The sequence below is a fragment of the Atractosteus spatula genome, chromosome 10 (assembly GCF_055471065.1).
Source record: "Atractosteus spatula isolate fAtrSpa1 chromosome 10, fAtrSpa1.hap1, whole genome shotgun sequence".
Classification (NCBI taxonomy): domain Eukaryota; kingdom Metazoa; phylum Chordata; class Actinopteri; order Semionotiformes; family Lepisosteidae; genus Atractosteus; species Atractosteus spatula.
Window position 1 is genome coordinate 13185078 of NC_142715.1, and position 72089 is coordinate 13257166.

Sequence of the window (72089 nt, forward strand, 5' to 3'; positions counted from 1 at the left end):
AAAGACTAGTCAGTATGCGGAAGTAGCTGGGGTGCTGATCACCCTCCAGCAGGCCCTGACAAATGGCCTTAAACAATTTGTCATCTGTAGTGACTCAAACTACGCCCGACATAGCTTCGTGTCCCATCTTCCGTATTGGAAGGGTAAAGGCATGAAAAATGCCCGGGGAAAGGAAGTAAAGAACAAAGAGTTGTTCCTGGCCAGTGACAAGCTCACGACCGAGGCTGGAATGATGGTTTACTGGAGGAAGGTGAAGGGACACTCCCAGGTGAAGGGACCCGACAAAGACGGGAATGATGAGGCCGACCGGCTGGCCAAATCTGGCGCCTTAGAGGGTGAACCCTGGCAGTTCCAGCAGGAATGGCTACCCCCAGAAACCGTGGCTGAGGTCAAGGCGGTCACCCGAAGCAGGGCTAGACAGGATGTCGGAGCTGACCCTCAATCTGTAGTGCTTGGGTCACAGGGTTTTAACACCGATCTTGCGGAAATGCAGAAACAGGACCCAGCAATTGGGCAAATGTATCAGCATATCGCTGACCCAGTGCGTCAACCTCTTTCGGAGCAGGTGCTGAGCCAGTCTCCGGAGCTGAAGGAGCTGGCAGAGGTGAAAGACAACCTAAAAATTATAAAGGGGTTGTTGGTTTGTGTACCAGTTGCACAAGGTGTCCCAAAGTGGGTAGTTCCCCGCTGCCATCGGGGGGTCATGATCCAACACGCTCATGACGAGCCCTGTGGGGGCCACCGGGGAATCAAGGCCACGTACGACACTATCCAGCAGGTGGCATTCTGGCCTCACATGGGCCAAGACATCGCCGCGTATGTAAAGGGGTGTCTGACGTGTAGCCAGTTCCAACCATCACGGCCCTTGCACCGTGCACCACTCCAGAAAAAGGGCATGACATTCCCCTGGTCCAATCTACAAATGGATTGGGTGGGGCCGCTGGTGAGGTCATCCAGAGGGAACAAATATTTCCTCACTGTTACGTGTGCATTCACAAAATGGATTGAGTGCCTCCCAGCACCCAACGACACGGCAGAGACAACTGCAGTGCTGTTGGTGAAACATGTGTTCAGTCGATGGGGACTCCCCCTGACCGTGGACTCGGATCGGGGAACCCATTTCACAGCTACAGTAATGGCAACCCTGTGGAATATGCTTGGGGTCAAGGCCCAGTTGCATATCTCCTACCACCCTCAATCCTCGGGCCAGGCAGAAAGGGCAAACCGAACGGTGGTTAGTATGCTCAAAAGGTTTGTCTCCACCAGCAGTAGGGACTGGGACATTAAGCTGCCCCTGGTTCTGATGGCCATCCTAGCCACGCCCCATTGCTCTACGGGGGTCCCACCTTTTGAGATGATGACAGGTCGGAAGATGACTCTTCCCCTACACTGTCTTTATGGGGTGGAGGACCTGAGAACGACGGGGGCTGCTACGGCCCATCAGTATGTGTCAGGCCTGCGAGCACATCTGCAGGCAACCTTTGCTTTTGCCCAGAACAAGCTGGGAAGGAGTGCAGAGGGTAGGAAAGCATACTATGACCGAAAGGCAGTTAACCAGGAACTCCAAGTAGGAGACAAGGTCCTGTACTTCCAATTTGCCAAACCCACAGGGGTGGCCCGGAAGCTCTTACCCAGTTGGACAGGACCCCACGAGAATGTCGATAAGGTATCACCGGTAGCTTATCGAATTCGGATTGAAAAAGGAAGGCAATCTCTGGTCTACAAGTGGGTGCATCGCAACCACCTCCGGTTGTATCGCCCACCTCAAATGGTGCCGGAGGACACAGAATAGGGTTAAAAGTCTAAACCCGATCAAGAAGGGGGTGCCCTTTTGTAGCTGCAGGTAGTTAGGTACTGTAGTGTAGGTCCTCCTAGGAAAATATATTCAAAATTATAGTGGAACTGTACCATGTGCCTCATCTGTGTTCCAGAATGGGAATCCTAAAACTGCCACGGCTGGTCCTGACAGTGCTGTGGATCGCCTCGACACAGCCCCTTGAAGTTGTGGAACCCGGTCCTCCTACCGGCATAGTCCTGCAGGATGCTCCCGGATTGTTGTTAACAAATTGCAGAACACATACTCAGCGAGTGTATGTGCGGCTGGACCCAAGTGATGTGTTTCGGAAGCACATCAACATGAACAGTAGGGTGTCCTATCATGGCAGGCAGTGGGCTAAGGATGCTGTATGGCATGCCCAGCTAGACACTATACACATGCTCCGCCAGCTGAGGAAGGCAACAGTCAGCCAGGAGGAGATGACAGGCCTCAGCCGCCCCAAAAGGTTCTTGGGGGGTCTGATTGCTGCGGCCTCCGCCGTGGGTTCGCTATTTTCAGCTGGTCTGTTTGCTGCTAACACTGTCACCCTGACCACCCTGAGAAGGCAGGTGTCTGGGTTACGTAAGGAAATGCCAGAAATTCAGGACAGGCTGTATCAACAGCAGCAGCGGCTGGAAAGCCTAGGGAAAACCTTCCAGGGCACAATATTAGCAGTAAACCTTCATGCAGCAGTGTTAAATAACACCCTCCACACCGTGGGCAGGATTGTCGACGTGTTACAGTGGGATTATGCTTACGTGCAACAGGTCAAGATGCTGATGCAGGATTTGCTTAGGGAGCTTAGTGCCACGGTAACTAGCCTAGCCATGGGACAGATTCCAACCTACTTGGTTCCACTGTCCTTAGTAGAAGAAGTACTGAAGACAACCACTTCCGAGATGGTGCAGCCATTGCAGGTACATCTTGCATACAGTCTAGGCAGTGCCATTCCTATACATGTCAACCCCGAAGCCAAGGAAATAGGTTTCCTGTTGAACTTTCCCATCGTGAGTAGCAAGAATATCTATAGACTCAAGTCTATATCGAACGTTGGCTTCTAGAGGGGGGACATGCATGTGAAGTTGACCACCCCACCGCTCGTAGCTTACCAGGAGGATGATCCAAATTTGTATCTTGTTCCAAACCTGGAACTGTGTATATCAACCAAGGATATCCACTGGGTATGCCCGAGTAAGCCATTCCTTAGGGACACAACTCAGAGGTTGTGTGGTATCAGAAAGGGGGCTGCCACTAAAAAAAGTGTAAAGCCACAATGACGAGCAAAAGTGAGGTTAATGAACCCCAGGTTGAGCAGGTGGGAAAGAAATGGCTGGTCAGCACACCACAGTTAACGGTTACAATAACATATGACAGGCATGATACAGCTACCGAAGTGCAGCTACCCAACCAAACAGTTTTTCTACAAGTTCCTGAAGGAGCTATAGTGCATCTCAACGATTTAGCACTGTATCACCTGGAGTCAGAACTGCATGAAACGGAACTCGAGATTGTGGACGCTTTCAGAGGACACAGCGTTGACTTGGATGAGAGAATCCAAGAGACAGTAAGTCTTGAGGGTGTACAGGTAGTCGAATTTGTTCTTAATGACACAAACTTAAAAACTACACTGGTAGGTCCCAAGCACAGTCGTTGTGGATCCTCTGGGGCACTAGGAACAATAAACGTGGTCATCTTGACACTGCTGCTGGGTAGCTGGATCATGGCTGGGGTAATGTGTTGGATGCTGTTCTCTCGTATCAAAGCCTTGCGGGGTAGTTTGAATGAGACAAAGGGAGCAATGGTTTATCACCGAAATCAGGTAACCACTCCCAAACGTCTGCCTGCTGCAGAGCTATCCGATACTGATAGTGAACTGCCAGAAGTTTAAGGTCTAGGGCTAATGATGATGCCCAATGCCTCATTCCTAGGTACCTTATAACTGAGAGCAGGTATACGCAATGTTCTTTCCAACACTATTTCCTGTACAAATTCTCGAGAGGTAATGTGAATATTGGGTGGTAGAATCCACCGTGGTACAACAAACATCACTTAACTCTGTTTTTGTTTTGAAGGCAACAACGCCTCAGGACCTCGTGACCTTCAAAAAGGGGGGATATGCAGCGGCAATGCTTGTTAATAAGACAGAATTAAGCGTTGGTATGCTCCTAAAGGAGGCCCCATCTCACCCTACATCTCTGTGGTGCAACCACAGAGAAAGAATTCATGCAGGCTGATTTAAGATGTTTTCTTTTGATAAAGAACAAGCTCCCAGACGGTGATGCAATTAGCTAAGCCTGGCTATCATGATCAATGATCATCCATTGGCGCCTATCAGTCTAGGGAGTGCCGAATGGACATCTGGACTGCATTCCTAAGTGTCAAGAGTAAGTGACTTATATCTCACCTTGACCAACCAATCAGGGACTGGCAGGGCGTGGTAATACCACGTTGGTCTCCAATGCCCGCCAAACTCTCAACCAATCAGCACACATCTGGGTCTTGATCAAAAAGGGAGCGCAAGCTCAGTTCTGAGCTCTCCTTGGCCATTTTCGCTCATCCTCAGAGACAATCACGTGACAACTGCTGTTGTCTGCAAAAGGACTTGGACTTTGTTCTAAGCGCGAGGCCGAGGATCCCGTACGTACTCAGAATTCTACCAACGTGAATGCTCCCCTTGATCAACGGCAGCCTACAGTTGGACCCTCGTCGACAACCTGAATAGCTTATTCAGAAGCAGCGCTGGACCGGGAACGAACCAGTTTCTTCCCAGGCAAAAGAGTGACTTGTGAGGACTCGCGGTCACACTCTGTGCATAGAGACTTTCTACTAGCCAGCTGGTAGATCCCCTCGGAGCAACGACTGCCCTGTGCGCCACAGTCAGATTCCTCCGCCCGTCCTACTCCGAGCTGCACCTCGACTGGTTGGCCGGTAGCCAGAGGACGCCGACACAACGCCCATTGGACAACCGCTGGAACAGAGGCTGCAACAGAGCCTGTCAGCTGGCTTGGTGTTCGTGCCGGGAAATTCCAAATCCAAACACAGTGGATAAGTAAACCCCATGTTCTACATTGCATCTCGAGAATTCAATTGTACCTCAACACAAGTTGTTATCAATTTAATTCATGAGTAATGTATTTACTTCCGAGTTTAGAGTAACAGTGGGTAATAACACTGATTAGCGATTTGGTAACCGAACGATATATATTGACATATATTCTCTGTTGTGTATCTCTTTGTGTTTGCATCTCTTTGAGATTATATACCTTGTATATTGATAACCCTCACAGTAAGGTCTGCCGCTTGTATCCAGGCAGACTAGTATATGTTTGGTGCACAGTTTATATTAATAAATGTATCTCGTGTATTGAACCCGTGTGTGTGCGTTGTTAGTTGTTCTGACGATTGATTTTCTAAAAGCCCCAACGAACAACCTCGTGATTACTGCTACAATTGATAATTGTCTCAGTAAACCCATCAAACCACTACAGGCTCCTTATCCAGGAGGCAGGCTCAGTGTTTTTCACGAGCATCAATGCACAGTTTTTGTGCAGGTTCATCTGAAAAGAAAAGACATCTCATGTCTCCCTCTGTCATCTGTGAGCTTCAGCAGTTGTCTTTGTGATGACCTTGCCGTTGTAATCACACACCACCTCTCCCTTCTGGAAACACCTGGAAGTCACAAACTTCTTCCCCTTCACAGGATCGTCAGTGATGCTCAGGCCTTCCCAGATTTGATACTTTATCAACTTTTTAATTTGCATGTCATTTGGCGGCAGTCCTGTGTTGGGCTTCCACTTCTCAAGCACTTCAGACACTGTTGATACATTGGCTGACCAGTCCATCTTCTCCATCTCCTTTCACAGCTGCTGACCTGGGCATTACAGCGCAGTTTAGTGAAGTAAAGATGAAACGGCTGATAAAACACAAATAAAATGCAATTAAGGTACATTCCAGATTTTCTTAAATACTGTACATGATTGGAGCTATGCAGGTGGAGGTCTTTTGTTCGGTATTAACATGGATTTTAATTGGCTTCTATGAAAATTGGCCATGGTGTGAGTGAGTCCTGTGATGGACTGGTGTCACATTATGGGTGATACAGTACTTTGCATCCACTGCTTGCCAGGATGGTTCCAGTTCTACCACAACCCTGAATTGAGTGGATGGGTATATCAATGTAGCCATCAACTTGCATGTTCCTCTTCTTCACTCAATGCAAAGGAAGCCAGCTGTTGTTTGAGGTTTTGTGCTCTTTAACAGGAATTATGACCATTTTTGTGCCCACTTGTTGAAACAACACTTTCTTTGCACCCATTCCTCAACCTGTAATAGCGAGAAAATAAAACTGAATACACCAAACTGTAAAAATCCCATATATGTAATTTCTTACTTTTGATGTATGAAAGTATTCTTACTGTCATGTTCTTTACCACCCCTGGGTGCTACAGGTGCTTCAGCTGGAGAAAGGCCTGCAGGTAATACAGTACAAGAAGCTGCTCAGGCAAGGTGATGTCTTGCCCAGTCTGTGCAACACATCTCTCTTTGCAACCATCAACACCTTCCAGCAATCCTTCGTACTTGGTTCTGGACTCTGCAACTGTCTATATCTGTGGGAGAAATTAATATTCATCAACTTGTTTTTGTATTCAGATTAAAAGTACAACTGAAAGAAGATTTAAAATGAAAATGACCTATTTTTAGTAATCTCTTGGCAACATTGTTACTGTTCTTCTTCTGAATATCCTTTAGGATACTTTGGAAGTTGATGATGAGGTTAGCCAGGCTGGGATCCTCTACTTTCACACTGATATCATTTAGGATGTAGCCCAGAAAATGGTTTATGTTCTTAATATAATTAGCAATGATTTGGTGAGACAGTCCAGTGGTCTTCATTTGGTTACAATAATTGTTGTTTTGGATAGGCCCTTTACAAAGTTTAAGGAAGATGCAGATGGATCCATAAAAACAGGAATCTGGAAACATTTTCTACTTGACAAATGTAGAGTCACTATGTTTATGGCTGAGATTTCACATGGGTGAATTTTAAGCTAAGGAGTAAAAACATGTGCTATGGAAATATCACTGCTCAATTTTAAATGCCTTTAAAAATAAATACCTCCTGAGAGCAATCTGCCACTCCAAGATCCTTGGTAAGGTCCTGTTTAAACCCAGCCAGGTGAGGAGCATCCAGGGAGTGCGTTCTGTCCAGTCCAGCCTGGGTCACCGTCTTCCTGAGAGCCTGCTGATGGCTTTTAAGAACTGGGGGGACAGTAGGAATACAAAATACACATTTAAACATTTTTACTTCTAAGACAAACTAGAATACAAGTATAAAACAAAAGATACATTTGGAAAAAATAGAAAGTTCTCCAGAACTCACATCTTCCCCTTCCTCTTCCACTTCAGTCTCTGGCATCTCTTCCTCCTGGACAGCAGCCTCTTGCTCAGGGCATCTGGACCACTGGTATATCATTTTAACATACCCTTACATAAAGGTAAAGGTTAGAAATGAAACAGAAGAAGCCTTATAAATTATAAATATCTTACCTTGCTGATGTGTCTTCAGGATTCCACATAAAACAGTCCATGGACTCCGCCAGTCTCACATTCTCACCACACATGAGCCCTATGCTCTTGCAATCCCCGACCTGCCCATTCCTCAGGTGATTCAACAAGTCCTTCCTGGTCTGGAGAAGGAACTTGCTGATCTCCTCTGCTGAGGCTCATTTCATACACACCCTCTTTAGGTGAAGAGGAAACTGGTCAAATGTCTTCAGGCAGGTCTTGCACACCAGAGGAATCCTCATGGGTCTCTCTTGAAAATAAATTACTTTTGTGTAAAGGAACAAGTCAAGACTGTTTCAGTTTCTTAACCGAGCCTTAATTTTCTCTCCAATAGCTTCACCATATTGTTTATTGTATTTTTATCAGAATTATACCTTGCTCTAAAATAATGACTTTATAAAACAACTTAACTCTTACTTGGTCTTGTTCGCAGTCTTTCCAGTAGAAGTCGTTGTAGAATTTAAAAACTGCTGTGATAATTTGATCTTCCCGAGTGTCCTTCCCTAACCCAGTATTGATAGCTTGTGTACTGTAGGGTCCAAAGGTGGTGTTCTGCAATTTCCTCCCATAATGTTTCTTTGATCAGTTGGAAGCAAGTGTGAAAGCTTCCTCCCAGTGGGGAAGCTCAAGATCCTCTAGTTGTATGACAGATTTTCCTCGTAGCGCTCTTCGAGGATCTGCAGTGTGGTGTGAAGCCAATTTTTGGAATTGCTTACCAGCTTCAAATATGTGAGTTTGGGTGGCTTGGCAGGTTTTATGAGGCGCTTGAGTTCCTCGGTCTTCCGTCGTAGGCTGGTGGGTGCTCAGTTCTCCCGTCCAATAAAACTGCTGTGTTTTGTAAATGGTGGACTGTTTGGATCATTTTGTAGATGATCCTGGTTCCTTGTTGGAAGGTATCCTGTCTGTTTGACATGTTTGTTGTGTAGGCAGTGTGGAGGGTGACCGTACGGTTGCGTGCGTTGTCAACTCTGGATTGATCCATACTTACCATTTAAATGCTTAAAGCTTCGTTGACACCGTTAGGTTTCCACTGTTAGGCAGCTTTACCTCTGTAGAATCTGTGGCTCCATAGGAAGACAATCTTGCCTTTCTGTGTGTCGCTATGTTTCTGCCTGGGTCTTCTTCAGGCATTGTTCTGGAACACTGTGTCCATGCTGGCCTGTTTTTATCCTGTTTTGTAAGGGGCAGTGTGTTGTAGTTCCTCCTAGGGGGCTAGTTTGTATCCTATGGTCTGTGTTCCTTCTGTACGTTTCTGTATGAGTAGGTGCAGTTTCAGTTGGTGAATGGGTTTCTGCTTTCCCTGGTGGAGATTATGCATGGACCATTAACATCTCAATAGGCAATCAGGGTCTTTTCTTTTCCTCCCTAGTAGGACTGTGCAAGCTGTGCGAGTTTCCATAGCTGATTGGTTTCAGTTATTCTTCTGTTTGTTGCGTGTTAGTATGGTGAAGAGTTCCAGTCCCTGTAGGATCTGGCTAGTTAGGAGAGGGGAGCAAAGCTCCTTCTCCCAGATTTTATCCAAGAGGGGACCATCTGGGACAAGGAGAGCACTCTCCTTCCAACGACTAAAACCCTCCCGGTTTTTCTGATGTTCAGGTCTTGTGTAAAGATAGTATTAAGTCTTTTGATCCACTCCCTTTCCTTTTTCTTTCTTTCTATCTCTGTCCAGTTGGGGTTGCTTTCCAGTCCCGTGGTTCCTGATGTACCTGTGTTGTGTCAGCTGGGTTCGGATGGAGTTACCCGTTCCTCCCACATAGGTCACCCCGCACTTTTTGCACTGGATGCTGTAGATGTCGTTATTGATGTTTTCTGAGAGTGCCCTTTGCAACTGGAAGATTTCTTTAGTTTCTTTGTTTTGGATCGTTGTTTTCTGTTATGAAATGTTTGGCTCTTGGTGTATATGATCTGTTTTGTAAAGGTTTTAGCTTGCTTTGGACTAATTAATGCTGAAGGTTTTTGTTTTTTTCTGTGTGCAGATATGATTTTGTGCTCCCTTAGTATGTTTGTGTTTTCTAATATCATGGTTTTTGGTTGGTTTTTATGCTGAGTTGAGAATATGATGTGTTGAGGGGTATTTTTCTGTCATCTGGAGTTTTTCTATTTAGAAATGTTTGTGCCACATTTTTGAGGAAACTTTGTGTGTATCTTCTCTGGCATAAAGCTTGGAAGAGTGTGTATTTGGCTTCCTCAAAGTCTTGTTGTTGTGTACAGATTTTGTGGAAGTGTAGGAGTTGTGATTTTACCAGTCCTTTTAAAGTATGTTTTGGGTGGAAGCTATCCTTGTGCAGTAAGCCGTGTGAATGTGTCTTTAAAAAATACCTTGATGTCCAGTTGGTCTGTGTTGTTGAAGGAAGAAACCTTGTATGTGGTGGTGTCTAGGAAGTCTATCAGGCTACCATGCTTGGTGTATTTGAGTTTAATGGACCTGTGGTGTGTGTTGAGGGTGTTAATGATTTCTTGTAAGGCTTGATATGTGCTGCCTATATGTTTATTTTTTATATCTTTGCCCTGGGATGGACTGGTGTATAGGTCCATAAAGTATAGGCACCCAGGCCACTGGCGATGTACAGAACAGCCGATAAAATTCGGGCTAAACTGAGACACTTATAAATTTCTAATGCGGCAAACAACACATCTTTGTACTGTAACATGACCAGGGGAAGGGTCATTCATAACAGGTATTTTCGGAATGACCTACTTAAAATACTAGATATGGACCTTAGCAAAATGGCTGCCAAAAAGAATCAGCTGACCGGTAAATGGAAAGGGTCTACCCTGAGAAACAATGAGACACAGCTGAGCCGCATCAGAAACCGAAATATAAGTGCCCTGGAGGCAGTGAACAGGGCGGAAGCCGATAAGGTGAATGCGGTTTGGAGGAAAAGAGAGGAAAGAGGTGTATGTTAAAGATCGGGCTAAAGAATAACGGACTACTGAAAGGAGAAAAGGTTTATGGTTTTTGGATTACGGACACTGGATAAGGATACATCGCGGATTGGCTTTATTATGGACTTTTGGAACTCGGATCGGATCAGGATTAAGGGAACGGATTACGGACTGTATTTGGAAGATAGTTGGAGGAAGAAACGCCACGAAACTCAGGAAAGAAAAGTGTGGTGTGAGTACTACTTTCATTTACATAAACTTTCCCCTGGAGACACCACAGTACCCATCCACGCACCCGACAACCAGGCCTGTGTGACCCCAGTGACCTGGATGATTAATCAAACAGGCCGCGCATTCATCAACCACAACCCCCTTTAAACAATGGTTGAAGGTGCAACATACCACCGACTTTACAATCTGATCCATAGCATCGGGCTCATTAGAGCCATCGTTAGCTAAACTAGGTTGAACATCATCATTAATCACATTTTGGCGAACACACATGAACAGACACGAAACATTCAACCTTGATGGTAGTTTGAAGATTGATGCGTCGACCTCTTCATTATTCTATTAAAGGAAAAAAGAAAAGGAAGGCTTAACAAAATAAATAGGCATGCTTTTTACCTAAAATATTTAAATTGTAATGCCTCTTTTGTGTTAGAGTTCTTCGTTTGCTTCGAACTTGCTGTGGTTTAATATTTACCATTTGTAGCAACTCTTCATCAGTCGTTGACGGACCCGCAACACCTGAATCACCATCAGAGTTCACATGACAGCCACTGTCACACACCACTGAGTGCTGGGTCAGCTTTTGCTAAAAAGAAGACAAAGTGTTGAAAACGAAATACGCTAAACGCAGATTGAAACAACAATTCCACTATCAGAAAAAATATTTTAGCAACCTACTTCTTCAGTTTGCATAGCAGAGGAATCCGATGATTCACTACTCAAAGAAGCCATCTTCGCAGCAGTCAATATCGGGGCCGCACAGCTCAGGTGTCACACTTCAAAACTGGCAAGTCGGCTAATTTAAACATAAACTCCAAATTTGTAACCATGCTCAAGACATTTTTCAAATGGTTGTGATGTTTTAGAACGCCCCACCATATCCCCCCGACCCAAAATCACACGTGTTTTATCGAGAGTGAAAAGTAATCACGTTGAATTAAAATATGTAAGCTTATTTCAATGACAAATTCTCAACAACTTTTCAAAAGTTTGAAATGATTTTCCATGTACCGTGAACGTAAAGTCTTTAAACCTTAAAAATATTAACATGCAACCCAAGCCTCAAATGATGTGTGTTTCTCTAGAAAAGAAATTACATTGAATCAAAAAAAGTAAAACTTATTTTAACTTTTGAGAAGAGCATTGTAGGGCGGGTCTTTATATTTTAGTGGATAGGTCATAAAAGTGTTAAAATAATTGAATAAGACACATTTAGCAGCGATAACTTATAAGCACGAGCAAAAATTGATCTTTATAACGCTTATAGATTTTAACAATATAACAGACTTTACTAAAAACTTTACTTTTAACATAAATATTACATCACAACATGTCCACACCCAGGCACCTGCCGTTAAAGGTTATGGGATGTAGAGATACAGTATATAAGGTTCATGATAAGAATAAATGGCTGGCGATAAACCTTTCCTCGATCCTTTGCGGACTTGTAAAACTGTTCATGATCAGAATAAAAAACGCTCATGCTAATACACAAGCACCTGTGTCTCACCAAAGCTGACAAAAAACCAAAAAATCGCACTACACGTGTGAACAGGGAAATGAGCGAGCGAGCGGGGATAGGGCGCCTCCTGCGCTTAAAAGCTTATAGCACCTGGTATTCCCAGGCGGTCTCCCATCCAAGTACTAACCAGACCCATCTCTGTTTAGCTTCCGAGATCAAACAAGATCAGGCGTGCTCAAGGGGGTGTGGCCGTAAGCAAGAGTAAGGCTCGCTGGCACCCTTCTTATAGAGAGGACAGCTCCGTCACCTCGTTTACGACGCAGCTTTTTTTCCCTTGCGTTTTTCTCTTCTTCCCACGTTCTCTCTCTTCACTGCCTTCGTCACGCTCTATTTCACTTCAGCCTTTCACTTTTAGCGGCAATGCTTGTTAATAAGACAGAATTAAGTGTTGCTGTGCTTTTTCATATGAGGCCCCATCTCTCTTCATCTCTCTGCAGCCACAGAGAAACTTTTCATGCAGGCTGATTTAAAGATGTTTTCTTTTGATAAGGGACAGCTCCCAAATGGGGATGCACTTAGCTAAGCCTGGCTATCATGATCAATGGTCATCCATTGGCGCCTATCTGTCTAGGGAGTGCCAGATGGACATCTGGACTACATTCCTAAGTGTCAGGAGTAAGTGACTCACATCTCACCTTGATCAACCAATCAGGGACTGGTAGGGCCGAGTAACCCACGTGGGATTCTGATGCCCATGGAACTTTCAGACAATGAATGAGCTGAAGTTCCTCCAGGTAAAAACAGGCAACACAGAGGGCCTGAGAGACTATTTTGTGGACTTTTCTAAAGGGAATTCAAAGGAGAATTCCAGGGCAGGATGGCCCAGGAGCAAAAGGACATTCTCGCAGCTGACCATCCTAAGACTCAGCCCGGACAACCACGGAACGGCCAGTGTGTTCGAGTGGCAGAACTTTCCTTTGTTCTAAGAGTCTAGAGCGGAGGTTGCCAGAGAGTAATCAGAGGATCCACCTGAGGTTAGCACCAGCAGCAAGCCTTGTGAACAGCTCGGAACTGTGGACAGCTGCATCACTATTCAGAACTAGCGCTTCATCAGGAATGAACCAGTCCTCTTCCTGACTTGCTGGGACCCACAGTCATCTTTTCTCCTGTGCACAAACTTTGCTAGTTAAAGCCAACACTAACTAGCCGGTCAGTGAGCATCTGCAGCACAGCACAGCCTGGCACGGAGCCAGAGAGCCTGCAGGAGATCTGAATCCCCAGAGATTGGATGAGTATTAAACTTCAATGCATTACAGCTTGAGAATTCAATTGTTATCCCAACCAGTTGATATCATTTTAATTCCTAAGAGTTATGTACTTGTTTTCAGTATCTAATGTAGAAGTTGTAACCAAGTTCACTTTATGAAACGGTCTAAATGAATGATACACCGAACGTATGTTCTCTTGATATATGTAACTCTTGGTAACTGACTGAATATATACCTTTTGTATTCTGATAACCCTCTCGATAAGATCTGTTAGGTTTATATGCATATTCTATGTATTAATAAATGTATCCTCGTGTATAAGTACCTGAGTGTGTGCGTTGTTTGAGTTATATCGCATGGTTGGATTCTAAAGCCATCAAAAGAATCAATTTTGTGATTTACAGCTACAATTAATAATTGTCCCAGTAAATGCCCAAACCCTACACTGGTGCATTCAGAGAGCACACTACACCTGATTGTTCCTTAGGCTGGGACAGCAGATCATAATATGCTCTCTTAATATTGAGAGACTGGCTCACTCCTGTCTGTTCCTCAGGGTGGGACAGGAGATCACACACTGTATTATTATTATTGAGAGACGGGCTGACTGTCTGTTCCTCAGGCTGGGACAGTGGATCACACACTATTATTATTATTACTGAGAGACAGGCTCACTTTCAATTCCCCAGACTGGGACAGAAGATCACACACTGTATTATTACTGAGAGACAGGCTCACTGTCTGTTCCTTATGCTGGGACAGTAGATCACACTGTATTATTATTATTGAGAGTCTGGCTCACTGTTCCCCAGGCTGGGACAGGAGGTCACACACTGTATTTTTATTATTGAGAGACAGGCTCACTGTTCCTCAGGCTGGGACAGGAGATCACACTGGATTATTATTATTGAGAGACAAGCTCACTGTTCCTCAGGCTGGGACAGTAGATCACACACTGTATTATTATTATCGAGAGACCTGCCCTTTCCTGATTGTTCCTTAGGCTGGGACAGCAGATCATAATCTGCTTTATTATTATTGAGAGACAGGCTCACTGTCTGTTCCTCAGGCTGGGACAGGACATTCCACACTGGATTATTATTATTGAGAGACAGGTTCACTGTCTGTTCCTCAGGCTGGGACAGGAGATCACACACTGTATTATTATTATTGAGAGACAGGTTCACTGTCTGTTCCTCAGGCTGGGACAGGAAATCACACACTGTATTATTATTAATGAGAGACAGGCCCTCTGTTCCTCAGGCTGGGACAAGAGATCACACTGTATTATTATTCTTGAGAGACAAGCTCACTGTTCCTCAGGCTGGGACAGGAGATGACACACTGTATTATTATTATTGAGAGACAGGCTCGCTGTTCCTCAGGCTGGGACAGGAGGTCACACACTTTATTATTATTATTGAGAGAGAGGCTCACTGTCTGTTCCTCAGGCTGGGACAGGAGATCACACACTGTATTATTATTATCGAGAGACCTGCTCTTTCCTGACTGTTCCTTAGGCTGTTACAGGAGATCATAATCTGCTTTATTATTATTGAGAGACTGGCTCACTCCTGTGTGTTCCTCAGGTTGGGACAGGAGATCACACACTGTATTATTATTATTGAGAGACGGGCTCACTGTCTGTTCCTCAGGCTGGGACAGGAGGTCACACACTGTTTTATTATTATTGAGAGACAGGCTCACTGCCTGTTCCTCAGGCTGGGACAGGAGATCACACAGTTTATTCATATTATTATTGAGAGACAGGTTCACTGTCTGTTCCTCAGGCTGGGACAGGAGATCACACACTGTATTATTATTATTGAGAGACAGGCTCACAGTTCCTCAGGCTGGGACAGGAGATCACACTGTATTATTATTATTGACAGATAAACTCATTGTTCCTCAGCCTGGGACAGTAGATCACACTGTATTATTATTATTGAGAGACAGGCTCACTGTCTGTTCCATTGGCTGGGGCAGGGAATCACACACTGTATTATTAGTATTGAGAGACAGGCTCAGTGTTCCCCAGGCTGGGACAGGAGATCACACACTTTATTATTATTATTGAGAGACAGGCTCACTGTTTGTTCCTCAGACTGCGATAGGAGATCCCCCACTTGATTATTATTATTGAGAGACAGGCTCGCTGTCTGCTCCTCAGGCTGGGACAGGAGATCACACACTGTTGTAGTGTGCTCTCACGAGGCACCAGTTCGGTAGGGGTTTGTGCATTTACTGGGACAATTATTAATTGTGGCAGTAAATCACAAAATTGATTCTTTTAATGGTCTTAGAATCCAACCATGCGATATAACTCAAACAACGCACACACAGGTAATAATACACGAGTATACATTTATTAATATATAGAATATGCATGTAAACCTAACAGATCTTATCGTAAGGGATATCAGAATACAAAAGATATAAATTCATTCAGTTACAAAGAGTTACACATATCAAGAGGACATACGTTCGGTATATCATTCATTTAGACCGTTTCGTAATTGAACTTGTTTACAACTTCTACATTAGATACTCAAAACAAGTACATAACCCTAAGGAAATAAATTGATATCAACTAGTTGGGATAACAATTGAATTCTCGAGCAGTAATGCAGTGAAGTTGAATACTCACTGCCGGTGGGCCTGTTTTCCCACTGTTTCCGTAGTGTAGTGGTTATCACGTTTGCCTCACACGTGAAAGATCTCTGGTTTGAAATCGGGTGGAAACAGGCCAGTTTTGTTTGTCGCCACGCACACTGTTTGGGGATTCACCTTGCGCTGTGAACACTCTCCCGCTCCTCTTGGTGTGCTCATGCCACAACACAGGAAGGCTGGAGCACGTGGCTGGGGGTGATGCGCACAGCCGAAGTAACTCAGTTGGGAGAGCGTTCGACTCAAGAACTTAAGGTCCCTAGTTTGATCACGGGTTTCGGCATTTTGTTTAATCGCGCCCTTTGTTCCTCTCTCCAGCGTCCCCTGCCTAAAGTGATGCTTCCCTTTCTCAGCCCGAATCGCAAGCGAGACACCAGCAGCGGCCCCTGCCAGTTTCCGAAGTGTAGCGTTATCACGTTCGCCTAACACGCAAGAGGTCCCCGGTTCGAAACCGGGCGGAAACAGAGCGGCTTCTCTTGTCGCCACGCACAAAAGGGGATTGGGGATTCGCCTAGCGCTGTGATCGAACAGACCCACTCACCTCTTAGTGTGAGTCAAAGAGTTCTTTGTGCACGACGACTGCGCCGCCTAGCAGATACAAATGGGTTGTACAACTCTGAACTAGCAAATGGAAGAGGGCTAAACACCCTCTCTTTTAGCCCAGGTTCGATCTGTCTCCCAGAATCACCAGGGCGCACGCACACACACACACCCGTGCCGTTGAAGTGCTCTGCTTCATTTCAAAGGGCAACTCAACATTCACTCCTACCCCGAGAACAGAAAAGACAGCGTCCGCAGCAACAACAGCTCAGGTCTCTGCACAGGAGCTAAGCTGCCCCCATCTCCTCTGCTCTGCGGCTCCTGCGGAGTGGAGTGGAGTCCTGCCTGGAGCCGTGTTTGCAGGTGGCGGCTCCCCGCGCTCTGTCTGTGCGTCGTGTCCAAGAGCTCCTGGGAGGAAGAGAGAGCCCTCCCACTCGGGGGCTTTTCCACGGTCTGGGTGAGGAGGGGCGGGTGTGTCCAGTAGCTTATCGAGCGGAAGCCTGGGGCGGCGGAGAGCTGTGATCGTGCAGACCTTGAGGTGTCACCTCTTTGTCTGCTTTCCCGCCCCCCCTCCGCCCAAGTTTTGCTCCAGAGTAGCCCGGCAACCCCTCACACCTGCACGTGTCACAACCTAAGGTGTGGTCATGAGACACCCATGGGGTGCTGTTCTGTTCTTGCTAATTGTTTCCTGCCTGTCGCAGGCAGGAGTCCATGCGAGGAAGTTGCGCTGGACAGAGCTCAGAGGGCGCAGCTGGGTGGCTTTCCTTCTGAGTGACGTTCCTGCAACACTCTCCCGCTCCTCTTGGTGCGCTCATGCCGCAACACAGGAAGGCTGGAGCAGGTGGCTGTGTGCTCTGCGCACCGCCGAAATGGCTCAGTTGGGAGAGCGTTAGACTGAAGATCTAAAGGTCCCTGGTTCGATCCCGGGTTTCGGCATTTTGTTTCATCGCGCCCTTTGTTCCTCTCTCCAGCACCCCCTGCCTAAAGTGACGCGTCCCTTTCTCAGCCCGAAACGCAAGCGAGACACCAGCAGCAGTCTCTGCAGGTTTCCGTAGTGTAGCGGCTATCACGTTCGCCTAACACGCGAAAGGTCCCCGGTTCGAGACCGGGCGGAAGCAGCCTCTTTTTGCACGCTCCTGTACTTCACAGAGGTCTTGAGCGACCGGTCATTTGTTCCCAATGTATTTCCGGTGCCTTCATGCACTCTTGTACCAAACGCACGTTCCTTCTGTACGCGGAGCCGATCATTTGCAATTGGGCTGTGCCGACAGACCAGGACGAGCTCTGTCGGCTCAAAAGCAGCGCAGGACCTGCAAGAACAACAGAAAGATTAGCATCCAGTGGGGGCCTCTTAGTGAGCTCAAGATCTCATCAAGAATCGGCTCCAGCAACAGGGCTGGGCGCATTGTTCCATTCTCCGACCACTCTCGGTGTAAACAAGTCCCTCCTGGTCTCTGCTTGAAATGCACTTTCCTGCGTTTGCTTTGGTGTAACTGGCTTCCCCTGCATGGGCGAATGTGAAGAAGATCCTTAGTAAGTCATTGAAGAAAACCGAGAAGAGGTCGGAGTGGCCTCTGTCGTTTATCAACGATCCAGTCAGGCAGTACTCCTCTGTAAAGCGCCGTTCGTTCACATCGATTGGCTTTTTTTTGCCTTCATTCGCGCAAGTAGTAAAAGCAGACGCCCCTATTCTGCCGTGACCCGGATTCGAACCGGGGTTGTTGCGGCCACAACGCAAAGTACTGACCACTATACGATCACGGCGAGTTACCGATGCACACCCAGCAGGGGGGAAAAGGCTGTGCTCTCTTCGTGTGACCTAATTCGGCAAAGTCCTGACGCTGCATTTCAACTGAGCCCCAGTATACATCGACCCTTCGACACTCTGAGTGACAACTCTCTTTCGTGTTTTCTCATATTTATGTAGTTTGTTTGCATGATGCCCGGAACAGCGGGGTTGTGTGCTCCCATATGGTCTAGCGTTTAGGATTCCTGGTTTTCACCCAGGCGGCCCGGGTTTGACTCCCGGTATGGGAACGTGTCAGTTTTGCCTCCTGCTTTCCAAAAGATCAGCACCGTGTACGAAGGAGCCGCATTAAAAGCACTCGAACGTGCAAAACGCGCGAGAAGAGGGGGCGCATGTTTCCAACCGAAGACTTCTCGCGTGTGAGACGAGCTGATCATCGCTGCAGGAGGTGGGAGGGTTACTCTGGTAGACAGGGCTGACCTTTGGCAATAGGATTTATACTCTCCAAGATGATATTTGCACTTTCTGGAGAGGCGATTTTCTCCACTTCAGTGGCCCGATTTCGTCGATTGCGTGGAGAGGGCTGTAGAATGTGGCGCCGCCTTTCCTGCTCCGTCCATGACAGGCGTGCTGGTCTCTGGAGAGAGAGCACGGTCCATCAGCGCACTTTAATAAAGGCACTGGAAGCAGCTGAATCGCATTGGCGAAACTCAGCGCTGGGCCGCCGGGCAGGGTTTGCCACCGTTTCCGTAGTGTAGTGGTTATCACGGTTGCCTCACACGCGAAAGGTCCCCGGTTCGAAACAAAGCGGCTTCTTTTGTCGCCACGCACAAAAGGGGATTGGGGATTCACCTAGCGCTGTGATCGAACAGACCCACTCACCTCTTAGTGTGGCGGGATCTGCACAGTGCATGTCGCAGCGCATCCTGCTTTCACTCCAATGCGCGTCCTGATGTACCCCAGTCTCCCGCGTGACAGGTGGGGATAATCACCACTATACTAACGAGGAAGACATCGCTCTCTCCGACCCCCGGCATCGTGTCCCGACCCACCGTGCTGGAAGCCGACGCGTGCTGTGATTTCTTTACGGAGCAGAAATGACAACCGAGGAGCCGAGAGATCATTTCAGCATTTCGCGTCTGAACGGAAAACACAAACGACCAACTCGGAATGACTTGCCTTTGACGCTTATCAAAGCGTTCTTTGTGCATCGAACAGACCCACTCACCATGTCGCAGGGCTTCCTGCTTTCTCTTCAATGTGCTTCCTGATGTCGAGTCGTGTGCCGTGCGGAGGCTCTGAAAGCGAGAGCAATGAAAAGGTGCACGACGCTGTGAAAGAAAACAGAGAAGTGAAAGGCAGTCCTTTCTCTAAGGAGGTAAAAGAAAAGCGTTCTACTCCCCGTCGGAAAATCGAACCCCGGTCTCCCACGTGACAGGCGGGGATACTTGCCACTATACTAACGAGGAAGACATTGCATTCTCCGATCCCCGGCATCGTGTCCCGACCCAGCGTGCTGGAAGGCGACGCGTGCTGTGATTCCTTTACGGAGCAGAAATGACAACCGAGGAGCCGAGAGTTCATTTCAGCATTTCGGGTCTGAACGGAAAACACAAACGACCAACTCGGAATGACTTGCTTTGGACGCTTTTCAAAGCGTTCTTTGTGCACGACGACTGCGCCGCCTAGCAGATACAAATGGGTTGTACAACTCTGAACTAGCAAATGGAAGAGGGCTAAACACCCTCTCTTTCAGCCCAGGTTCGATCTGTCTCCCAGAATCACCAGGGCGCACGCACACACACACACCCGTGCCGTTGAAGTGCTCTGCTTCATTTCTAAGGGCAACTCAACATTCACTCCTACCCCGAGAACAGAAAAGACAGCGTCCGCAGCAACAACAGCTCAGGTCTCTGCACAGGAGCTAAGCTGCCCTCATCTCCTCTGCTCTGCGGCTCCTGCGGAGTGGAGTCCTGCCTGGAGCCGTGTTTGCAGGCGGCGGCTACCCGCGCTCTGTCTGTGCGTCGTGTCCAAGAGCTCCTGGGAGGAAGAGAGAGCCCTCCCACTCGGGGGCTTTTCCACGGTCTGTGTAAGGAGGGGCGGGTGTGTCCAGTAGCTTATCGAGCGGAAGCCTGGGGCGGCGGAGAGCTGTGATCGTGCAGACCTTGAGGTGTCACCTCTTTGTCTGCTTTCCCGCCCCCCCTCCGCCCAAGCTCTGCTCCAGAGTAGCCCGGCAACCCCTCACACCTGCACGTGTCACAACCTAAGGTGTGGTCATGAGACACCCATGGGGTTCTGTTCTGTTCTTGCTAATTGTTTCCTGCCCGTCGCAGGCAGGAGTCCATGTGAGGAAGATGTGCTGGACAGAGCTCAGAGGGCGCAGCTGGGTGGCTTTCCTTCTGAGTGACGTTCCTGCAACACTCTCCTGCTCCTCTTGGTGCGCTCATGTTCATCGCGCCCTTTGTTCCTCTCTCCAGCGCCCCCTGCCTAAAGTGACGCTTCCCTTTCTCAGCCCGAAACGCAAGCGAGACACCAGCAGCAGTCTCCGCAGGTTTCCGTAGTGTAGCGGCTATCACGTTCGCCTAACACGCGAAAGGTCCCCGGTTCGAGACCGGGCGGAAGCAGCCTCTTTTTGCACGCTCCTGTACTTCACAGAGGTCTTGAGCGACCGGTCATTTGTTCCCAATGTATTTCCGGTGCCTTCATGCACTCTTGTACCAAACGCACGTTCCTTCTGTACGCGGAGCCGATCATTTGCAATTGGGCTGTGCCGACAGACCAGGACGAGCTCTGTCGGCTCAAAAGCAGCGCAGGACCTGCAAGAACAACAGAAAGATTAGCATCCAGTGGGGGCCTCTTAGTGAGCTCAAGATCTCATCAAGAATCGGCTCCAGCAACAGGGCTGGGCGCATTGTTCCATTCTCCGACCACTCTCGGTGTAAACAAGTCCCTCCTGGTCTCTGCTTGAAATGCACTTTCCTGCGTTTGCTTTGGTGTAACTGGCTTCCCCTGCATGGGCGAATGTGAAGAAGATCCTTAGTAAGTCATTGAAGAAAACCGAGAAGAGGTCGGAGTGGCCTCTGTCGTTTATCAACGATCCAGTCAGGCAGTACTCCTCTGTAAAGCGCCGTTCGTTCACATCGATTGGCTTTTTTTTGCCTTCATTCGCGCAAGTAGTAAAAGCAGACGCCCCTATTCTGCCGTGACCCGGATTCGAACCGGGGTTGTTGCGGCCACAACGCAAAGTACTGATCACTATACGATCACGGCGAGTTACCGATGCACACCCAGCAGGGCGGAAAAGGTTGTGCTCTCTTCGTGTGACCTAATTCGGCAAAGTCCTGACGTTGCATTTCAACTGAGCCCCAGTATACATCGACCCTTCGACACTCTGAGTGACAACTCTCTTTCGTGTTTTCTCATATTTATGTAGTTTGCTTGCATGATGCCCGGAACAGTGGGGTTGTGTGCTCCCATATGGTCTACCGTTTAGGATTCCTGGTTTTCACCCAGGCGGCCCGGGTTTGACTCCCGGTATGGGAACGTGTCAGTTTTGCCTCCTGCTTTCCAAAAGATCAGCACCGTGTACGAAGGAGCCGCATTAAAAGCACTCGAACGTGCAAAACGCGCGAGAAGAGGGGGCGCTTGTTTCCAACCGAAGACTTCTCGCGTGTGAGACGAGCTGATCATCGCTGCAGGAGGTGGGAGGGTTACTCTGGTAGACAGGGCTGACCTTTGGCAATAGGATTTATACTCTCCAAGATGATATTTGCACTTTCTGGAGAGGCGATTTTCTCCACTTCAGTGGCCCGATTTCGTCGATTGCGTGGAGAGGGCTGTAGAATGTGGCGCCGCCTTTCCTGCTCCGTCCATGACAGGCGTGCTGGTCTCTGGAGAGAGAGCACGGTCCAACAGCGCACTTTAATAAAGGCACTGGAAGCAGCTGAATCGCATTGGCGAAACTCAGCGCTGGGCCGCTGGGCAGGGTTTGCCACCGTTTCCGTAGTGTAGTGGTTATCACGTTTGCCTCACACGCGAAAGGTCCCCGGTTTGAAACAAAGCGGCTTCTTTTGTCGCCACGCACAAAGGGGATTGGGGATTCGCCTAGCGCTGTGATCGAACAGACCCACTCACCTCTTAGTGTGGCGGGATCTGCACAGTGCATGTCGCAGCGCATCCTGCTTTCACTCCAATGCGCGTCCTGCTGTATCCCGGTCTCCCGCGTGACAGGTGGGGATAATCACCACTATACTAACAAGGAAGACATTGCTCTCTTCGACCCCCAGGATCGTGTCCCGACACAGCATGCTGGAAGCCGACGCGTGCTGTAATTCCTTTACGGAGCAGAAATGACAACCAAGGAGCCGAGAGATCATTTCAGCATTTCGCGTCTGAACAGAAAACACAAACGACCAACTCGGAATGACTTGCTTTTGACACTTTTCAAAGCGTTCTTTGTGCATCGAACAGACCCTAACACCTCTTAGTGTGGCGGGATTTGCACAGTGCATATCGCAGCGCTTCCTGCTTTCACTTCAATGCACGTCCTTGTGTACCACCGGGTTTATAAAATTAAATTCAGGCACATTCGAAGTGCTATGGTGTTGCTCTGCTGTTTTAAATGTACCTCTAAAGCATTTAGTTCTGTTAACTACCAAATGATTTGTACTAATTTTATGTCAATTTCAGGAAATCCAGAGGTCTTCAGACTTGTCGTGGCTGTTGAAGAAGACACCTTTTGAATCTCACCCAGGATTTCTTGAGAGATCATTCAGCGAGCGAGTCCTCCCTCTGGACTCCGCACTGAGCTGAAAACTGCGCGAATTCCATTGTATAACCGAGAAAAACACTGATGGACATCGACATTTGATGATTACAAGATTACAAGAAATTCAAGAAACACAACAGTCCGAACACCGGTTTGAATCCTGAACGCTTAATTTAAGAGACAAAGCGAAGGATACGACCTGTAAACTCTCTTCATGTCTTACAGTTTATGATAAAAAAAAATCTTACTTTCATAATAATTTCGTGCTGGTGATAGATTATTTATTGAATTTTATCAAAATCACAATTCCAAACATTTTGGGTTAAACAGTTATTCACATACTCTAACGAAGAGAAACGTTAGTGCCTTCCGGTGTGTGAGCCAATTTCTCAAAACAATATTTGTTAGTCTCTCAGGAGGCTGCATAAGGTGTTTAGAGATAGAATTTCTAAAAGGCAGGCTCCCTGAGCTTAACATCAAGGCAGAAAAAATGTTTTGTTTTCTCTACAGAAATGCTCTTTAAATTTCAGCATAGTTACAACTCCCTTTATAAAGGGTGTGCACAGTTATAGAACCAAGGCATTGAAAGGTTTTTTTTAAATTGTTGTTCCAAAAAATGTTCCATTTGTTTTCTTTCTTAATGTTGTTGATTAAAAGATCTTATTAAATGGGAAAAAATCTGAATGTGAAAAAAGGTTAAAATGCTATTGAAAAAATCAGTAATGTGAGGAAAGATGAATTGTGGGAGCCCCTCACCTCCCCATGTCATGCTGTATTTCTCAGTCATTCTATTGGGAGTGGTGCCGTCGCCTGTGGCTGAAGTCTGTTAGTAGACATTCCAGACGGGTCAGGTATGACTGCGCTTCGGCACAAGAGGAGACATGTGACTTACGAGGATCCCGACAGTGGCACTTTTCTTTCAGTGCCCGGATAGCTCAGTCGGTAGAGCATCAGACTTTAAATCTGAGGGTCCACGGTTCAAGTCCTTGTTCGGGCGGCTGTGTTTCTCTTAAGTGTATTATAATTTTCATTATAAATCGTATTTTATCTTCCACTCTTCTAGCTGTACTGTGGTTATTTTAAAAGTTCATTACTTGTATTTTCTTTAGTGTTTCCTTTCACAAACCGAAAATGTTCAAGACTATTTTGTCACCGCATTCCACGTAGATAATCACAGGAAAAGTAAAAGAAACGCAGTGAGGAGCTCACACAGTGAGTACTCTTGAATACAACAAGAGGAAAAGCACACACTGCACATGTGCTGAACATCACGTCCGAGTTTACAGTGACAGGAGAGATTGGAAGCGAAGTAGTTTTTTTATTACTGGCTCGCTGAACGATCTCTCAAGAAACCCCAGTTGAGATTCAACAGGTCTCTAACAATCACGTTCAAAAAGGTGACGATACAATTTTATTTTAACTAAGTAGCCTTAATGGCAACACAGTGTTAGGAGTTCGGCTTTTCTTATTTCTTCTGCAGAACCAGCGGTATCGGAATATACTGATCCACATAATAAGCGCTGTCGGTTTCTGATCGTTTTTATTGAGCGCTGCTCTAAACTTTTCATTTGCTTGTGCTGGTTTTCCTCATGAAAAAAGACATTTCTCTTATTACATGATTTCACTTTTTTTCTTATCAACGAGGAGAAAGAAATAAAATATATAATTAATTATAAGAACCACAGGCAAGATGGCTGGTTGTCTAAGGCGTTCAGGTCGCAGTTTCCTCTGGAGACATTTGTTCAAATCGTACTTCTGACGAGTACTCTTTTTCTCGTTAGAGTAGAAACGATAGAAGCCTTAAGTGGGAAAAAAATCACAACATGTCGCATTTCACGTGTTCAATGTTAATTGTCTCAGTGGTTGCCTCGGTGATTGATGGCTCTTGCAGGGTGACGGCCAACTTCTTCAGAGAGAGAGTCTCCCATTCACGGCTTTTCTTCATCAAGAGCCGAGGCAACAGAGACAGACTTCGAACTGACATGAATTACTTCATGAGCGTTTATGACCGTCTTTAAAGAGCTTAGCGAAGTCGAAAACGTCTTTGGAAAAGAGGAAATGTCTTCTGACAGTAAACAGAGCTCACGCTCAGTTCCGGACAAACGCTCCTCGTTAGTACAGTGCTGAGTAACCTCGCTTGTCGCGCGAGAGACCGCGGTCCGTTTCTGTGACAGGGCGCTGGTTACATTTTTTAACAACCTGACTTCATTTAGAAGGTGTGTACTGTGTACTAAGTTTCGGACTAGTTAGTGCAGTAGAATATGGAGATCATCTCCAGCTCTGAGCTCAACTGCAACAAGCAGTCGTGCTGAACAAAGTCAGAGCCCAGCTTAACCTGTGCTCAGTGTGGTGCTCAGGACTCAGGTGTATTGTTGTGGTTATAATTAGCACAAACTGCAGGGGCTCTGAATCAGAACATTTCAATTTATCTGATCAGTAAATTAAAATGCAGGACACATTAATATAGGATTATTACTGTGTCTCTGTCCTGTTTGTATATAACCCAATGTCCCTCACAGTTTAAAAGATACCAGTAAGGACACCTAACTCATAATTCGGTACTCATTGCAAATAGTCCCAAAACAAGCACGTCCAACAGCTGCGGGGTTGAAGGTGAACATGTATCGTATTGTAATGGCTTCTATTTCCACTGATGAATGAGACAGTTTCATGAGGAGATCCTACGCACAATTAAGCGAACACATCGCTATTTCGGTCTGATGTAGAGGCTCCATTTGTGTCAGCAGTACTATAAATGTAAGTCTTATACACTTTCAGGGGCTGCATCTGTAGCGCTTCATCTAAGAGGACTGTTTTACTTTACCGCACGGTTACATTCACCCACCCAATTTATTCTCAGAATACCCAATGGCTCAATAACCCTGTTTTCCCCTGGGAACCACCAGTGTACCGTCTCATTCCATTCAAAAATATAACAAATTTATTAAATTAATATATTCAATGAACTGTGTAACACAGAGCTGGAAAGGTGAAATCAGGATGGCTGAGCAATTGAGCAACTGCAACTGTTGATCAGGATGGCTGAGTGGTTAAGGTGTTGGCCTTAAAACCTAGTGAACAATTGTCTCTGTGGGTTCAATCCCTGCTCCTGTAATTTTTTTATTTGCTTTTGAAGTGACAGAACACTTTGAAGATTTTCACTCTATTAAAATATGTATTTACTAAATTTCAGTTCTCTTCACTCCCTGGGATAACTGAACTCTCACCATCGCATCCTGAAGGCTTTACATGCATTAGCTGTGATACAGCTCCTAATAAAGACAGAATGAAACTGTATCAATAATAAATGACATGTTTTAAATAAACGTTTATTGATAAACTTCATTATTAATAAAAGTGGTGTGACAGGAAAGCAAATTGAATATTACAATGATATTCCAAGCAACTGATGTGTGCCGGAGCCAAATGTCATCAACTGTGGGCTTTGTAAATTGTTTAAAAATTGTAAGTGAAGTTGAGATAATTAACAATTTGTTGATTCCTGCAGTTACAGATTAAAACGTGAGAAGATTTTCTCTGGGTTTATCTCTGTCCGAGAGCCTGATGTGAATATGCTGAACGCGGTGTCTTTGATTTATGTACTCGAACAACCAAAGAATCCCAATCTCGTCATCCTATGGTTTGTCAAACCAACCGAGTCCAGAGGGAGGACTCGCTCGCTGAACGATCGCTCAGGAAATCTCGGTTGAGATTCAACAGGTGTTTCTTCAACAGCTACGACAAGTCGGAAGACTCACTGAAGTCCAAAAAGATCAGCCTCTGTGATGCAGTGTCCAGTGACACTAACTGTCCTACTGTTCTCTGCTAATGTAGAGGGTGAATGTAAGGTTTCTTTCTTGTAAAATATTTTCGAGCGTATTTTTGCTGCTGAAAATTAATCTTGTGCATTTGAATGAATTCCGATATTGTCACCTAATTCTATACATTGTTTCATCAGACTAGAACATTTAGAGGAGCTCAACTGCATTAATTAATTGCATAGTGATAGTATTTCTTGCCGTTTAAATACGTCAGTCAAAAATGTAGAGAAGGTGCTCCTATTTTCACCATTATAAGAACTGTGATGCACCAGTATTATTTACTCTCATAAAAGTATTGTAATTGTATTGTTCTGTTCCGTTAGTCTTGAGTGATACAAATCTTCTCTTTTACTGCACTACACTTCTCCAGAGGCCAGTTCAGCACACAAGGATCCTCAGTCAAACAAACACTGCAATCACTTGTTAAAAGCCATTTCTCATCCTTTCTCTTAGTGTTGGTGCTACTATTGTACGCAAAGGAGGCGACTTGACAATGAAAGGTGTGATCATCTTAAAGACAGTTTTCATGAAGGTGTGCGTCGTCAAGCTCTCCACTGGCAATTGACCGGGCTTGTGAAGAAACCAATCTCATTCAACAATCATACAAATTGCACAGGTTAAGGCACATGAAGCGAAATCCATGGGCTAATTGACACAAAACAATGTCGCTTCACATTATCCGCAAAGCTGTTTTGCTTGTTGACCACCTCTCCTACATTACAGTGAGCACATACTGTATATTTCAGTTCCTTCTCTTTTATTTTCCTTACTATTTGACTATCCCTTTCCCCCATGTGGAGATGTATCCACAGCCAAAACCCCGTGTTTCGCCCTACGTTTGTGCCAGTTTTACAGTTGGTGTAGGAGCCTGCCTTAGAGAGGTCCAGTGGCACAGCTGGTCAGTGTGTGTAGCTGTGCACAGTGGAGTTATAATGAGGTTGTGTGTTTAAGCCTTGCCTGGAGCATTAAGTCTTTTGAACGTTTTCCACCCATAAAAAGTTAATTCGCCGTAGTAGTTTCACTGTGACTTTGCAGGTAAAATATTCTTAATGAGAATAATATTCTGTATATAAATAAATAACTGAACTAGAAAATATTGGAAAGAAATGGCTTGTCACACTATTCACAGCAGGCACTCAGACAGAGAAATGTCCTGTCATTAAAGAAAATTCATGAAGAAGAGGAGTGACATCATTGCAAAGGCGATATTTTCTGATGGCTGTTTTGGTTAATAATCATTTGCGTGGGAATTACTTCTGTCATTATTACTAATACTGATAAAAACAGAGAACTCACAGCTCTCTGGACGTTGGTCTGGACTCTAGAAAGTCTTTTTATTTGCAAGCGGCTCTGGAACTCAACACCTGTTGATGGGTCACTTCTGTCAGACACATCAGTGGAACCCAAGCCCACCTACACACACATTCACACACACTAATAGATATACCGTACGCCTACACTCTCACACACATTTACACTCACAGACACATCACACCTTTATACACACAATAAGACACTCACACACTCACATATATACACTCACAGACTCACAGATACACAAATAGACACTATATACGCACATAGACACCGTATACACTCTTAGGTACAGATACACTATAACTAACACTAATGCAGATACTGCTAATATTACAACAGTAACACTATTACCAAAACTTACACTATCATTGTTACTAACACTGACAAAAACTACTACTAGACTAATAATACTTATAATAACAGTAATACTCATGAAAATTAACATGATGATGATGAGTGTTAATACTCTGACACTAACACTATAAGTATCACTAATATTACATAAATACTAGCATTAAAACTAAAACTATCAGTAATGCTATCATCATTAATACTCACATAGACACTACACACACTGACAGACATGCCCACACATACACTTACAAATATAAAACTACACACTGACAGACACCACACACTCACGGACACAAACCATACACACACATTCTCAGGCATGCATTCACAGAAACAAATAGACACTACGCATACTCATAGACACACACTCATAGACACCAAACACTCAGAGACCCCACACGCTCACACACTAACAGACACAACAAGCTCACAGACACATACCCACACACTCACAGACACACAGCCCACACACACACACAGACACCACACACTTCCAGACACGCACCCACACACGCACAGATACCACAAACACACTTATCTACAGATACACGATAACTAACACAAATATAAATACTACTTATACTTCAACGGTAACACTATAATTATAATTAATATTAACATGAATATGAACATTAAAACTAAAACAATCAGTAGTGCCACTGTCATTGATACTCACATGAACACTAGCATTAAAACTACCAGTTGTAATCTCACTAATATTAACATGAAGACACTGATATTAGTATTAGTTGCTACCCATGACGTCACACCGCTCTCTGTGACAAATGCGAGACACTTAGACGCGAGGAGTGACGGGGCGCCTGTTGCCGTGATTACCATTCTTATGATTTATAAACACTGGAAATATGCATTTAAACTGTTACTTACATACATTTATGAACTTGAAATATCATTTTCTAGCTCTAGGATACAGTTACCTAAATAATAATATGAATAATCATTGTTTATTTTCGGATTGAACATTATTAACCCTAAACGCACTATGGTAATTGGTTGATACAGTCTTTATTAACCGTTTTCTAGATACTTAAACAGGGTCAAGAAATGAATCAGTACTCACCAATCGGTGAAGTTAATCGATTTTTCTACGGTTCTTCAGTTGAAATAATTGGTTGTCGATAGATAAGTGATCAATAACTCTTCTCCGTGCACTCTGTGCACCTCCCGTGGTCTCTCTCTCTCTGATCCCGGCACTCTGGCTGGTGTCTGTAACGTCACAGTGCTTATTCTGACAGAGCAGAGCGCGTCTCTGCTGCTTTTGAGTGTCTTTTTCATGAATGCCAGAGGTACTCGAAATGTTGCAAAAAGAAAAGCGTTTACTTAACAGATTAATGTGTTACAAAGTGTACCCGTGTGGAGCAGTAGAGAACGAGCACGAGTCCCTGAAATAAGCGCTTTCAAGGGTTTTACACGAATCATCAGAGTATAGAAGCCAGGAGGATCAGACTCATGTTCCTGGAGGTTAAAACATGTATCCTGGTTTTATTTCCACCCAGCTCTCAGCTCTATAGGAAGTCTGATGATTTAAATTAACTGTATAACTGTTACAAGACTTCATCTAATTGTACATTTATAAGACTGTCTGTGAGACACTTGTGAGAGCAGCTGAATCCCAGGGCTGGTGTAGAATCACACACAGACAGGTCTTCTTCTGTTTGATCTGAGTCCCACTGCTCAGAGCTACAGACTGGTCAACTGGTCACTATTGTAGTCACGACCATCGGCCTTTGGCTACTAATAATCAATATACTGATCAGAGTGTCAATACTGGTGTTTATAACATAAATACAAAGATAATTCCACACTCACTTGTGTTATAAAACACTTAAAAAACATGTTTGGAGCCTGATATACAGTAAAGAAAGTAATACTGAAGGGCTGGAAGTCCTGGAAAGGGTTAATAGAACCTTCTTGCTTCCGACCTGGAACAGAGCCCAGAGCCCAGTTCACAGAGAGGAGAACCAGGAGCTCTTTTATGTCTCTAAGAGGGCTGGGAGATAGGATAAAAGGGGGAAATGTGACTTGTGTCCAGGCTGTTCTGTCTGATATTGTTCATGTAGCAGCACTGATTGTCTGAATATCTTCTGGTTCTGGATTGTGAGGATAGAGAGCAGTACGGCGTTGATTTTTTATTCTGCCTCTGAGAATTTTTCTTCTTTGCCAAGTGGTGTTACATCCCCTTCAGATACTCTGCACAGACTGCCAGAGTGAGAGAAGAGGAGAGAGATGGACAGATAAGAGCACACACAGCGAGAGAGACATACTGTACGTCTTGATTTACTTTGAAGCAAGTGTTCATTTCTTTTCTGGAACAAGTTGTTTCTGAACTTCAAGAAATTCATACAACTTCTAAAAGATAAAATACAAATCTTGCTTATCAGGACAGAAGAAATACTGCAAGAAAAAGCAGGTAATGTTTCTCCTTTTAATGAAAAGTGGAGCAAAACAACGGCAGTGCATCTCCGTCGGCTTGATTTAGTTTAATACAAGTATTCACTTCCTTTTTTGGAAATTACAGCCTGCGAAAGATGAAATAAAGTTCTTGGTTATTCTTGGTCAGTGCCGAAGAAATACTGCCGGCTGGCAGGAAAATGCCAGCATTTTATTTTCTTTAACTACAAACGTGTGAATGGTGAAATGCAACGGGAGTGTTTCTCTGTACAGCTATTAAACAAAGGGCTGGTGGTTCAAGCCCACTCAGGGACGCGCTTTGGATTGTTTCAATGTGAACATAATCTCCGCTAAAAACCCTCTTGAACTTTGCAGGAAATGAGTGTGTTTTAAACCATTTTCACGTGTGGAATTTTATCTTCAGCTGGCTGTAGGGAGAATGCCTTATACACCCTTTGTGTATCCTTAGCAAAAATATTTTAAAATTATAACACAGAGTTGTTGGAGAACTTGACAATCCTTGACAATCATTATTAAATGAGCACTGTACAAATGTACATTGATATTTTTGTTGTATGTACCCTAATTTTAAAATATATAAACATAATTGTGCTGATATGGATGTTCATTTGAAGGATTTGAGGAATCTATAAATCTATAAAGGATCTCAGAACAACCAAAGAAACATTTGGGCATCTGCGTATTTGTAAACGCAGACGTCACTGAGCACTTGGTCTTTTGTAGTACAAATCATCACAGGCTGCTCTACAAGGGCGTGTCTTCAAGATCGTTGAGAACCAAAGCTTCTGCCTTCCTGGCTACTGATTCTTTCGTCGTTAATTCCCAAATCTTCAATGAGAATCAGTGAAACGAAAACCAAACACATGTACACACTCGCGTCCTACCGTGAAAGAAAAAATGATGGAAGCATTTGAGAAAAAAACAAGAGTAGTCTGAACAGCTCCAGCCTATCAACTGCTCTACAAAGTGATCGCTACCTCCACCCCCAGTTTATAACACTGAAAATGATTCAGGAAGCACAGCAAAGTTCTAAAAGCAGTGGTTGAAAAGCGTCTAGACCTATTACTTGTTCATTTGCGACATACAATTTGTACGATCTGGTTGCAGTGTGGTGAGGGCATCGCCCTCCCCTGCGCATAACAGGGATGCTGGCCGCCGGGGCTAAAGAAAGTGTTCTTTAGCTCAGCTGGCAGGACCTGGGTTCGAGCCAATGCAGTGAGGCACGAACTAGAGTGGGAGTATCAAGGGTACAAGCCCTAGAACCCGAATCCGGCATAATAACAAAATGACAGACAATTAAATATGGGTTATTTCGAAGTTCCAAATGTGAGAGAGAAAGTCGGAGTTGTGAGTTACTAAGTCGCAATTCTGAGTTACTTAGTCGGAATTCTGAGATACCATAGCGCGTTTTTTTTTAACTCCCTGCCGGAAACGGGCTTTCATACATTTCAATTAGTCTGATCAGTGTAGGACAAGTTAATGTAGAATCATTACTATGTCTGGCTGTCTCTTGTTTGTATATAAATGAATGTCTTTGACAACTTAATGTTAGTTTTTAATTTAGTTTTACGATGTAGGTCATGCGTTAACATATGCACGAGCATACGAAATGTCTCACTCCTGATTCAGCTCATGCTCCATAGGAGAGAAGAGATTCCTCTTGCTTCTCGTACAATCATATCAGAACAGAAGCCCGTGTCACCCAGCTCTGATTCAAGAGCGACTCGCATCTTCAGCCTTTTTTTTATTCGTGATCCTAATTTTCTTTAGTTATGATCAATATTGAACTTTTTCAATAACTGTTGTTTTGATTTTACGTATTGTTAGCATTTTAATGAATTGTTAAAAGATTGATACACAAATCGCTAAATAAGAAAACGTAAAAACCCTAGCTGTAAGCAATTGGCCATTCATATTCCTGAATTTTAAATCCCTGTGTTTATCTGTATCCGAATGCCTGGTGCAGCTATTTTGAAAGCAGAGTCTATGATTTACTGTATTGCAGAAGCGTATTGTTGCCACCAAAGAAAAAAAATCCTGAGTTTGCAGGAGTGAAAGAGGAAACAAATGCAAACACCGTTTAGAAAAAACACACACGTCTCAGGCCTTAACCATGACAAGGATAGGATTTGAACCTAGACGAGCAGAGCACAATGGATTAGCAATCCAAAAAGTGACTCCTGTTTAATTTTCTTTTCGCTTGCTCGATTTGTAGTACACTCCTCAATCCTTACAAACGATAAACAAAACGGCTTCATGTGCCACAGCATTCTGCTGCAGGTGCGGTTTGCACCGTGTATTAGGCGAACCCGAATTAAATATTTCAAATATGTGAAGAATTTCATGAAACCTGAAAAAAGATCACAGCCAATGTCAGCAATTCGGAGCCTGTAGGCAGCTTCAACAGAACAAAACGATCTGAAGCCGCAATACTTTCATAGAGTGTATTGTGACACTCGAACCACGTTGTTGCTATTACTGCTACTTCTGCTGCCGTTGCTTTAAACTCTACTCAACGGGCAAGTAAAGTTGTACAAGGAATAGACTACTTTGAGCCGTCCAAATTCCATTATATGAATTTAAGCTTTTTTTTATTAATAACAGCATTAGTAACACAATGCGTGCTCAGAAACGTTACTTATTAGCTTATGAAGCAATAGTGTTTCCACAATTTGCGGTCTTCAAAAAGTAAACGCTGAAGTTTTTATACTTCCTTGTGAGCAGATCACTTTTGATTTAGAAAAGGAAAACTTACTCCCCTGTTGCTTTCATTGCAATATGTGAATCGAGACCCAAGCGCTAAGAAAGCTGAAAAACGCAGAAGTCATAAACCCGATTTTAATTTAGATACACATTTTCTAATGCAGCCTTCATTACAAGACAGTCTATTTCTCGAAAGCGTGTTATGTAAAAAAAGAGAGAAACGAAAATAAATGGATGACAATATTTAAAAGATGAAGATTTTACTTTTGAGAAATTGTCATTTTATGTATCTAGACGCTTTTCAACCACTGCTTTTAGAACTTTGCTGTGCTTCCTGAATCATTTTCAGTGTTATAAACTGGGGGTGGAGGTAGCGATCACTTTGTAGAGCAGTTGATAGGCTGGAGCTGTTCAGACTACTCTTGTTTTTTTCTCAAATGCTTCCATCATTTTTCTTCCACGGTAGGACGCGAGTGTGTACATGTGTTTGGTTTTCGTTTCACTGATTCTCATTGAAGATTTGGGAATTAACGATGAAAGAATCAGTAGCCAGGAAGGCAGAAGCTTTGGTTCTCAACGATCTTGAAGACACGCCCTTGTAGAGCAGCCTGTGATGATTTGTACTACAAAAGACCAAGTGCTCAGTGACGTCTGCGTTTACCGTTGAAACTTTTCATCTCAGGTGCATAAGCACTTGTGTTAAACATAGCTGAGTGGCGCAGCGGAAGCGTGCTAGGCCCATAACCCAGAGATTGATGGGTCAGAGCCATCCTCTGCTGTACACAATTGATAAACACACCATCAGTTTAATGAAGTGCATTGAAACTGATTTCTTCTCTCGTGTGTGCAAACTTCACACTTACGGCGCTCTTTAATCTTTACAAATACGCAGATGCCCAAATGTTTCTTTGGTTGTTCTGAGATCCTTTATAGATTCCTCAAATCCTTCAAATGAACATCCATATCAGCACAATTATGTTTATATATTTTAAAATTAGGGTACATACAACAAAAATATCAATGTACATTTGTACAGTGCTCATTTAATAATGATTGTCAAGGATTGTCAAGTTCTCCAACAACTCTGTGTTATAATTTTAAAATATTTTTGCTAAGGATACACAAAGGGTGTATAAGGCATTCTCCCTACAGCCAGCTGAAGATAAAATTCCACACGTGAAAATGGTTTAAAACACACTCATTTCCTGCAAAGTTCAAGAGGGTTTTTAGCGGAGATTATGTTCACATTGAAACAATCCAAAGCGCGTCCCTGAGTGGGCTTGAACCACCAGCCCTTTGTTTAATAGCTGTACAGAGAAACACTCCCGTTGCATTTCACCATTCACACGTTTGTAGTTAAAGAAAATAAAATGCTGGCATTTTCCTGCCAGCCGGCAGTATTTCTTCGGCACTGACCAAGAATAACCAAGAACTTTATTTCATCTTTCGCAGGCTGTAATTTCCAAAAAAGGAAGTGAATACTTGTATTAAACTAAATCAAGCCGACGGAGATGCACTGCCGTTGTTTTGCTCCACTTTTCATTAAAAGGAGAAAAATTACCTGCTTTTTCTTGCAGTATTTCTTCTGTCCTGATAAGCAAGATTTGTATTTTATCTTTTAGAAGTTGTATGAATTTCTTGAAGTTCAGAAACAACTTGTTCCAGAAAAGAAATGAACACTTGCTTCAAAGTAAATCAAGACGTACAGTATGTCTCTCTCGCTGTGTGTGCTCTTATCTGTCCATCTCTCTCCTCTTCTCTCACTCTGGCAGTCTGTGCAGAGTATCTGAAGGGGATGTAACACCACTTGGCAAAGAAGAAAAATTCTCAGAGGCAGAATAAAAAATCAACGCCGTACTGCTCTCTATCCTCACAATCCAGAACCAGAAGATATTCAGACAATCAGTGCTGCTACATGAACAATATCAGACAGAACAGCCTGGACACAAGTCACATTTCCCCCTTTTATCCTATCTCCCAGCCCTCTTAGAGACATAAAAGAGCTCCTGGTTCTCCTCTCTGTGAACTGGGCTCAGGGGTCACTGATCTGGCAGTTGTGGGCTCTGTTCCAGGTCGGAAGCAAGAAGGTTCTATTAACCCTTTCCAGGACTTCCAGCCCTTCAGTATTACTTTCTTTACTGTATATCAGGCTCCAAACATGTTTTTTAAGTGTTTTATAACACAAGTGAGTGTGGAATTATCTTTGTATTTATGTTATAAACACCAGTATTGACACTCTGATCAGTATATTGATTATTAGTAGCCAAAGGCCGATGGTCGTGACTACAATAGTGACCAGTTGACCAGTCTGTAGCTCTGAGCAGTGGGACTCAGATCAAACAGAAGAAGACCTGTCTGTGTGTGATTCTACACCAGCCCTGGGATTCAGCTGCTCTCACGAGTGTCTCACAGACAGTCTTATAAATGTACAATTAGATGAAGTCTTGTAACAGTTATACAGTTAATTTAAATCATCAGACTTCCTATAGAGCTGAGAGCTGGGTGGAAATAAAACCAGGATACATGTTTTAACCTCCAGGAACATGAGTCTGATCCTCCTGGCTTCTATACTCTGATGATTCGTGTAAAACCCTTGAAAGCGCTTATTTCAGGGACTCGTGCTCGTTCTCTACTGCTCCACACGGGTACACTTTGTAACACATTAATCTGTTAAGTAAACGCTTTTCTTTTTGCAACATTTCGAGTACCTCTGGCATTCATGAAAAAGACACTCAAAAGCAGCAGAGACGCGCTCTGCTCTGTCAGAATAAGCGCTGTGACGTTACAGACACCAGCCAGAGTGCCGGGATCACAGAGAGAGAGACCACGGGAGGTGCACAGAGTGCACGGAGAAGAGTTATTGATCACTTATCTATCGACAACCAATTATTTCAACTGAAGAACCGTAGAAAAATCGATTAACTTCACCGATTGGTGAGTACTGATTCATTTCTTGACCCTGTTTAAGTATCTAGAAAACGGTTAATAAAGACTGTATCAACCAATTACCATAGTGCGTTTAGGGTTAATAATGTTCAATCCGAAAATAAACAATGATTATTCATATTATTATTTAGGTAACTGTATCCTAGAGCTAGAAAATGATATTTCAAGTTCATAAATGTATGTAAGTAACAGTTTAAATGCATATTTCCAGTGTTTATAAATCATAAGAATGGTAATCACGGCAACAGGCGCCCCGTCACTCCTCGCGTCTAAGTGTCTCGCATTTGTCACAGAGAGCGGTGTGACGTCATGGGTAGCAACTAATACTAATATCAGTGTCTTCATGTTAATATTAGTGAGATTACAACTGGTAGTTTTAATGCTAGTGTTCATGTGAGTATCAATGACAGTGGCACTACTGATTGTTTTAGTTTTAATGTTCATATTCATGTTAATATTAATTATAATTATAGTGTTACCGTTGAAGTATAAGTAGTATTTATATTTGTGTTAGTTATCGTGTATCTGTAGATAAGTGTGTTTGTGGTATCTGTGCGTGTGTGGGTGCGTGTCTGGAAGTGTGTGGTGTCTGTGTGTGTGTGTGGGCTGTGTGTCTGTGAGTGTGTGGGTATGTGTCTGTGAGCTTGTTGTGTCTGTTAGTGTGTGAGCGTGTGGGGTCTCTGAGTGTTTGGTGTCTATGAGTGTGTGTCTATGAGTATGCATAGTGTCTATTTGTTTCTGTGAATGCATGCCTGAGAATGTGTGTGTATGGTTTGTGTCCGTGAGTGTGTGGTGTCTGTCAGTGTGTAGTTTTATATTTGTAAGTGTATGTGTGGGCATGTCTGTCAGTGTGTGTAGTGTCTATGTGAGTATTAATGATGATAGCATTACTGATAGTTTTAGTTTTAATGCTAGTATTTATGTAATATTAGTGATACTTATAGTGTTAGTGTCAGAGTATTAACACTCATCATCATCATGTTAATTTTCATGAGTATTACTGTTATTATAAGTATTATTAGTCTAGTAGTAGTTTTTGTCAGTGTTAGTAACAATGATAGTGTAAGTTTTGGTAATAGTGTTACTGTTGTAATATTAGCAGTATCTGCATTAGTGTTAGTTATAGTGTATCTGTACCTAAGAGTGTATACGGTGTCTATGTGCGTATATAGTGTCTATTTGTGTATCTGTGAGTCTGTGAGTGTATATATGTGAGTGTGTGAGTGTCTTATTGTGTGTATAAAGGTGTGATGTGTCTGTGAGTGTAAATGTGTGTGAGAGTGTAGGCGTACGGTATATCTATTAGTGTGTGTGAATGTGTGTGTAGGTGGGCTTGGGTTCCACTGATGTGTCTGACAGAAGTGACCCATCAACAGGTGTTGAGTTCCAGAGCCGCTTGCAAATAAAAAGACTTTCTAGAGTCCAGACCAACGTCCAGAGAGCTGTGAGTTCTCTGTTTTTATCAGTATTAGTAATAATGACAGAAGTAATTCCCACGCAAATGATTATTAACCAAAACAGCCATCAGAAAATATCGCCTTTGCAATGATGTCACTCCTCTTTTTCATGAATTTTCTTTAATGACAGGACATTTCTCTGTCTAAGTGCCTGCTGTGAATAGTGTGACAAGCCATTTCTTTCCAATATTTTCTAGTTCAGTTATTTATTTATATACAGAATATTATTCTCATTAAGAATATTTTACCTGCAAAGTCACAGTGAAACTACTACGGCGAATTAACTTTTTATGGGTGGAAAACGTTCAAAAGACTTAATGCTCCAGGCAAGGCTTGAACACACAACCTCATTATAACTCCACTGTGCACAGCTACACACACTGACCAGCTGTGCCACTGGACCTCTCTAAGGCAGGCTCCTACACCAACTGTAAAACTGGCACAAACGTAGGGCGAAACACGGGGTTTTGGCTGTGGATACATCTCCACATGGGGGAAAGGGATAGTCAAATAGTAAGGAAAATAAAAGAGAAGGAACTGAAATATACAGTATGTGCTCACTGTAATGTAGGAGAGGTGGTCAACAAGCAAAACAGCTTTGCGGATAATGTGAAGCGACATTGTTTTGTGTCAATTAGCCCATGGATTTCGCTTCATGTGCCTTAACCTGTGCAATTTGTATGATTGTTGAATGAGATTGGTTTCTTCACAAGCCCGGTCAATTGCCAGTGGAGAGCTTGACGACGCACACCTTCATGAAAACTCTCTTTAAGATGATCTCACCTTTCATTGTCAGGTCGCCTCCTTTGCGTACAATAGTAGCACCAACACTAAGAGAAAGGATGAGAAATGGCTTTTATCAAGTGATTGCAGTGTTTGTTTGACTGAGGATCCTTGTGTGCTGAACTGGCCTCTGGAGAAGTGTAGTGCAGTAAAAGAGAAGATTTGTATCACTCAAGACTAACGGAACAGAACAATACAATTACAATACTTTTATGAGAGTAAATAATACTGGTGCATCACAGTTCTTATAATGGTGAAAATAGGAGCACCTTCTCTACATTTTTGACTGACGTATTTAAACGGCAAGAAATACTATCACTATGCAATTAATTAATGCAGTTGAGCTCCTCTAAATGTTCTAGTCTGATGAAACAATGTATAGAATTAGGTGACAATATCGGAATTCATTCAAATGCACAAGATTAATTTTCAGCAGCAAAAATACGCTCGAAAATATTTTACAAGAAAGAAACCTTACATTCACCCTCTACATTAGCAGAGAACAGTAGGACAGTTAGTGTCACTGGACACTGCATCACAGAGGCTGATCTTTTTGGACTTCAGTGAGTCTTCCGACTTGTCGTAGCTGTTGAAGAAACACCTGTTGAATCTCAACCGAGATTTCCTGAGCGATCGTTCAGCGAGCGAGTCCTCCCTCTGGACTCGGTTGGTTTGACAAACCATAGGATGACGAGATTGGGATTCTTTGGTTGTTCGAGTACATAAATCAAAGACACCGCGTTCAGCATATTCACATCAGGCTCTCGGACAGAGATAAACCCAGAGAAAATCTTCTCACGTTTTAATCTGTAACTGCAGGAATCAACAAATTGTTAATTATCTCAACTTCACTTACAATTTTTAAACAATTTACAAAGCCCACAGTTGATGACATTTGGCTCCGGCACACATCAGTTGCTTGGAATATCATTGTAATATTCAATTTGCTTTCCTGTCACACCACTTTTATTAATAATGAAGTTTATCAATAAACGTTTATTTAAAACATGTCATTTATTATTGATACAGTTTCATTCTGTCTTTATTAGGAGCTGTATCACAGCTAATGCATGTAAAGCCTTCAGGATGCGATGGTGAGAGTTCAGTTATCCCAGGGAGTGAAGAGAACTGAAATTTAGTAAATACATATTTTAATAGAGTGAAAATCTTCAAAGTGTTCTGTCACTTCAAAAGCAAATAAAAAAATTACAGGAGCAGGGATTGAACCCACAGAGACAATTGTTCACTAGGTTTTAAGGCCAACACCTTAACCACTCAGCCATCCTGATCAACAGTTGCAGTTGCTCAATTGCTCAGCCATCCTGATTTCACCTTTCCAGCTCTGTGTTACACAGTTCATTGAATATATTAATTTAATAAATTTGTTATATTTTTGAATGGAATGAGACGGTACACTGGTGGTTCCCAGGGGAAAACAGGGTTATTGAGCCATTGGGTATTCTGAGAATAAATTGGGTGGGTGAATGTAACCGTGCGGTAAAGTAAAACAGTCCTCTTAGATGAAGCGCTACAGATGCAGCCCCTGAAAGTGTATAAGACTTACATTTATAGTACTGCTGACACAAATGGAGCCTCTACATCAGACCGAAATAGCGATGTGTTCGCTTAATTGTGCGTAGGATCTCCTCATGAAACTGTCTCATTCATCAGTGGAAATAGAAGCCATTACAATACGATACATGTTCACCTTCAACCCCGCAGCTGTTGGACGTGCTTGTTTTGGGACTATTTGCAATGAGTACCGAATTATGAGTTAGGTGTCCTTACTGGTATCTTTTAAACTGTGAGGGACATTGGGTTATATACAAACAGGACAGAGACACAGTAATAATCCTATATTAATGTGTCCTGCATTTTAATTTACTGATCAGATAAATTGAAATGTTCTGATTCAGAGCCCCTGCAGTTTGTGCTAATTATAACCACAACAATACACCTGAGTCCTGAGCACCACACTGAGCACAGGTTAAGCTGGGCTCTGACTTTGTTCAGCACGACTGCTTGTTGCAGTTGAGCTCAGAGCTGGAGATGATCTCCATATTCTACTGCACTAACTAGTCCGAAACTTAGTACACAGTACACACCTTCTAAATGAAGTCAGGTTGTTAAAAAATGTAACCAGCGCCCTGTCACAGAAACGGACCGCGGTCTCTCGCGCGACAAGCGAGGTTACTCAGCACTGTACTAACGAGGAGCGTTTGTCCGGAACTGAGCGTGAGCTCTGTTTACTGTCAGAAGACATTTCCTCTTTTCCAAAGACGTTTTCGACTTCGCTAAGCTCTTTAAAGACGGTCATAAACGCTCATGAAGTAATTCATGTCAGTTCGAAGTCTGTCTCTGTTGCCTCGGCTCTTGATGAAGAAAAGCCGTGAATGGGAGACTCTCTCTCTGAAGAAGTTGGCCGTCACCCTGCAAGAGCCATCAATCACCGAGGCAACCACTGAGACAATTAACATTGAACACGTGAAATGCGACATGTTGTGATTTTTTTCCCACTTAAGGCTTCTATCGTTTCTACTCTAACGAGAAAAAGAGTACTCGTCAGAAGTACGATTTGAACAAATGTCTCCAGAGGAAACTGCGACCTGAACGCCTTAGACAACCAGCCATCTTGCCTGTGGTTCTTATAATTAATTATATATTTTATTTCTTTCTCCTCGTTGATAAGAAAAAAAGTGAAATCATGTAATAAGAGAAATGTCTTTTTTCATGAGGAAAACCAGCACAAGCAAATGAAAAGTTTAGAGCAGCGCTCAATAAAAACGATCAGAAACCGACAGCGCTTATTATGTGGATCAGTATATTCCGATACCGCTGGTTCTGCAGAAGAAATAAGAAAAGCCGAACTCCTAACACTGTGTTGCCATTAAGGCTACTTAGTTAAAATAAAATTGTATCGTCACCTTTTTGAACGTGATTGTTAGAGACCTGTTGAATCTCAACTGGGGTTTCTTGAGAGATCGTTCAGCGAGCCAGTAATAAAAAAACTACTTCGCTTCCAATCTCTCCTGTCACTGTAAACTCGGACGTGATGTTCAGCACATGTGCAGTGTGTGCTTTTCCTCTTGTTGTATTCAAGAGTACTCACTGTGTGAGCTCCTCACTGCGTTTCTTTTACTTTTCCTGTGATTATCTACGTGGAATGCGGTGACAAAATAGTCTTGAACATTTTCGGTTTGTGAAAGGAAACACTAAAGAAAATACAAGTAATGAACTTTTAAAATAACCACAGTACAGCTAGAAGAGTGGAAGATAAAATACGATTTATAATGAAAATTATAATACACTTAAGAGAAACACAGCCGCCCGAACAAGGACTTGAACCGTGGACCCTCAGATTTAAAGTCTGATGCTCTACCGACTGAGCTATCCGGGCACTGAAAGAAAAGTGCCACTGTCGGGATCCTCGTAAGTCACATGTCTCCTCTTGTGCCGAAGCGCAGTCATACCTGACCCGTCTGGAATGTCTACTAACAGACTTCAGCCACAGGCGACGGCACCACTCCCAATAGAATGACTGAGAAATACAGCATGACATGGGGAGGTGAGGGGCTCCCACAATTCATCTTTCCTCACATTACTGATTTTTTCAATAGCATTTTAACCTTTTTTCACATTCAGATTTTTTCCCATTTAATAAGATCTTTTAATCAACAACATTAAGAAAGAAAACAAATGGAACATTTTTTGGAACAACAATTTAAAAAAAACCTTTCAATGCCTTGGTTCTATAACTGTGCACACCCTTTATAAAGGGAGTTGTAACTATGCTGAAATTTAAAGAGCATTTCTGTAGAGAAAACAAAACATTTTTTCTGCCTTGATGTTAAGCTCAGGGAGCCTGCCTTTTAGAAATTCTATCTCTAAACACCTTATGCAGCCTCCTGAGAGACTAACAAATATTGTTTTGAGAAATTGGCTCACACACCGGAAGGCACTAACGTTTCTCTTCGTTAGAGTATGTGAATAACTGTTTAACCCAAAATGTTTGGAATTGTGATTTTGATAAAATTCAATAAATAATCTATCACCAGCACGAAATTATTATGAAAGTAAGATTTTTTTTTATCATAAACTGTAAGACATGAAGAGAGTTTACAGGTCGTATCCTTCGCTTTGTCTCTTAAATTAAGCGTTCAGGATTCAAACCGGTGTTCGGACTGTTGTGTTTCTTGAATTTCTTGTAATCTTGTAATCATCAAATGTCGATGTCCATCAGTGTTTTTCTCGGTTATACAATGGAATTCGCGCAGTTTTCAGCTCAGTGCGGAGTCCAGAGGGAGGACTCGCTCGCTGAATGATCTCTCAAGAAATCCTGGGTGAGATTCAAAAGGTGTCTTCTTCAACAGCCACGACAAGTCTGAAGACCTCTGGATTTCCTGAAATTGACATAAAATTAGTACAAATCATTTGGTAGTTAACAGAACTAAATGCTTTAGAGGTACATTTAAAACAGCAGAGCAACACCATAGCACTTCGAATGTGCCTGAATTTAATTTTATAAACCCGGTGGTACACAAGGACGTGCATTGAAGTGAAAGCAGGAAGCGCTGCGATATGCACTGTGCAAATCCCGCCACACTAAGAGGTGTTAGGGTCTGTTCGATGCACAAAGAACGCTTTGAAAAGTGTCAAAAGCAAGTCATTCCGAGTTGGTCGTTTGTGTTTTCTGTTCAGACGCGAAATGCTGAAATGATCTCTCGGCTCCTTGGTTGTCATTTCTGCTCCGTAAAGGAATTACAGCACGCGTCGGCTTCCAGCATGCTGTGTCGGGACACGATCCTGGGGGTCGAAGAGAGCAATGTCTTCCTTGTTAGTATAGTGGTGATTATCCCCACCTGTCACGCGGGAGACCGGGATACAGCAGGACGCGCATTGGAGTGAAAGCAGGATGCGCTGCGACATGCACTGTGCAGATCCCGCCACACTAAGAGGTGAGTGGGTCTGTTCGATCACAGCGCTAGGCGAATCCCCAATCCCCTTTGTGCGTGGCGACAAAAGAAGCCGCTTTGTTTCAAACCGGGGACCTTTCGCGTGTGAGGCAAACGTGATAACCACTACACTACGGAAACGGTGGCAAACCCTGCCCAGCGGCCCAGCGCTGAGTTTCGCCAATGCGATTCAGCTGCTTCCAGTGCCTTTATTAAAGTGCGCTGTTGGACCGTGCTCTCTCTCCAGAGACCAGCACGCCTGTCATGGACGGAGCAGGAAAGGCGGCGCCACATTCTACAGCCCTCTCCACGCAATCGACGAAATCGGGCCACTGAAGTGGAGAAAATCGCCTCTCCAGAAAGTGCAAATATCATCTTGGAGAGTATAAATCCTATTGCCAAAGGTCAGCCCTGTCTACCAGAGTAACCCTCCCACCTCCTGCAGCGATGATCAGCTCGTCTCACACGCGAGAAGTCTTCGGTTGGAAACAAGCGCCCCCTCTTCTCGCGCGTTTTGCACGTTCGAGTGCTTTTAATGCGGCTCCTTCGTACACGGTGCTGATCTTTTGGAAAGCAGGAGGCAAAACTGACACGTTCCCATACCGGGAGTCAAACCCGGGCCGCCTGGGTGAAAACCAGGAATCCTAAACGGTAGACCATATGGGAGCACACAACCCCACTGTTCCGGGCATCATGCAAGCAAACTACATAAATATGAGAAAACACGAAAGAGAGTTGTCACTCAGAGTGTCGAAGGGTCGATGTATACTGGGGCTCAGTTGAAATGCAACGTCAGGACTTTGCCGAATTAGGTCACACGAAGAGAGCACAACCTTTTCCGCCCTGCTGGGTGTGCATCGGTAACTCGCCGTGATCGTATAGTGATCAGTACTTTGCGTTGTGGCCGCAACAACCCCGGTTCGAATCCGGGTCACGGCAGAATAGGGGCGTCTGCTTTTACTACTTGCGCGAATGAAGGCAAAAAAAAGCCAATCGATGTGAACGAACGGCGCTTTACAGAGGAGTACTGCCTGACTGGATCGTTGATAAACGACAGAGGCCACTCCGACCTCTTCTCGGTTTTCTTCAATGACTTACTAAGGATCTTCTTCACATTCGCCCATGCAGGGGAAGCCAGTTACACCAAAGCAAACGCAGGAAAGTGCATTTCAAGCAGAGACCAGGAGGGACTTGTTTACACCGAGAGTGGTCGGAGAATGGAACAATGCGCCCAGCCCTGTTGCTGGAGCCGATTCTTGATGAGATCTTGAGCTCACTAAGAGGCCCCCACTGGATGCTAATCTTTCTGTTGTTCTTGCAGGTCCTGCGCTGCTTTTGAGCCGACAGAGCTCGTCCTGGTCTGTCGGCACAGCCCAATTGCAAATGATCGGCTCCGCGTACAGAAGGAACGTGCGTTTGGTACAAGAGTGCATGAAGGCACCGGAAATACATTGGGAACAAATGACCGGTCGCTCAAGACCTCTGTGAAGTACAGGAGCGTGCAAAAAGAGGCTGCTTCCGCCCGGTCTCGAACCGGGGACCTTTCGCGTGTTAGGCGAACGTGATAGCCGCTACACTACGGAAACCTGCGGAGACTGCTGCTGGTGTCTCGCTTGCGTTTCGGGCTGAGAAAGGGAAGCGTCACTTTAGGCAGGGGGCGCTGGAGAGAGGAACAAAGGGCGCGATGAACATGAGCGCACCAAGAGGAGCAGGAGAGTGTTGCAGGAACGTCACTCAGAAGGAAAGCCACCCAGCTGCGCCCTCTGAGCTCTGTCCAGCACATCTTCCTCACATGGACTCCTGCCTGCGACGGGCAGGAAACAATTAGCAAGAACAGAACAGCACCCCATGGGTGTCTCATGACCACACCTTAGGTTGTGACACGTGCAGGTGTGAGGGGTTGCCGGGCTACTCTGGAGCAGAGCTTGGGCGGAGGGGGGGCGGGAAAGCAGACAAAGAGGTGACACCTCAAGGTCTGCACGATCACAGCTCTCCGCCGCCCCAGGCTTCCGCTCGATAAGCTACTGGACACACCCGCCCCTCCTTACACAGACCGTGGAAAAGCCCCCGAGTGGGAGGGCTCTCTCTTCCTCCCAGGAGCTCTTGGACACGACGCACAGACAGAGCGCGGGTAGCCGCCGCCTGCAAACACGGCTCCAGGCAGGACTCCACTCCGCAGGAGCCGCAGAGCAGAGGAGATGAGGGCAGCTTAGCTCCTGTGCAGAGACCTGAGCTGTTGTTGCTGCGGACGCTGTCTTTTCTGTTCTCGGGGTAGGAGTGAATGTTGAGTTGCCCTTAGAAATGAAGCAGAGCACTTCAACGGCACGGGTGTGTGTGTGTGCGTGCGCCCTGGTGATTCTGGGAGACAGATCGAACCTGGGCTGAAAGAGAGGGTGTTTAGCCCTCTTCCATTTGCTAGTTCAGAGTTGTACAACCCATTTGTATCTGCTAGGCGGCGCAGTCGTCGTGCACAAAGAACGCTTTGAAAAGCGTCCAAAGCAAGTCATTCCGAGTTGGTCGTTTGTGTTTTCCGTTCAGACCCGAAATGCTGAAATGAACTCTCGGCTCCTCGGTTGTCATTTCTGCTCCGTAAAGGAATCACAGCACGCGTCGCCTTCCAGCACGCTGGGTCGGGACACGATGCCGGGGATCGGAGAATGCAATGTCTTCCTCGTTAGTATAGTGGCAAGTATCCCCGCCTGTCACGTGGGAGACCGGGGTTCGATTTTCCGACGGGGAGTAGAACGCTTTTCTTTTACCTCCTTAGAGAAAGGACTGCCTTTCACTTCTCTGTTTTCTTTCACAGCGTCGTGCACCTTTTCATTGCTCTCGCTTTCAGAGCCTCCGCACGGCACACGACTCGACATCAGGAAGCACATTGAAGAGAAAGCAGGAAGCCCTGCGACATGGTGAGTGGGTCTGTTCGATGCACAAAGAACGCTTTGATAAGCGTCAAAGGCAAGTCATTCCGAGTTGGTCGTTTGTGTTTTCCGTTCAGACGCGAAATGCTGAAATGATCTCTCGGCTCCTCGGTTGTCATTTCTGCTCCGTAAAGAAATCACAGCACGCGTCGGCTTCCAGCACGGTGGGTCGGGACACGATGCCGGGGGTCGGAGAGAGCGATGTCTTCCTCGTTAGTATAGTGGTGATTATCCCCACCTGTCACGCGGGAGACTGGGGTACATCAGGACGCGCATTGGAGTGAAAGCAGGATGCGCTGCGACATGCACTGTGCAGATCCCGCCACACTAAGAGGTGAGTGGGTCTGTTCGATCACAGCGCTAGGTGAATCCCCAATCCCCTTTTGTGCGTGGCGACAAAAGAAGCCGCTTTGTTTCGAACCGGGGACCTTTCGCGTGTGAGGCAACCGTGATAACCACTACACTACGGAAACGGTGGCAAACCCTGCCCGGCGGCCCAGCGCTGAGTTTCGCCAATGCGATTCAGCTGCTTCCAGTGCCTTTATTAAAGTGCGCTGATGGACCGTGCTCTCTCTCCAGAGACCAGCACGCCTGTCATGGACGGAGCAGGAAAGGCGGCGCCACATTCTACAGCCCTCTCCACGCAATCGACGAAATCGGGCCACTGAAGTGGAGAAAATCGCCTCTCCAGAAAGTGCAAATATCATCTTGGAGAGTATAAATCCTATTGCCAAAGGTCAGCCCTGTCTACCAGAGTAACCCTCCCACCTCCTGCAGCGATGATCAGCTCGTCTCACACGCGAGAAGTCTTCGGTTGGAAACATGCGCCCCCTCTTCTCGCGCGTTTTGCACGTTCGAGTGCTTTTAATGCGGCTCCTTCGTACACGGTGCTGATCTTTTGGAAAGCAGGAGGCAAAACTGACACGTTCCCATACCGGGAGTCAAACCCGGGCCGCCTGGGTGAAAACCAGGAATCCTAAACGCTAGACCATATGGGAGCACACAACCCCGCTGTTCCGGGCATCATGCAAACAAACTACATAAATATGAGAAAACACGAAAGAGAGTTGTCACTCAGAGTGTCGAAGGGTCGATGTATACTGGGGCTCAGTTGAAATGCAGCGTCAGGACTTTGCCGAATTAGGTCACACGAAGAGAGCACAGCCTTTTCCCCCCTGCTGGGTGTGCATCGGTAACTCGCCGTGATCGTATAGTGGTCAGTACTTTGCGTTGTGGCCGCAACAACCCCGGTTCGAATCCGGGTCACGGCAGAATAGGGGCGTCTGCTTTTACTACTTGCGCGAATGAAGGCAAAAAAAAGCCAATCGATGTGAACGAACGGCGCTTTACAGAGGAGTACTGCCTGACTGGATCGTTGATAAACGACAGAGGCCACTCCGACCTCTTCTCGGTTTTCTTCAATGACTTACTAAGGATCTTCTTCACATTCGCCCATGCAGGGGAAGCCAGTTACACCAAAGCAAACGCAGGAAAGTGCATTTCAAGCAGAGACCAGGAGGGACTTGTTTACACCGAGAGTGGTCGGAGAATGGAACAATGCGCCCAGCCCTGTTGCTGGAGCCGATTCTTGATGAGATCTTGAGCTCACTAAGAGGCCCCCACTGGATGCTAATCTTTCTGTTGTTCTTGCAGGTCCTGCGCTGCTTTTGAGCCGACAGAGCTCGTCCTGGTCTGTCGGCACAGCCCAATTGCAAATGATCGGCTCCGCGTACAGAAGGAACGTGCGTTTGGTACAAGAGTGCATGAAGGCACCGGAAATACATTGGGAACAAATGACCGGTCGCTCAAGACCTCTGTGAAGTACAGGAGCGTGCAAAAAGAGGCTGCTTCCGCCCGGTCTCGAACCGGGGACCTTTCGCGTGTTAGGCGAACGTGATAGCCGCTACACTACGGAAACCTGCAGAGACTGCTGCTGGTGTCTCGCTTGCGTTTCGGGCTGAGAAAGGGACGCGTCACTTTAGGCAGGGGGTGCTGGAGAGAGGAACAAAGGGCGCGATGAAACAAAATGCCGAAACCCGGGATCGAACCAGGGACCTTTAGATCTTCAGTCTAACGCTCTCCCAACTGAGCCATTTCGGCGGTGCGCAGAGCACACAGCCACCTGCTCCAGCCTTCCTGTGTTGCGGCATGAGCGCACCAAGAGGAGCGGGAGAGTGTTGCAGGAACGTCACTCAGAAGGAAAGCCACCCAGCTGCGCCCTCTGAGCTCTGTCCAGCGCAACTTCCTCGCATGGACTCCTGCCTGCGACAGGCAGGAAACAATTAGCAAGAACAGAACAGCACCCCATGGGTGTCTCATGACCACACCTTAGGTTGTGACACGTGCAGGTGTGAGGGGTTGCCGGGCTACTCTGGAGCAAAACTTGGGCGGAGGGGGGGCGGGAAAGCAGACAAAGAGGTGACACCTCAAGGTCTGCACGATCACAGCTCTCCGCCGCCCCAGGCTTCCGCTCGATAAGCTACTGGACACACCCGCCCCTCCTCACCCAGACCGTGGAAAAGCCCCCGAGTGGGAGGGCTCTCTCTTCCTCCCAGGAGCTCTTGGACACGACGCACAGACAGAGCGCGGGGAGCCGCCACCTGCAAACACGGCTCCAGGCAGGACTCCACTCCACTCCGCAGGAGCCGCAGAGCAGAGGAGATGGGGGCAGCTTAGCTCCTGTGCAGAGACCTGAGCTGTTGTTGCTGCGGACGCTGTCTTTTCTGTTCTCGGGGTAGGAGTGAATGTTGAGTTGCCCTTTGAAATGAAGCAGAGCACTTCAACGGCACGGGTGTGTGTGTGTGCGTGCGCCCTGGTGATTCTGGGAGACAGATCGAACCTGGGCTAAAAGAGAGGGTGTTTAGCCCTCTTCCATTTGCTAGTTCAGAGTTGTACAACCCATTTGTATCTGCTAGGCGGCGCAGTCGTCGTGCACAAAGAACGCTTTGAAAAGCGTCCAAAGCAAGTCATTCCGAGTTGGTCGTTTGTGTTTTCCGTTCAGACGCGAAATGCTGAAATGAACACTCGGCTCCTCGGTTGTCATTTCTGCTCCGTAAAGGAATCACAGCACGCGTCGCCTTCCAGCACGCTGGGTCGGGACACGATGCCGGGGATCGGCGAGTGCAATGTCTTCCTCGTTAGTATAGTGGCAAGTATCCTCGCCTGTCACGCGGGAGACCGGGGTTCGATTCCCCGACGGGGAGTAGAAAGCTTTCCTTTTACCTCCTTAGAGAAAGGACTGCCTTTCACTTCTCTGTTTTCTTTCACAGCGTCGTGCACCTTTTCATTGCTCTCGCTTTCAGAGCCTCCGCACGGCACACGACTCGACATCAGGAAGCACATTGAAGTGAAAGCAGGAAGCCCTGCGACATGGTGAGTGGGTCTGTTCGATGCACAAAGAACGCTTTGATAAGCGTCAAAGGCAAGTCATTCCGAGTTGGTCGTTTGTGTTTTCTGTTCAGACGCGAAATGCTGAAATGATCTCTCGGCTCCTCGGTTGTCATTTCTGCTCCGTAAAGAAATCACAGCACGCGTCGGCTTCCAGCACGGTGGGTCGGGACACGATGCCGGGGGTCGGAGAGGGCGATGTCTTCCTCGTTAGTATAGTGGTGATTATCCCCACCTGTCACGCAGGAGACTGGGGTACATCAGGACGCGCTTTGGAGTGAAAGCAGGATGCGCTGCGACATGCACTGTGCAGATCCCGCCACACTAAGAGGTGAGTGGGTCTGTTCGATCACAGCGCTAGGCGAATCCCCAATCCCCTTTTGTGCGTGGCGACAAAAGAAGCCGCTCTGTTTCGAACCGGGAACTTTTCGCGTGTGAGGCAAACGTGATAACCACTACACTACGGAAACAGTGGCAAACCCTGCCCAGCGGCCCAGCGCTGAGTTTCGCCAATGCGATTCAGCTGCTTCCAGTGCCTTTATTAAAGTGCGCTGATGGACCGTGCTCTCTCTCCAGAGACCAGCACGCCTGTCATGGACGGAGCAGGAAAGGCGGCGCCACATTCTACAGCCCTCTCCACGCAATCGACGAAATCGGGCCACTGAAGTGGAGAAAATCGCCTCTCCAGAATGTGCAAATATCATCTTGGAGAGTATAAATCCTATTGCCAAAGGCCAGCCCTGTCTACCAGAGTAACCCTCCCACCTCCTGCAGCGATGATCAGCTCGTCTCACACGCGAGAAGTCTTCGGTTGGAAACAAGCGCCCCCTCTTCTCGCGCGTTTTGCACGTTCGAGTGCTTTTAATGCGGCTCCTTCGTACACGGTGCTGATCTTTTGGAAAGCAGGAGGCAAAACTGACACGTTCCCATACCGGGAGTCAAACCCGGGCAGCCTGGGTGAAAACCAGGAATCCTAAACGCTAGACCATATGGGAACACACATCCCCGCTGTTCCGGGCATCATGAAAGCAAACTACATAAATATGAGAAAACACGAAAGAGAGTTGTCACTCAGAGTGTCGAAGGGTCGATGTATACTGGGGCTCAGTTGAAATGCAACGTCAGGACTTTGCCGAATTAGGTCACACGAAGAGAGCACAGCCTTTTCCGCCCTGCCGTGTGTGTATCGGTAACTCGCCGTGATCGTATAGTGATCAGTACTTTGCGTTGTGGCCGCAACAACCCCGGTTGAATCCGGGTCACGGCAGAATAGGGGCGTCTGCTTTTACTACTTGCGCGAATGAAGGCAAAAAAAAGCCAATCGATGTGAACGAACGGCGCTTTACAGAGGAGTACTGCCTGACTGGATCGTTGATGAACGACAGAGGCCACTCCGACCTCTTCTCGGTTTTCTTCAATGACTTACTAAGGATCTTCTTCACATTCGCCCATGCAGGGGAAGCCAGTTACACCAAAGCAAACGCAGGAAAGTGCATTTCAAGCAGAGACCAGGAGGGACTTGTTTACACCGAGAGTGGTCGGAGAATGGAACAATGCGCCCAGCTCTGTTGCTGGAGCCGATTCTTGATGAGATCTTGGGCTCACTAAGAGGCCCCCACTGGATGCTAATCTTTCTGTTGTTCTTGTAGGTCCTGCGCTGCTTTTGAGCCGACAGAGCTCGTCCTGGTCTGTCGGCACAGCCCAATTGCAAATGATCGGCTCCGCGTACAGAAGGAACGTGCGTTTGGTACAAGAGTGCATGAAGGGACCGGAAATACATTGGGAACAAATGACCGGTCGCTCAAGACCTCTGTGAAGTACAGGAGCGTGCAAAAAGAGGCTGTTTCCGCCCGGTCTTGAACCGGGGACCTTTCGCGTGTTAGGCGAACGTGATAGCCGCTACACTACGGAAACCTGCAGGGACTGCTGCTGGTGTCTCGATTGCGTTTCGGGCTGAGAAAGGGAAGCGTCACTTTAGGCAGGGGACGCTGGAGAGAGGAACAAAGGGCGCGATGAAACAAAATGCCGAAACCCATGATCAAACTAGGGACCTTTAGATCTTGAGTCGAACGCTCTCCCAACTGAGTTACTTCGGCTGTGCGCATCACCCCCAGCCACCTGCTCCAGCCTTCCTGTGTTGTGGCATGAGCACACCAAGAGGAGCGGGAGAGTGTTCACAGCGCAAGGTGAATCCCCAAACAGTGTGCGTGGCGACAAACAAAACTGGCCTGTTTCCACCCGATTTCAAACCAGAGATCTTTCACGTGTGAGGCAAACGTGATAACCACTACACTACGGAAACAGTGGGAAAACAGGCCCACCGGCAGTGAGTATTCAACTTCACTGCATTACTGCTCGAGAATTCAATTGTTATCCCAACTAGTTGATATCAATTTATTTCCTTAGGGTTATGTACTTGTTTTGAGTATCTAATGTAGAAGTTGTAAACAAGTTCAATTACGAAACGGTCTAAATGAATGATATACCGAACGTATGTCCTCTTGATATGTGTAACTCTTTGTAACTGAATGAATTTATATCTTTTGTATTCTGATATCCCTTACGATAAGATCTGTTAGGTTTACATGCATATTCTATATATTAATAAATGTATACTCGTGTATTATTACCTGTGTGTGCGTTGTTTGAGTTATATCGCATGGTTTGATTCTAAGACCATTAAAAGAATCAATTTTGTGATTTACTGCCACAATTAATAATTGTCCCAGTAAATGCACAAACCCCTACCGAACTGGTGCCTCGTGAGAGCACACTACAACAGTGTTGATCTCCTGTCCCAGCCTGAGGAGCAGACAGCGAGCCTGTCTCTCAATAATAATAATAAAGTGTGTGATCTCCTGTCCCAGCCTGGGGAACACTGAGCCTGTCTCTCAATACTAATAGTACAGTGTGTGATTCCCTGCCCCAGCCAATGGAACAGACAGTGAGCCTGTCTCTCAATAATAATAATACAGTGTGTGACCTCCTGTCCCAGCTTGGGGAACTGTGAGCCAGACTCTCAATAATAATAATACAGTGTGATCTACTGTCCCAGGCTGAGGAACAATGAGTTTATCTGTCAATAATAATAATACAGTGTGATCTCCTGTCCCAGCCTGAGGAACAGTGAGCTTGTCTCTCAATAATAATAATAGAGTGTGATCTCCTGTCCCAGCCTGAGGAACTGTGAGCCTGTCTCTCAATAATAATAATACAGTGTGTGATCTCCTGTCCCAGCCTGAGGAACAGACAGTGAACCTGTCTCTCAATAATAATATGAATAAACTGTGTGATCTCCTGTCCCAGCCTGAGGAACAGGCAGTGAGCCTGTCTCTCAATAATAATAATACAGTGTGTGACCTCCTGTCCCAGCCTGAGGAACAGACAGTGAGCCCGTCTCTCAATAATAATAATACGGTGTGTGATCTCCTGTCCCAACCTGAGGAACACACAGGAGTGAGCCAGTCTCTCAATAATAATAAAGCAGATTATGATCTCCTGTAACAGCCTAAGGAACAGTCAGGAAAGAGCAGGTCTCTCGATAATAATAATACAGTGTGTGATCTCCTGTCCCAGCCTGAGGAACAGACAGTGAGCCTCTCTCTCAATAATAATAATAAAGTGTGTGACCTCCTGTCCCAGCCTGAGGAACAGCGAGCCTGTCTCTCAATAATAATAATACAGTGTGTCATCTCCTGTCCCAGCCTGAGGAACAGTGAGCTTGTCTCTCAAGAATAATACAGTGTGATATCTTGTCCCACCCTGAGGAACAGAGGGCCTGTCTCTCATTAATAATAATACAGTGTGTGATTTCCTGTCCCAGCCTGAGGAACAGACAGTGAACCTGTCTCTCAATCATAATAATACAGTGTGTGACTTCCTGTCCCAGCCTGAGGAACAGACAGTGAGCCTGTCTCTCAATAATAATAAAGCAGATTATGATCTGCTGTCCCAGCCTAAGGAACAATCAGGAAAGGGCAGGTCTCTCGATAATAATAATACAGTGTGTGATCTACTGTCCCAGCCTGAGGAACAGACAGTCAGCCCGTCTCTCGATAATAATAATACAGTGTGTGATCTACTGTCCCAGCCTGAGGAACAGTGAGCTTGTCTCTCAATAATAATAATCCAGTGTGATCTCCTGTCCCAGCCTGAGGAACAGTGAGCCTGTCTCTCAATAATAAAAATACAGTGTGTGACCTCCTGTCCCAGCCTGGGGAACAGTGAGCCAGACTCTCAATAATAATAATACAGTGTGATCTACTGTCCCAGCATAAGGAACAGACAGTGAGCCTGTCTCTCAGTAATAATACAGTGTGTGATCTTCTGTCCCAGTCTGGGGAATTGAAAGTGAGCCTGTCTCTCAGTAATAATAATAATAGTGTGTGATCCACTGTCCCAGCCTGAGGAACAGACAGTCAGCCCGTCTCTCGATAATAATAATACAGTGTGTGATCTACTGTCCCAGCCTGAGGAACAGTGAGCTTGTCTCTCAATAATAATAATCCAGTGTGATCTCCTGTCCCAGCCTGAGGAACAGTGAGCCTGTCTCTCAATAATAAAAATACAGTGTGTGACCTCCTGTCCCAGCCTGGGGAACAGTGAGCCAGACTCTCAATAATAATAATACAGTGTGATCTACTGTCCCAGCATAAGGAACAGACAGTGAGCCTGTCTCTCAGTAATAATACAGTGTGTGATCTTCTGTCCCAGTCTGGGGAATTGAAAGTGAGCCTGTCTCTCAGTAATAATAATAATAGTGTGTGATCCACTGTCCCAGCCTGAGGAACAGACAGTCAGCCCGTCTCTCAATAATAATAATACAGTGTGTGATCTCCTGTCCCACCCTGAGGAACAGACAGGAGTGAGCCAGTCTCTCAATATTAAGAGAGCATATTATGATCTGCTGTCCCAGCCTAAGGAACAATCAGGTGTAGTGTGCTCTCTGAATGCACCAGTGTAGGGTTTGGGCATTTACTGGGACAATTATTAATTGTAGCTGTAAATCACAAAATTGATTCTTTTGATGGCTTTAGAATCCAACCATGCGATATAACTCAAACAACGCACACACTCAGGTACTTATACACGAGGATACATTTATTAATACATAGAATATGCATATAAACCTAACAGATCTTATCGAGAGGGTTATCAGAATACAAAAGGTATATATTCAGTCAGTTACCAAGAGTTACATATATCAAGAGAACATACGTTCGGTTTATCATTCATTTAGACCGTTTCATAAAGTGAACTTGGTTACAACTTCTACATTAGATACTGAAAACAAGTACATAACTCTTAGGAATTAAATTGATATCAACTGGTTGGGATAACAATTGAATTCTCAAGCTGTAATGCATTGAAGTTGAATACTCATCCAATCTCTGGGGATTCAGATCTCCTGCGGGCTCTCTGGCTCCGTGCCAGGCTGTGCTGTGCTGCAGATGCTCACTGACCGGCTAGTTAGTGTTGGCTTTAACTAGCAAAGTTTGTGCACAGGAGAAAAGATGACTGTGGGTCCCAGCAAGTCAGGAAGAGGACTGGTTCATTCCTGATGAAGCGCTAGTTCTGAATAGTGCTTCAGCTGTCCACAGTTCCGACCTGTTCACAAGGCTTGCTGCTGGTGCTAACCTCAGGTGGATCCTCTGATTACTCTCTGGCAACCTCCGCTCTAGACTCTTAGAACAAAGGAAAGTTCTGGCACTCGAACACACTGGCCGTTCCGTGGTTGTCCGGGCTGAGTCTTAGGATGTCCTTTGTCCTTTTGCTCCTGGGCCATCCTGCCCTGGAATTCTCCTTTGAATTCCCTTTAGAAAAGTCCACGAAATAGTCTCTCAGGCCCTCTGTGTTGCCTGTTTTTACCTGGAGGAACTTCAGCTTGTTCATTGGCAGAAAGTTCCATGGGCATCAGAGTCCCACGTGGGTTACTCGGCCCTACCAGTCCCTGATTGGTTGATCAAGGTGAGATGTGAGTCACTTACTCCTGACACTTAGGAATGCAGTCCAGATGTCCATCTGGCACACCCTAGACAGATAGGCGCCAATGGATGACCATTGATCATGATAGCCAGGCTTAGCTAAGTGCACCCCCCTTTGGGAGCTGTCCCTTATCAAAAGAAAACATCTTTAAATCAGCCTGCATGAAAAGTTTCTCTGTGGCTGCACCACAGAGATGAAGAGAGATGGGGCCTCATATGAAAAAGCACAGCAACACTTAATTCTGTCTTATTAATAAGCATTGCCGCTAAAAGTGAAAGGCTGAAGTGAAATAGAGCGGGACGAAGGCAGTGAAGAGAGAGAACGTGGGAAGAAGAGAAAAACGCAAGGGAAAAAAAGCAGCGTCGTAAAAGAGGTGACGGAGCTGTCCTCTCTATAAGAAGGGTGCCAGCGAGCCTTACTCTCGCTTACGGCCACACCCCCTTGAGCACGCCTGATCTTGTTTGATCTCGGAAGCTAAACAGAGATGGGTCTGGTTAGTACTTGGATGGGAGACCACCTGGGAATACCAGGTGCTATAAGCTTTTAAGCGCAGGAGGCGCCCTATCCCCGCTCGCTCGCTCATTCCCCTGTTCACACGTGTAGTGCGATTTTTTGGTTTTTTGTCAGCTTTGGTGAGACACAGGTGCTTGTGTATTAGCATGAGCGTTTTTTATTCTGATCATGAACAGTTTTACAAGTCCGCAAAGGATCGAGGAAAGGTTTATCGCCAGCCATTTATTCTTATCATGAACCTTATATACTGTATCTCTACATCCCATAACCTTTAACGGCAGGTGCCTGGGTGTGGACATGTTGTGATGTAATATTTATTTTAAAAGTAAACTTTTTAGTAAAGTCTGTTATATTGTTAAAATCTATAAGCGTTATAAAGATCAATTTTTGCTCGTGCTTATAAGTTATCGCTGCTAAATGTGTCTTATTCAATTATTTTAACACTTTTATGACCTATCCACTAAAATATAAAGTCCCGCCCTACAATGCTCTTCTCAAAAGATAAAATAAGTTTTACATTTTTTGATTCAATGTAATTTCTTTTCTAGAGAAACACACATCATTTGAGGCTTGGGTTGCATGTTAATATTTTTAAGGTTTAAAGACTTTACGTTCACTATACGTGGAAAATCATTTCAAACTTTTGAAAAGTTGTTGAGAATTTGTCATTGAAATAAGCTTACATATTTTAATTCAACGTGATTACTTTTCACTCTCGATAAAACACGTGTGATTTTGGGGCGGGGGATATGGTGGGGCGTTCTAAAACATCACAACCATTTGAAAAATGTCTTGAGCATGGTTACAAATTTGGAGTTTATGTTTAAATTAGCCGACTTGCCAGTGTTGAAGTGTGACACCTGAGCTGTGCGGCCCCGATATTGACTGCTGCGAAGATGGCTTCTTTGAGTAGTGAATCATCGGATTCCTCTGCTATGCAAACTGAAGAAGTAGGTTGCTAAAATATTTTTTCTGATAGTGGAATTGTTGTTTCAATCTGCGTTTAGCGTATTTCGTTTTCAACACTTTGTCTTCTTTTTAGCAAAAGCTGACCCAGCACTCAGTGGTGTGTGACAGTGGCTGTCATGTGAACTCTGATGGTGATTCAGGTGTTGGGGGTCCGTCAATGACTGATGAAGAGTTGCTACAAATGGTAAATATTAAACCACAGCAAGTTCGAAGCAAACGAAGAACTCTAACACAAAAGAGGCATTACAATTTAAATATTTTAGGTAAAAAGCATGCCTATTTATTTTGTTAAGCCTTCCTTTTCTTTTTTCCTTTAATAGAATAACGAAGAGGTCAATGCATCAATCTTCAAACTACCATCAAGCTTGAATGTTTCGTGTCTGTTCATGTGTGTTCGCCAAAATGTGATTAATGATGATGTTCAACCTAGTTTAGCTAACGATGGCTCTAATGAGCCCGATGCTATGGATCAGATTGTAAAGTCGGTGGTATGTTGCACCTTCAACCATTGTTTAAAGGGGGTTGTGGTTGATGAGTGCTCGGCCTGTTTGATTAATCATCCAGGTCAACGGGGTCACACATGCCTGGTTGTCGGGTGCGCGGCTGGGTACTGTGGTGTCTCCGGGAGAAAGTTTATGTAAATGAAAGTAGTACTCACACCACACTTTTCTTTCCTGAGTTTCGTGGCGTTTCTTCCTCCAACTATCTTCCAAATACAGTCCGTAATCCGTTCCCTTAATCCTGATCCGATCCGAGTTCCAAAAGTCCGTAATAAAGCCAATCCGCGATGTATCCTTATCCAGTGTCCGTAATTCAAAAACCATAAACCTTTTCTCCTTTCAGTAGTCCGTTATTCTTTAGCCCGATCTTTAACATACACCTCTTTCCTCTCTTTTCCTCCAAACCGCATTCACCTTATCGGCTTCCGCCCTGTTCACTGCCTCCAGGACACTTATATTTCGGTTCCTGATGCGGCTCAGCTGTGTCTCATTGTTTCTCAGGGTAGACCCTTTCCATTTACCGGTCAGCTGATTCTTTTTGGCAGCCATTTTGCTAAGGTCCATATCTAGTATTTTAAGTAGGTCATTCCGAAAATACCTGTTATGAATGACCCTTCCCCTGGTCATGTTACAGTACAAAGATGTGTTGTTTGCCGCATTAGAAATTTATAAGTGTCTCAGTTTAGCCCGAATTTTATCGGCTGTTCTGTACATCGCCAGTGGCCTGGGTGCCTATACTTTTACAGATGATACTGAGCGGAGTATAAAGCACTTGCTGAGAAAAATAATTGACGACCGCTCGCCATATGAGTATGTACGCTCCTAACTTGTAAAGGTAGATGGAAAAAAACTACACGTGACTTTTGGTGCGTTGCAAAACTTATTTTATACTTATTTATACTTATTTTTACAGAAAAGAAAAAAGATCTATGTAAAACCAGGGCTGTGAAATACTCGCAATGTGAATAGAGCTTTCACTCTGTTTTACAGACACAGGTGTGCCATTGTGAGAAAAACGAAAAATTTCGAATGTATACGTAAGAATTCTTACAAAAAGTGCTTTACACTCTTCTTTCTGCAAAGCTTGAAATTAAAATCAATTAACTGAATGCTAATGTCCTTGAATTTGTTAAAGAGATTGATGTGCATTTAAAGAACATGAGTGTAATTACTGCGATTCTGATGTTTTCACATCAGAAACTGAAGCCTGGCGGATTCAGCGGTGTGTATTCCAAAATACAACGTATTTTACATAGAACCTGTGGTAACACCGTCCCTCTGATCACTCAGGCTAATTTATTTGCTCTGTTAGGGTCGCCCAGTTCGGTGTTCATGGCTATAGAAATGGCAAGAGAAAGGGCGTTATGAATGCTTTTTCAGATGCTGCTGAGTTTCTGAACAATTTTGGGGCGATAGCTACAACTAATTTTCTGCACCAACATTTAATTGGCGATTGCAAGCAGTAGTCTGTAATGTGTGTGAAAAGTTTAAAAGTATATACTGGGATGTTTCTGTAATTTAAAACCTACTGATGAAATAAAGTGGTTCACATTTCACATGCTATTTGTCCTGCGAGTTCTTTCTGTGACACTTTACTCAGTCAGTCAGTCAGTCAGTGTGCGTGCGTGCGTGCGTGCGTGCGTGCGCTCACATCCCGGAAACTCGCGGCACTCACCAGACTTCCCACACCGCCGATTCCCTAGGGTTATAATAGATTGCATTCAAACCTGCAGCAGACATGATCACCTTCCATCCCTCGTTGCTAATACGCTCTTTCACACACTTATTTATAAATCGAAGGGGATGCGGTGGTGGGCATTTGGACCCTGAGGCCTGGGGCTGCTAGGGGAGGAAGGCGGGACAACAACACTCATTATGCCACACCATTGGCTCTCGAGGGGGCGGGACATCCGCCCATAACATTGCACCATTGGCCGATAAGGGGGCAGGACATCTGCCCATGGCGGCCTCCCATTGGCTGAAAAAGGGGGCGTGGTACCTGTCAAAATGATTGATGAAAGGTGTCGCTTTATTCTACTCCCGGGCCAAAATCAGCCCTCGGATCATCAACTCAATCAGGAACTCCCAGTCTCACAACTGCATTCCCTCGGTGCTTCCCTACCACCCTAACCCAATTTCTATCCCCAGGGCCATCATTAACAATGACTAAATTTTACAGGACGATCCCTCCATTGGTACTCTTTTTTCCGACAGCCCAATCATCTCTTATCGCTGACCACCACATAAGCTTCTTGTTCACAGCTCCCTCACACTCAGCACCTTCCCCTGCAATAGCACTCGCTGCATCACTGGCAAATACATATCTAACGACATTCAGGGCATCACAGGACAATTCCAGATAACCCTGACAACATCCTGTATCTCATTTACTGTATCTCTTGCAAAAAATGCCCAGCTATCTACATTTGGGAAACCGAAAGGAGACTAGGAGAATGCTTCAGAGAACATATTAGGGCTGGGAAGGTTAAAGATTTCTCCAAACCCATAGTTTTTCTTTTCACCTCAAATAGCCAGGATCTCTCAATGACTGACTTATTTTAATGTAATCTTCTCTATTCTCATGCAGGTTTTGACTTCACACCTTTCTTCACCTCTCTCCATTTTGCACTTCCTGAGTGGCCTCTCTGCTGCTCCTACCTCCTCCCCTCTCCCAGCTTTTGTTCTTCTGTGCTACTTAATCTTTGTAATCTGCCCTGTCTTTCTCACACCTGAAGAAGGCTTCACAGCCGAAACATTGAGTTTTCTCTCTTCTCTTTTCAGTATGGAATAAACCTATTACTTGTTCCTTTGCAGACTACACATGCTGACATAGTTTAGTTCAGGTGGGTAGCTGCTTCAATATACATTTGTAAATGTCAATTTAAAACTGTAAAAATAGTAAGATTATAACTCCACTTTAAAACGTGGCAAGAAATAGACACATGGCAGGCTACACCCTGGAAAGGACACCAGTCCATCCCAGGGCAAAGATATAAAAAATAAACATATAGGCAGCACATATCAAGCCTTACAAGAAATCATTAACACCCTCAACACACACCACAGGTCCATTAAACTCAAATACACCAAGCATGGTAGCCTGATAGACTTCCTAGACACCACCACATACAAGGTTTCTTCCTTCAACAACACAGACAAACTGGACATCAAGGTATTTTTCAAAGACACATTCACACGGCTTACTGCACAAAGATAGCTTCCACCCAAAACATACTTTAAAAGGACTGGTAAAATCACAACTCCTACACTTCAACAAAATCTGTACACAATAACAAGACTTTGAGGAAGCCAAATACACACTCTTCCAAGCTTTATGCCAGAGAAGATACACACAAAGTTTCCTCAAAACTGTGGCACAAACATTTCTAAATAGAAAAACTCCAGATGACAGAAAAATACCCCTCAACACATCATATTCTCAACTCAGCATAAAAACCAACCAAAAGCCATGATATTAGAAAACACAAACATACTAAGGGAGCACAAAATCATATCTGCACACAGAAAAAAACAAAAACCTTCAGCATTAATTAGTCCAAAGCAAGCTAAAACCTGTGCAAAACAGATCATATACACCAAGAGCCAAACATTTCATAACAGAAAACAATGATCCAAAACAAAGAAACTAAAGAAATCTTCCAGTTGCAAAGGGCATTCTCAGAAAACATCAATAACGCCATCTACAGCATCCAGTGCAAAAAGTGCGGGGTGACCTATGTGGGAGGAACGGGTAACTCCATCCGAACCCAGCTGACACAACACAGGTACATCAGGAACCACGGGACTGGAAAGCAACCCCAACTGGACAGAGATAGAAAGAAAGAAAAAGGAAAGGGAGTGGATCAAAAGACTTAATACTATCTTTACACAAGACCTGAACATCAGAAAAACCGGGAGGGTTTTAGTCGTTGGAAGGAGAGTGCTCTCCTTGTCCCAGATGGCCCCCTCTCGGATAAAATCTGGGAGAAGGAGCTTTGTTCCCCTCTCCTAACTAGCCAGATCCTACAGGGACTGGAACTCTTCACCATACTAACACGCAACAAACAGAAGAATAACTGAAACCAATCAGCTTTGGAAACTCGCACAGCTTGCACAGTCCTACTAGGGAGGAAAACAAAAGACCCTGATTGCCTATTGAGATGTTAATGGTCCATACATAATCCCCACCAGGGAAAGCAGAAACCCATTCACCAACTGAAACTGCACCTACTCATACAGAAACGTACAGAAGGAACACAGACCATAGGATACAAACTAGCCCCCTAGGAGGAACTACAACACACTGCCCCTTACAAAACAGGATAAAAACAGGCCAGCATGGACACAGTGTTCCAGAACAATGCCTGAAGAAGACCCAGGCAGAAACATAGCGACACACAGAAAGGCAAGATTGTCTTCCTATGGAGCCACAGATTCTACAGAGGTAAAGCTGCCTAACAGTGGAAACCTAACGGTGTCAACGAAGCTTTAGGCATTTAAATGGTAAGTATGGATCAATCCAGAGTTGACAACGCACGCAACCGTACGGTCACCCTCCACACTGCCTACACAACAAACATGTCAAACAGACAGGATACCTTCCAACAAGGAACCAGGATCATCTACAAAATGATCCAAACAGTCCACCATTTACAAAACACAGCAGTTTTATTGGACGGGAGAACCGAGCACCCGCCAGCCTACGACGGAAGACCGAGGAACTCATAAAACCTGCCAAGCCACCCAAACTCACATATTTGAAGCTGGTAAGCAATGCCAAAAATTGGCTTCACACCACACTGCAGATCCTCGAAGAGCAAAATCTGTCATACGACTAGAGGATCTTGAGCTTCCCCACTGGGAGGAAGCTTTCACACTTGCTTCCAACTGATCAAAGAAACATTATGGGAGGAAATTGCAGAACACCACCTTTGGACCCTACAGTACACAAGCTATCAATACTGGGTTACGGAAGGACACTCGGGCAGATCAAATTATCACAGCAGTTTTTAAATTCTACAACGACTTCTACTGGAAAGACTGCGAACAAGACCAAGTAAGAGTTAAGTTGTTTTATAAAGTCATTATTTTAGAGCAAGGTATAATTCTGATAAAAATACAATAAACAATATGGTGAAGCTATTGGAGAGAAAATTAAGGCTCGGTTAAGAAACTGAAACAGTCTTGACTTGTTCCTTTACACAAAAGTTATTTATTTTCAAGAGAGACCCATGAGGATTCCTCTGGTGTGCAAGGCCTGCCTAAAGACATTTGACCAGTTTCCTCTTCACCTAAAGAGGGTGTGTATGAAATGAGCCTCAGCAGAGGAGATCAGCAAGGTCCTTCTCCAGGCCAGGAAGGACTTGTTGAATCACCTGAGGAATGGGCAGGTCGGGGATTGCAAGAGCATAGGGCTCATGTGTGGTGAGAATGTGAGACTGGCGGAGTCCATGGACTGTTTTATGTGGAATCCTGAAGACACATCAGCAAGGTAAGATATTTATAATTTATAAGGGTTCTTCTGTTTCATTTCTAACCTTTACCTTTATGTAAGGGTATGTTAAAATGATATACCAGTGGTCCAGATGCCCTGAGCAAGAGGCTGCTGTCCAGGAGGAAGAGATGCCAGAGACTGAAGTGGAAGAGGAAGGGGAAGATGTGAGTTCTGGAGAACTTTCTATTTTTTCCAAATGTATCTTTTGTTTTATACTTGTATTCTAGTTTGTCTTAGAAGTAAAAATGTTTAAATGTGTATTTTGTATTCCTACTGTCCCCCCAGTTCTTAAAAGCCATCAGCAGGCTCTCAGGAAGACGGTGACCCAGGCTGGACTGGACAGAACGCACTCCCTGGATGCTCCTCACCTGGCTGGGTTTAAACAGGACCTTACCAAGGATCTTGGAGTGGCAGATTGCTCTCAGGAGGTATTTATTTTTAAAGGCATTTAAAATTGAGCAGTGATATTTCCATAGCACATGTTTTTACTCCTTAGCTTAAAATTCACCCATGTGAAATCTCAGCCATAAACATAGTGACTCTACATTTGTCAGGTAGAAAATGTTTCCAGATTCCTGTTTTTATGGATCTATCTGCATCTTCCTTAAACTTTGTAAAGGGCCTATCCAAAACAACAATTATTGTAACCAAATGAAGACCACTGGACTGTCTCACCAAATCATTGCTAATTATATTAAGAACATAAACCATTTTCCGGGCTACATCCTAAATGATATCAGTGTGAAAGTAGAGGATCCCAGCCTGGCTAACCTCATCATCAACTTCCAAAGTATCCTAAAGGATATTCAGAAGAAGAACAGTAAGAATGTTGCCAAGAGATTACTAAAAATAGGTCATTTTCATTTTAAATCTTCTTTCAGTTGTACTTTTAATCTGAATACAAAAAAAAGTTGATGAGTATTAATTTCTCCCACAGATATAGACAGTTGCAGAGTCCAGAACCAAGTACGAAGGATTGCTGGAAGGTGTTGATAGTTGCAAAGAGAGATGTGTTGCACAGACTGGGCAAGACATCACCTTGCCTGAGCAGCTTCTTGTACTGTGTTACCTGCAGGCCTTTCTCCAGCTGAAGCACCTGTAGCACCCAGGGGTGGTAAAGAACATGACAGTAAGAATACTTTCATACAACAAAAGTAAGAAATTACATATATGGGATTTTTACAGTTTGGTGTATTCATTTTTATTTTCTCGCTATTACAGGTTGAGGAATGGGTGCAAAGAAAGTGTTGTTTCAACAAGTGGGCACAAAAATGGTCATAATTCCTGTTAAAGAGCACAAAACCTCAAACAACAGCTGGCTTCCTTTGCATTGAGTGAAGAAGAGGAACATGCAAGTTGATGGCTACATTGATATACCCATCCACTCAATTCAGGGTTGTGGTAGAACTGGAACCATCCTGGCAAGCAGTGGATGCAAAGTACTGTATCACCCATAATGTGACACCAGTCCATCACAGGACTCACTCACACCATGGCCAATTTTCATAGAAGCCAATTAAAATCCATGTTAATACCGAACAAAAGACCTCCACCTGCATAGCTCCAATCATGTACGGTATTTAAGAAAATCTGGAATGTACCTTAATTGCATTTTATTTGTGTTTTATCAGCCATTTCATCTTTACTTCACTAAACTGCGCTGTAATGCCCAGGTCAGCAGCTGTGAAAGGAGACGGAGAAGATGGACTGGTCAGCCAATGTATCAACAGTGTCTGAAGTGCTTGAGAAGTGGAAGCCCAACACAGGTCTGCCACCAAATGACATGCAAATTAAAAAGTTGATAAAGTATCAAATCTGGGAAGGCCTGAGCATCACTGACGATCCTGTGAAGGGGAAGAAGTTTGTGACTTCCAGGTGTTTCCAGAAGGGAGAGGTGGTGTGTGATTACAACGGCAAGGTCATCACAAAGACAACTGCTGAAGCTCACAGATGACAGAGGGAGACATGAGATGTCTTTTCTTTTCAGATGAACCTGCACAAAAACTGTGCATTGATGCTCGTGAAAAACACTGAGCCTGCCTCCTGGATAAGGAGCCTGTAGTGGTTTGATGGGTTTACTGAGACAATTATCAATTGTAGCAGTAATCACGAGGTTGTTCGTTGGGGCTTTTAGAAAATCAATCGTCAGAACAACTAACAACGCACACACACGGGTTCAATACACGAGATACATTTATTAATATAAACTGTGCACCAAACATATACTAGTCTGCCTGGATACGAGCGGCAGACCTTACTGTGAGGGTTATCAATATACAAGGTATATAATCTCGAAGAGATGCAAACACAAAGAGATACACAACAGAGAATATATGTCAATATATATCGTTCGGTTACCAAATCGCTAATCAGTGTTATTACCCACTGTTACTCTAAACTCGGAAGTAAATACATTACTCATGAATTAAATTGATAACAACTTGTGTTGAGGTACAATTAAATTCTCAAGACGCAATGAAGAACATGGGGTTTACTTATCCACTGTGTTTGGATTTGGAATTTCCCGGCACGAACACCAAGCCAGCTGACAGGCTCTGTTGCAGCCTCTGTTCCAGAGGTTGTCCAATGGGCGTTGTGTCGGCGTCCTCTGGCTACCGGCCAACCAGTCGAGGTGCAGCTCGGAGTAGGACGGGCGGAGGAATCTGACTGTGGCGCACAGGGCAGTCGTTGCTCTGAGGGGATCCACCAGCAGTCCGGCTGGCTAGTAGAAAGTCTCTATGCACAGAGTGTGACCGTGAGTCCTCACAAGTCACTCTTTTGCCTGGGAAGAAACTGGTTCGTTCCCGGTCCAGCGCTGCTTCTGAATAAGCTATTCAGGTTGTCGACGAGGGTCCAACTGTAGGCTGCCGTTGATCAAGCGGAGCATTCACGTTGGTAGAATTCTGAGTACGTACGGGATCCTCGGCCTCGCGCTTTGAACAAAGTCCAAGTCCTTTTGCAGACAACAGCAGTTGTCACGTGATTGTCTCTGAGGATGCGCGAAAATGGCCAAGGAGAGCTCAGAACTGAGCTTGCGCTCCCTTTTTGATCAAGACCCAGATGTGTGCTGATTGGTTGAGAGTTTGGCGGGCATTGGAGACCAACGTGGTATTACCACGCCCTGCCAGTCCCTGATTGGTTGGTCAAGGTGAGATATAAGTCACTTACTCTTGACACTTAGGAATGCAGTCCAGATGTCCATTCGGCACTCCCTAGATAGGCGCCAATGGATGATCATTGATCATGATAGCCAGGCTTAGCTAATTGCATCCCCGTCTGGGAGCTTGCTTCTTATCAAAAGAAAACATCTTAAATCAGCCTGCATGAATTCTTTCTCTGTGGTTGCACCACAGAGATGGAGGGTGAGATGGGGCCTCCTTTAGGAGCATACCAACGCTTAATTCTGTCTTATTAACAAGCATTGCCGCTACATATCCCCCCTTTTTGAAGGTCACGAGGTCCTGAGGCGTTGTTGCCTTCAAAACAAAAACAGAGTTAAGTGATGTTTGTTGTACCACGGTGGATTCTACCACCCAATATTCACATTACCTCTCGAGAATTTGTACAGGAAATAGTGTTGGAAAGAACATTGCGTATACCTGCTCTCAGTTATAAGGTACCTAGGAATGAGGCATTGGGCATCATCATTAGCCCTAGACCTTAAACTTCCGGCAGTTCACTATCAGTATCGGATAGATCTGCAGCAGGCAGACGTTTGGGAGTGGTTACCTGATTTCGGTGATAAAGCATTGCTCCCTTTGTCTCATTCAAACTACCCCGCAAGGCTTTGATACGAGAGAACAGCATCCAACACATTACCCCAGCCATGATCCAGCTACCCAGCAGCAGTGTCAAGATGACCACGTTTATTGTTCCTAGCGCCCCAGAGGATCCACAACGACTGTGCTTGGGACCTACCAGTGTAGTTTTTAAGTTTGTGTCGTTAAGAACAAATTCGACTACCTGTACACCCTCAAGACTTACTGTCTCTTGGATTCTCTCATCCAAGTCAACGCTGTGTCCTCTGAAAGCGTCCACAATCTCGAGTTCCGTTTCATACAGTTCTGACTCCAGGTGATACAGTGCTAAATCGTTGAGATGCACTATAGCTCCTTCAGGAACTTGTAGATAAACTGTTTGGTTGGGTAGCTGCACTTCAGTAGCTGTATCATGCCTGTCATATGTTATTGTAACCGTTAACTGTGGTGTGCTGACCAGCCATTTCTTTCCCACCTGCTCAACCTGGGGTTCATTAACCTCACTTTTGCTCGTCACTGTGGCTTTACACTTTTCAGTGGCAGCCCCCTTTCTGATACCACACAACCTCTGAGTTGTGTCCCTAAGGAATGGCTTACTCGGGCATACCCAGTGGATATCCTTGGTTGATATACACAGTTCCAGGTTTGGAACAAGATACAAATTTGGATCATCCTCCTGGTAAGCTACGAGCGGTGGGGTGGTCAACTTCACATGCATGTTCCCCCTCCAGAAGCCAACGTTCGATATAGACTTGAGTCTATAGATATCCTTGCTACTCACGATGGGAAGGTTCAACAGGAAACCTATTTCCTTGGCTTCGGGGTTGACATGTATGGGAATGGCACTGCCTAGACTGTATGCAAGATGTACTTGCAATGGCTGCACCATCTCGGAAGTGGTTGTCTTCAGTACTTCTTCTACTAAGGACAGTGGAACCAAGTAGGTTGGAATCTGTCCCATGGCTAGGCTAGTTGCCGTGGCACTAAGCTCCCTAAGCAGATCCTGCATCAGCATTCTGACCTGTTGCACATAAGCGTAGTCCCACTGTAACACGTCGACAATCCTGCCCACAGTGTGGAGGGTGTTATTTAACACTGCTGCATGAAGGTTTACTGCTAAAATTGTGCCCTGTAAAGTTTTCCCTAGGCTTTCCAGCCGCTGCTGCTGTTGATACAGTCTTTCATAAATTTCTGGCATTTCCTTACGTAACCCAGACACCTGCCTTCTCAGGGTGGTCAGGGTGACAGTGTTAGCAGCAAACAGACCAGCTGAAAATAGCGAACCCACAGCGGAGGCCGCAGCAATCAGACCCCCCAAGAACCTTTTGGGGCGGCTGAGGCCTGTCATCTCCTCCTGGCTGACTGTTGCCTTCCTCAGCTGGCGGAGCATGTGTATAGTGTCTAGCTGGGCATGCCATACAGCATCCTTAGCCCACTGCCTGCCATGATAGGACACCCTACTGTTCATGTTGATGTGCTTCCGAAACACATCACTTGGGTCCAGCCGCACATACACTCGCTGAGTATATGTTCTGCAATTTGTTAACAACAATCCGGGAGCGTCCTGCAGGACTATGCCGGTAGGAGGACCGGGTTCCACAACTTCAAGGGGCTGTGTCGAGGCGATCCACAGCACTGTCAGGACCAGCCGTGGCTGAGGTGCTACCTGGAAGTAGTGAGCAAACTTCCTTTTTCCGATGGAGATGGAAGCTGCACAGCTTCCTTTGCTCCAAATGGACCTATGAGGTGGGGGTGCCCACCACAGAACCTGTGATTGCATCACCAGGGTCACCTGACGGCTTCGCGACAGGTCCTCGAACAGACCTTCACTGATTATGGACTTCTCAGAGCTGAGGCTGAGAATTACATCATCAACCTGCACTTCTGCCACCTGGACCCCTCCCACCACCATGGGGTGGTAGTTCTGGTCCCCCTGAGGTACCAGGGCACACAGAAAGGACTCCCATTCATTACCGGACAGGGAGATCCACTCTTCTTCAGGGATGAAAAAGAGGTGTGCTTTCCCATACTATCAGACTCCCATACTGCTTTAATCCCATACTCTCATACTCTCATTCTCTCACCAGTACTCCTATATTCCCAAACTCCTATAATTGTGTACTTCCACACTCCCCTACACCTATACTCCCATATGCCTGTCCTCCAATTCTCCATTACTTCTATACTCCTATAATTCTTTAGAATTAATAATAATTAATAATTGCTTGCATTTATATAGGGTTTTTCTGGACACTCAAAGTGCTTTACAGGTAATGGGGACTCTCCTCCACCACCAGTGTGCAGCCCCACCTGGATGATACGACAGCAGCCATAGTGCATCAGTACACTCTCAACACATCAGCTATCAGTGGGGAGGAGAGCAGAGTAATGAAGCCCATTCATAGAGGGGGATTGTTAGGAGGCCATGACTGGTAAGAGTCAATGGGAAATTTGGCCAGGATGCCGGGGTAACACCCCTACTCTTTTCAAGAAACAGCCTGGGATTTTTAATGACCACAGAGAGTCAGGACCTCTCATCCTTTTATGTCTCATCCGAAGGATGGCACCTGTTTACAGTATAGTGTCCCCGTCACTGTACTGGGGCATTAGGACCCACATAGACCGTAGGGTGAGCGCCCCCTGCTCGTCCCACTAACACCTCTTCCAGCAGCAACCTTAGTTTTTCCCAGGAGGTCTCCTATCCAGGTACTGACCAGGCTCACACCTGCTGAGCTTCTGTGGGTTTACTTTTTACTCTAATTAACCTCATCATTGTCCCGGACACCTTTGCTCCTGTACTCTAACATTCCTATTCTCTTTGAATCCTAGACTCCAGTATTCCCATACTCCTATAATCCCATGTTCCTATAATCTCATGCTTCTGTTCTCCCACACTCTATACTTCAATACTGCCATACTCCTGCTCTCCAATACTGCAATACTCCTGTACTCCCACTCTTCTACAGCCCCACAGGAAACACTTTACAACTGAGTAAGAAACTGGGCCAGCTGGTCAGTGAGGGAGACACCAGACTGGCCTCAATCACAAGAGTAAGACAATCAGACAGCTTGCAGACACCAGGGAGCCATTTAGCCCATCTGGCCCCACTGGGCATCAGGCAGAGCGCTGGCTCTGTGGCTCAGGATCTGCGCCTGTGTCTGGAAGGTTGCCGGTTGAAATCCCACAGCCGGCAGAGGAATCCTACTCCGTTGGGACCCTGAGCAAGGCCATTAACCCCAACTGCTCCAGGGGCGCCGTGTAAATGGCTAACCCTGGGCTCTGACCCCCAGCTTCTCTCCCTGTCTGTGTGTCTCATGGCCAATAAATGATCTTATATATCTGATCTAGTACCTAATGGATTGAAAAATCGGAGACTTGGGCTCAATGAAGTGAAAAGGCTCTTCGCCGGGATCACCCCCATGGCTCCAGCTATAAAGCCTGCCCCGATCTTCCAGGCAGGAGCGGGTTGGAGTGCGACTGGAGCACGAGGTGCGGGGGGCCCTGTCTCTCTCTGGGGCCCCTCCAGAGTCATTCTTTCATGACAGCCCTACCGTGCCTGTGGGTGGGAGCTCCAGCAAGCTTGCAGTCTGAGCTCTAGATCACAGAGCACCTGCAATCCCACTGTGAGTGGGGTGAGTCTTTCTGCAAAACTGTGTGGCAGCCAGGCCTATAGAAAGTGAAGGCCCAGTCCTATGGGTCAGTGTCCAATAGTAGCTGGAGAAGGTCAGTCCTCTGTGTCCAGCAGTAGTTGGGGAGGGTCAGTGCTCTGTGTCCAGCAGTAAGTAGGAGGGCCAGTGCTCTGTGTCCAGTAGTAGCTGGAGAAGGTCAGTGCTCTGTGTCCAGCAGTAGTAAGGAGGGTCAGTGCTCTGTGTTCAGCAGTAGTTGGGGAGGGTCAGTGCTCTGTGTTCAGCAGTAGCTGGGGGTGGGTCAGTGCTCTGTGTCCAGCAGTAGTTAAGAGGGTCAGTGCTCTGTGTCCAGCAGTAGTTAGGAGGGTCAGTGCTCTGTGTCCAGTAGTAAATGGAGAGGGTCCGTCTTCTGTGTCCAGCAGTAGTTGGGGAGGGTCAGTTCTCTGTGCCCATCAGTAGTTGGGGAGGGTCAGTGCTCTGTGCCAAGCAGTAGCTGGGGAGGGTCAGTGCTCTGTGTCCAGCAGTAGTTAGGAGGGTCAGTGCTCTGTGTCCAGCGGTAGTTGGGGAGGGTCAGTGCTCTGTGCCAAGCAGTAGCTGGGGAGGGTCAGTGCTCTGTGTCCAGCAGTAGTTGGGGAGGGTCAGTGCTCTGTGTCCAGCAGTAGTTGAGGAAGGTCAGTGCTCTGTGCCCAACAGTAGTTGGGGAGGGTCAGTGCTCTGTGTTCAGCTGCAGTTGGGGGAGGGTCAGTGCTCTGTGTCCAGCAGTAGTTGAGGAAGGTCAGTGCTCTGTGCCCAACAGTAGTTGGGGAGGGTCAGTGCTCTGTGTTCAGCTGCAGTTGGGGGAGGGTCAGTGCTCTGTGTCCAGCAGTAGTTGAGGAAGGTCAGTGCTCTGTGCCCAGCAGTAGTTGGGGAGGGTCAGTGCTCTGTGTCCAGCAGTAGTTGGGGAGGGTCAGTGTTCTGTCTCCAGCAGTAGTTGAGGAAGGTCAGTGCTCTGTGCCCGGCATTATTTGGGGAGGGTCAGTGCTCTGTGTCCAGCAGTAGTTGGGGAGGGTCACTGCTCTGTGCCAAGCAGTTGCTGGGGAGGGTCAGTGCTCTGTGCCAAGCAGTAGCTGGGGAGGGTCAGTGCACTGTGTCCAGCAGTAGTTGGGGGAGGGTCAGTGCTCTGTGTCCAGCAGTAGTTGAGGAAGGTCAGTGCTCTTTGCCCAGCAGTAGTTGAGGAGGG

General features: G+C 45.4%; 2 non-coding genes and 2 pseudogenes across 2 annotated transcripts; 2 read left to right on the forward strand and 2 right to left on the reverse strand.

The window, feature by feature from the left end:
* Positions 1-12098: 12098 nt before the first annotated feature.
* Positions 12099-12217, reverse strand: LOC148825238 (5S ribosomal RNA; annotated as a pseudogene).
* A 5081-nt stretch (positions 12218-17298) lies between these two features.
* Positions 17299-17371, forward strand: trnaf-gaa (transfer RNA phenylalanine (anticodon GAA)). Its single transcript has one exon. It is a non-coding gene; the product is annotated as a tRNA-Phe (tRNA).
* A 31293-nt stretch (positions 17372-48664) lies between these two features.
* trnaf-gaa (transfer RNA phenylalanine (anticodon GAA)) lies at positions 48665-48737 on the reverse strand. Its single transcript has one exon. It is a non-coding gene; the product is annotated as a tRNA-Phe (tRNA).
* A 7695-nt stretch (positions 48738-56432) lies between these two features.
* Positions 56433-56551, forward strand: LOC148825241 (5S ribosomal RNA; annotated as a pseudogene).
* The last annotated feature ends 15538 nt before the right edge of the window (positions 56552-72089 follow it).